A 72,089-nucleotide genomic window follows, 5' to 3' on the forward strand; every position below is an offset into this window, starting at 1 on the left:
AAAACAACATAGCAGAAATGAAGCTTATATCACTTCTGAGATGAGGTTTTAAAATATATCTTGGTCATTCATACTTTCCTGGATCACTCACTGTTGGGGAAGCCAGCTGGCATGTCATGAACAGCCTTATAGAGAGGACCACGTGGTGAGGAACCAAAGCCTCAGCCAACAGCCCTGTAATTAAAACTTAGAAGTAACATCCATGCAAACAGTGAGCATGAGATGCCTAGAGTACCTATAATAATATCCAATCAAATATATTTTAAAACAAAATATATAACCAGAGATGATAATATTATTACCATTATAATAAAAAGGTCAATTCAATAGGACATTAATGATCATAAGTGCATTTACCCAATAAAAAGCTTCAAAATACATGAAGCAAAAATCACAAAATTAAACGGAAAAACAGACAATTCCTCAATCATGTTGGGGATATTAAGAGCCCTCTCTTAGAAATTGATAGAACAACCAGACAAAAGAAATCGGCAAAAACTTAGACCTGAACAAAACTATCAGTCACTTCAATTTACTTCATATTTATAGAACACACACAAAAATGGAAGAATACACATTTTTCAAGAACACATAGTACCCTTCTGTATTTATATAGTCAATTGATATTTAACAAATGTGTCAAGTTAATTTCATAAAGAAAAGATGGTCTTTTCAACAAATGACGTTGGAACTACATAGTTGTATAGGAAAAAAATGAACCTTGACTTTTATTGCACACCAAACACAAAGATTAACTCAAAATGGATCATATATCTATATGTAAGAGTTAAAACTGTTAAACTTCTAGAAGAAAACATAGAAGAAAATTTTTGTGACATTAGGTTAAGTAAAATTTCTTAAACAGGACACTAAAAACACAAAGTATAAAAAACTGATGAAATGGACTCCACCAAGATTAAGAAAGTTTTCTGTTTGAAAAACATAATTAAGAAAAAAACATAATTAAGAAAAGAACAAAATATTAGCCACAGCCTGGGAGTATTTACAAAACATCTATCTGACAAAGGGCTCTTGCATCAATAATACATAAAGAACTCTTGCAACTCAACCACAAAAAGACAACCCATTTTAAACATGAGCAAAGTATTTCAATAACCATTTCTCCAAAGATACACAGATGGCCCATAAGTACATGAAAAATGCTCAGCATTATTAGTGATTAGGGAAATACAAATCGTAACTGCAATGAGATACCACTATTTATCCACGAGGATGGCTATACTCAAAGTGATGAAAGATAACAAATGTTGTTGAAGAAGTGGAGTAAGGTGGGAATGTAAAGTGGTACATCCACTTTAGAAAACAGTCTGGCATTTCCAAGGCTAAGCACAGAGTTACCATATAACCTAGCAATTCCTCTCATCGGTAATTGCCCAAGAGAAAGGGAAACATATATCCACACAAAAATAGCTATGTGGAAGTTCATAGTAGCTTTAGTTGTAATATTCCCAAACTGGAAATAACCCAATGCCCATCCACACACAACTGAAAAAATAAACTGTGTTATATCCATAAATCAGAATACTATTCATCAATAAAAGAGTGAACTGTTCATACATACAGCATGGATACATCTCAAAAACATATGGTAAATCTATAGTTCTTGACCAGGAATGATTTTGTCCCCCTGGGAATAATTGGGAATATCTGGAGGCATTTTTGATTATCACAACTGGGGAGTGCTACTGGCATCTCATAGGTAGAGGTCAACAATGCTGCTCAACATCCTAAAAAGTACAGGACAGATCGCCACAACAAAGAACAATACAGCCCAAATGTCAATTAGTGTCAAGTTGAGAAACCTTGCACCAAGTGAAAAACATCAAACACAAAATATTACATTGTGTATGATTCCATTTATATGAAATTCTAGAAAAGACAGAACTACAGTGACATAAAACATATAAATGATTGCCTGGGGTCAGGGATAAGAAGGAATCAAGTTAATGGGACATGAGGCAACTTTTTAGGGTGATGGAACATTCTATATATTGATTGTGGTGGTGTTTACACAGTTGCATGCAATTACCAAAATTCATTAAAATGTGCACTTAAAATTGATTGTAAAAATATTGCACGCATATTAGTCATACTTTAAACAGAAGGGTATCGCAATGGGGACAAAAGCACTGGAAGAGAAGGTAATGGAACTCCAAAGATGAGCTTTGCCAGCCTCACCTTTGTGAGTGAAGAGAACGGACTTTAAACTGTATGGACACTTCCAGGTCACTGAGCTGTTATTCAGGAGAACATCATACCAGCATACCCTGGTATCTTGAAAAGAAGGAGTTAAATCAGTTTCCTACTGGGTTCTAGGATGGACAGTGAATTATAAAGAGGTTTTATACTCTTCTAGGTTTTTTAATTCTTCAAAGAATATTCTCATTAATAGTAAATCTGGTTCAAGATTATTCCACCAAGTGAGCATTTTTGAGAGATTATTCACTATGGTAGGTAGAGTGTTAACACATAGTACTTTTATACATTTTTATAACCTTTACTGTAGAGTTTCCTTGGTAAATGAATGAAACCTTTCCTGGAGCTCCTGAGATGAACTTATTCCTTTGAAATTCTGGGAACACTGGAGCTCTCTTTATAACAGAGTACATTTGCTCAATGGCCACAAAAGAAACACCTATTACACTTCCTTAACAAACAATTCTTTGACTGTGAAAAGTAAAGAAGGTAAAATTATAGTTGATGAAATCTGATCAACAAGAGATGAGAGTTATTTCTCCTACTGGAGTTAAATCAGAACTTTTCTTTCATTTTGAATTTTGTTGAGACAGTTATATAGGAATAGCCCCTTACCTCAGCTACTCTGAAAAAAGTTATTTCTCCCATATGTGTCATTAAACCCTTGGAAAAAAATCATCTTAGAAGTAATAAAAATCATTCCATTCAGCTCTGTGTAGAAGATTTCTTATGAAAGCAGAGAAATACATAGCCACGTTGCCTCCAGAGTTCCTGTAGGCTCCAGAGTTCTGTGTGAATCCTGGCAATCCTACTACAATTATTTTTTTAAGGATTTATCTAAAAAAAGATTTATTTATTTGAGAGAGAGAGAGCATGAGCACGGGGGACAGGGAGGGGCAGAGGGGGAGGGAGAAACAAACTCAAGCAGACTCCACACTGAGTGTGGAACCTGCAGTGAGGCTCAATCTCAAGACCCTGAGATCACCACCTAAGCTGAAACCAAAAGTCGGGCATTTAACCAGCCATGCCACCCAGGTGCCCCAATCCAACTACAATTATTAAGAAAAAAAAACAAACAAGAAGATGCAGAAATCTCTTGTCCAGGGTTTAAACTGAGAAACAAGCATTTTTTTTTAATGCTGACTCAGAAAATTACTTAGATTTGCCACATTCATCCAATTTAGAGCCTTTTTTCACATTTATTTATTTATTTATTTTGAGAGAGAGAGAGAGAGAGAGAGAGCGTGCAGGGGGAGGGGCAGAGGGAGAGGGAGAAGCAGAAGGAGAGAAGCAGACTCCCCACTGAGCACGGAGCCTGTTAAGAGGCTTGATCTTACAACCCTGAAATCAAGACCTGAGCCGAAATCAAGAATTGGACACTTAACCGACTGAGCCACCCAGATACCCCTAAGTGAAAGTCTTTCAGTGCTAATAGCCTACCTTTGCATATTTGTCAAATGCCTTGCATGATCTTTTAGGTCTCATTTATGTTGATGTGAGTCTAAGGGTTTTTAATTTGGGAATTTCAAATAACCACTCCGGGATGATGCCACAGCTAGAAATGCTATCAGGTAGACCAAGATGGCAGTCTAATGATATGGAGCTGGCTTTTCGAAGTTGACTCATAGTCATATCTTAGCACTAGTTTGGGGCAATGTGACAGTAAAATAATTAGTTGTTTATACCAAATAAGAAAATACTATTATATCTTGGCTCTTATGTTGAGTTTCTAGAAATCCATACACATTAACTAGGATCTCTTCAGTAAGACCCTCCCTAGGAGCCAAGGCTGCAAAATATCATACTGGGTTTTGTTGCCCCATCTTCCCCACTCCTTCCACCTTACCTGCCTCTCTATGTCTGCTTGGTATACAAAGCTTGGTTGGAGAAGCAGAAAAAGAGCTAATTAGGGGCCTTGCTTTGGAATAGCAGAAAATGAGAGTTTCGAAGAAGAGGATTCATGATTATTTAAAAATAGAATACTCTCAAAATATTATTACTCAATAACTAGGTTCTATATAAATGTGTACTTATACACATTATGCATAATTGCCTAATTACCTTTAAAAGTATCTTGCTATAGAGAAAGTATAGGGATTGCCTACATCGTATATAAAAAGTTACTGAGCAAAAAGTTTTCAAAAATACTCAATTGTGGGGCACCTGGGTGGCTCAGTCGGTTAAGTGGCTGTCTTCGGCTCAGGTCATGATCCCAGGGTCCTGGGATCGAGCCCCGCATCGGGATCCCTGCTCAGCAGAAAGCCTGCTTCTCCCTCCCCCTCTGCCTGCTGCTCTGCCTGCTTGTGCTCTCTCTCTCTCTGTCAAATAAATAAATAAAATCTTTAAAAAAAATACTCAATTGTTTTTGAATTACATTGTTTCGATACCTTAAGTAGCTCCAAATACCTCAACCTTGCAATAACAAGAGTAAAACTAACCATGGAACATTCTCCCTTCATGTGATTTCAATGGGCTATATACGCTAGACATGGAAAAGAAATAAAGTCTTTGGAGAATCAAGCAATATTTTAGATGTCTAAATGAGCCATTTTTTGTCATCCATGTCCTCTACTCATACTCTCTGTGTTTTGAACAATCGTTCTCCCGAAACACCAGGAATATGTTGCTCTATTGCCTTGTCAATGGTCCAAACCCAAGTATGTGCAACTCTCTCTCCCATTCTGTTTCTCATTTATTAGTATTGTCCTTCCCTCCTCCTCTCTCGCCCTCTCCATCCCTCCCGCCCTCTTTCCCTCTCTCGTTCCCTCCCTCCCTCCCTCCCTCTCTTTCCTCTTTCTCTCCCCCTCCCTCCTACTCTCTTTTTCTCTTCTTTGCTTTCCCTTCATAAATCCCATCATCCCCTAGATCTTCTCCCCTCAGGCCCTTGTTCTCAATCAGGCAGCATACACAGAACACACGGAGCCAATCTTAAGGAGTACTTATGGGTTGATAGGCCAGGCAACCCAATGCATTTTAGCACTATTCAAGAACCAGCTCCTCTTGGAATCCCAGCACATCCCTTCCTTGTTAGAATGATTGCAAAGTACAATTTTCCTTTAGAGAGTTACTCTAATTAATCCCACCCCTTCTCAAACCTGCCAACAAAAACTCAGCATCCTCAAAATATTTCTACGAGCAGAGGCACATATTTATTGGCACAAAAAGCAAAACTCATCTCCAAATATGACTGCAGCACCACTGAGAGATTCCAATTCTGCCTCATCAATCTACAGATGGAGTGAACATATTAACTTCCTGCATAACCCTACAGTCTACTCTTCAAAGTAAGATCTTTGCATAGACACACTCAGATAATATTTCTCAGTGAGAAGCTAATCCCCTTAATTATAAGAGAGAAAACGGTACTCAATGATAGGATAACTCAGCTAGTTGGAAAGAATGTTGAGAAGGCAAAACTCAAAAACAAGAAGAAAAAGTCCATTTGGAAATGATGTTTGATACTGAGTCAATTAACTGTCAGTTCTCATTTCTGCCCATACCAGACTTGAGAAACTCAGAGATGAGATACATAAAATTGATTTAATGTCTATAACATGTATACTACTACAAGGCTTTGAGTTTTCTTTTTAATGTCAAATAATTATTGTGGTCAGTTCATACAGTTGTCTGTGCACTAATCATATGCATTGCATGTTGCTATTTAACTGTTCATTGTGGTTTGTTCATTTTTTTGTTCTTATATGTCTATGTTATATGGATAATGCTTTGTCCCTATGTAGTCCATAAATCCCTGATGGGTGTGTTCAATAAATAATCATTGGGCTGACCTGAATTGAATTGGGGGGGCAATAACATCGATAATCTCCAGCTCATCCCTATCTGGCATTTTGGTGGGTGTTTGTACTTCCATTTCAATAGGGATCTGTGTGGGTTATTTGGACTTTGCATACTTTCAAATAATGAAGTCACACTGGGAAGAGGTGATTTTGAAGAAAATGGAAAGTAACCCAGTTTATACTCATGCTGAGGACTAAAGCAAGGCACCAAGCCCAGACTTAGGGGCTTTTGACAATTACAGGCTGAATGACTCACATCTTCCCCAGGGAATGGAAGAATGAATCACAAGGCCACTGAGCATGGATGGGGGGGGGGGATGGGCAAGAAGATAGGGGGAGAGGTTCACACACCCTGAACATTGCCTCCTTTCCAACTCCCCCAAGCAGCATGCTAAATTAGAAAAAGGGAGAGCTAAAATAAATATAATAATGTCAACAAATGAACTGGAAGGAAAAAAAAAAAGCATGGCTTTGTTCCCTATTCCAATCACTTAGAGAAGAATTTAAAGATTTGCTTCTGATAAGCCTTAATGCAATAACAGAGTTAACTTTTTCACTGATCCCACACCTATCAATCGCTTACCACACACAGACAAGCAAATCCTTCTGAAAACCACTGCTCTGTTAATCTTAAGGCACTGCTTTCAGCATGTCACTCCCCTACAAGGGCATCCATTTGCCCATAGGATAAAGTCAAAACTAATCAACCTGGCATTCCAAGTCTTCCATCAACTGACTCCACCCTATCTATTCATCCTAACCCCCCACTAATCCCCAACATGATCGCTGGCCCCAGTTCTGTCAAACTGGCCCCCTTAAAATCACATACCACATTCTTGCCTCTCTACCTTCACTTGTTCTACTTCCTTAAATCTAAAATGCTTTCTTTCCTCTCTCTTCAGCATTCAAAACCCCAAATTTCCTTCTTTCAAAGCTCTAAGTTCAAGATTCATCTTTTCCATAAGAGCTGCCCTATCTAAAACCATCCTTCAGTGACCATTTCCTTACTTGAAATGCCTACCACATGAATATGTATGTCTGTACCAAATACTTCCACGTACTTTAATGTCCTCAATATATGACTGGCTTCCACAATTAGATTCTAAGCAAACGACAAAGGATCTTTTTGTCATCATCGACATCACTTAACACAGTACCCAAAATACATATGTATCTTCATATTAATAATCAATAAATAAAAGCTTGTTTTAAATTCAATTTAGGGTTCACTTGGCATGAAACTGTATATTTGTTAGAACTTTCTTTCCTCTACATAGTTATATGGCATTTTTAGATGCTTAGATACCTTTACTTGCTTCATTTTTCTAAATTGAACTCATTTTCATTTTACTTTCTTTTTAAAAAAGAACATGTTCTTTATGTTCTATTTTCAGAGCTCCAGTTTTTAGTGCTCCACTGAGGGTATGAACAACCATCAGGTCTTAAATGTTCCAACTGAGGTATTGCAATTTAACCTTTACACATATCTGCAGTTCAGTAACCTAGACTGATGAAAGAGGAAGATCTGTCCCACCAGGAGGCCTCAAGGAAAAGATGCTGTTCTTTAGAATTGAGTTTCACAGAGAGAATCACTTTCTCTCCCACTCGGATATAAGCTCTCCTTGGAGCCTGGAGGATGATTTCATGACTCAAAACAGATGGATTTTTTCCCCTTTATGTATTATTCTTTACTTAGGTAAAGCACAGCTGCTTCAATTCCTTTTTTTTAACCAAGTATTTTCTTTCTTTTTTTTTAAAGATTTTTATTTTTATTTGTCAGAGAGAAAGAGGTAGGCAGAGGGAGAAGCAGGCTCCCTGCTGAGCCCGATGTGGGACTTGATCCCAGGACCCTGGAATCATGACCTGAGCCGAAGGCAAATGCTTAACAAACTAAGCCACCTGGGCATCCCTTAACCAAGTATTTTCTAAGTCACACTATTTCTTTTTATCTCTTCTGGGTATTTGGAATTCTAATCAGGGGGGATAATTCTTTGACATTCTTAAAACTAAATTCATTCGTTTTCTTGTCCCTTTTAGACAGAGTACTGCAGGGAAATTTAAAATCTGCTAGGGCAGGGGCGCCTGGGTGGCTCAGTCGTTAAGCATCTGCCCCCAGCTCAGGTCATGATCCCAGGGTCCTGGGATCGAGCCCCGCATTGGGCTCCCTGCTCAGCTGAGAGCTTGCTTCTCCCTCTCCCACTCCCCCTGCTTGTGTTCCCTCTCTCGCTGTGTTTCTCTCTGTCAAATAAATAAATAAAATCTTTAAAAAATAAAATCTGCTAGGGCAATGAGTTGACATGGCAGACAGAGATCATGACGGTATGATTTTTAAGGGCAGGAAAACTTACTGGAAATTCCTCAGCTTAAGTCTGATCTACTTGCCCATGCCAAAATTCTACTAGATAATGCATTGTTCTCTCTGGGCATCCTCCTATAAAATTTAAGTGTCCCTGAGAACAATAACAAATGAGTCATTACACTATAGTTTAGACTAGTTTTTCAAATTTACCTCTTAACTATAACTAGCTGTGCACTGAGGGAATGGAATTTGCAATAGTGTGTTCTGCTAATTAGCCACTCTGGAAATCTCAGAATCAGTTTGGATTGGCTATATTAGGGGCACCTGGGTGGCTCAGTCGTTAAGTGTCTGCCTTCGGCTCAGGTCATGATCCCAGGGTCCTGGGATCGAGCCCCGCATCGGGCTCCTTGCTTGGCGGGAAGCCTGCTTCTCCCTCTCCCACTCCCCCTGCTTGTGTTCCTGCTCTCGCTCTCTCTCTCTCTCTCTCTCTGTCAAATAAATAAATAAAATCTTTAAAAAAAAAAAAAAAAAGGATTGGCTATATTAGTCTTATCTTCCATATCTCCCAGTACACTCACATTATTTGCAATCATTCAAATCATGAATTGTTTTTAAGTCATGTGACTCTGTGGCTTTGTCCATGCTACTTATTTACTCCTTCATAGATTCCCTTTTATACCATCATACCTTTTTGTCATGGCCCAGCTCATGCACCACATCCTTCAAGAAACAGTCTCTGCGTATGTCACCTGGCAACTTGCCTCATTCATCCTTTATCAGTTAAAATGTTACCTCCTCGGGCGCCTGGGTGGCTCAGATGGTTAAGCGTCTGCCTTCGGCTCAGGTCATGATCTCAGGGTCCTGGGATCGAGTCCCGCATCAGGCTCCCTGCTCCTTGGGAGCCTGCTTCTCCCTCTGCCTCTCTCTCTCTCTCTCTCTCTGTCTCTCATGAATAAATAAATAAAATCTTTAAAAAAAAAATGTTACCTCCTCTATGAAGCATTCTCTGACTTTTCCCCTAGGTATTCTTTTTCCCTAGGTTCCCACACTATATCTTGAATCCTACCCTAGTATGTCATTATTGAAATTATTTTATTGTGTGCCTGTCCCCCAGAAGACTGAGTTCTTCCATGGCATGGACTAGACTTCATTCATCTTTATTTCCTAGCCTATTTTCCTCCAAATATTCAATATTTGCTGAATGAATAAATCACAGGATTAGCCTAAATAGAAAATTTAATAGGATCTGAATTCACTTCTACAGGTATCAGATGGTTCCTTCATCTTAAACCATGAAGACTACCCAACCACAAACATGTATTTTATCAGGGTAAAAGAACAGAGCAGTTAGCTGTGTGTGGAAACATCAAAATAAAAAATTTGGTATTCTCTTATACTGAAAATGAGTTCCTAAATATATGTCTCATGTTTTGTTTCTAAAGTCCCTCCAGGTCATCCTTTCCTTACCCTAACTTTCACAGTTAAACAAAAAAGCCAGATGGAGAGCAGTGATTGTGAGATCGGACTCAATCACTTTTTTCATTAAATATTTATCAAATATCTACCACGCACAAATATACAACAGTGAACAAAACAGACATAACCCCTCCCTGCCCTCATGAAACTTACCATATAGTGGGAGAAAAGAAAATAGAAATAGATAGATAATATCATCTAATGATACATTTATAGAGAAAAATTCATCAGGATGAGAGGATAAAAAGTAATGGATAAAGACAAGGGTATTTTAAATAGGCATTTTTGAGATGATATTTGAAAAAAAATCTAAAGGTAGAGAGTGAATAATGACACTATTAGGAGAAAGAGGGGCAGGGGCAACAAGTGCAAAATTCCAGGACAGAGGAAAAACTTGAGATAACCTAGCAACAGGAAAGAAGCCAGAGAAGCTGAAATACTATGAGCCAGGAGGATCCTAGTTAAGAGATGAAGTCAGAGAAGTAGCAGGAATCTAGATCATATAGAATCTTGAAGGTGATAGCAAGGTCTTTGGACTTTGTTCTAGGAATGATAGAAAGTTATTTGAAAGTTTTGAGCAGGGAAATTACATGATATAATTTATATATTTTTAGAAGGTATCTTAGCTCAGGCTGCCATAACAAAGTACCACAGATTAGGTGGCTTGAACAACACAAATTTATTTCTCACAGTTATTTTTTTTTAAAGATTTTATTTATTTATTTGACAGAGAGAGACACAGTGAGAGAGAAACACAAGCAAGGGGAGCGGGAGAGGGAGAAGCAGGCTTCCCGCGGACAGGGAGCCCGATGCGGGCCTCGATCCCAGGACCCCGGGATCATGACCTGAGCCGAAGGCAGACACTTAACAACTGAGCCGCCCAGGCACCCCTATTTCTCACAGTTCTGTAGACTGAAAATCCAAGATCAAGGTGCCAGCAGGATAGATGTCTACTGAAAGCTCTCTCCTTAGATTTCAGAGAGCCACCTTCTTGCTGTGTCTTCACATGGTCTTTCCTCCATACATATGGAAACAGTGAGAGGAAGCAACTTCTCTTGTGTCTCTTCTTATAAGGGCACTAATCCCATCATATGGGACCCATCCTCGTGATTTCTTCTAAGCCTAATTATCTCCCAAATTCCTTATCTGCAAATACTATCACATTGGGGGTTAGGACTTCAACATGAATTTTAGGGGGACACAATTCAGTTAATAGCTGAAAGCTTAGTCTGAATGTTGTATGAAAAACACACTATCAGGGGACAAGAGTAGAAACAAGAGAACTAGCCAGAAATCTACTGCAATAATATAAGTGAGAGATGATAGTGGCTTTGACATGGGTAGAAGTGTTGTTAGTGGTGAAAGGTGTTGACATTTTATATACACCTGAAGATAGAGCTCATAGGACTTGATAATAAGCTGTATGTGGGTTATGGAGAGAAAATAATCAAGAATGACTCCAAAGATTCTGGCCTGGACAATAAGGGAACAGTGATTTCATTTATTTTAATGGGAAATACTGGGAAAAGGGTTTGGGTGGAAGAGGGTAGAATGAGGAGCTCAATTTTGAGCATGTTAAGTTTAAGATGCCAAGTCATCAGCGGGATATATTATTCTGGATCTCATGGGATGGGTCTATGATGAAGATATAAATTTGGGAGCCGTTAGTGTGTAGATGATATTTAAGGCCAAGGAATGACATCACAGATGGAACAAATGTAGATAGAGAAGAAAAGAGGACTAAGGATTGAGTCCTGGGGCACTCTAACATTTTAAAAGGTGGGAGTAGAGAAGAATCCAGAAAATAAGCGAGATGGAACATCTAGTAAGGCAACAGAAAAATAAAAAAAGTAGAATAATGTAGTTTACTGGAAGCCAAGTGAATAAGCAATATCAACTTTGAAGGAGTGATCATCTGTGCCAATGCTGCTGAGAGGTCAGGTAAATGACAGCTGAAAATTGGCATTGGAGTTGAAATCATAAGCCTCATGCCCTTTATTAATAACAGTTGTCAGAATGTAAATGAACTTGATGAACAGTAGCCACCTTCAGAGAGAATTTAAATGGAAATAAGATAAAACCACAGGTTAGAAAAGAGGATTTTATCCTGACAATAGTTTATGGAACATTAAACATTAACACTGCAAGGTTGTCTTAAAAGCCTTCTCTAGAAATCTATAAAACATGATAGATAATGATTTAGGGCTGCTGGTGGGAGAATTATTCAAAGGTAATCCTGCAGGGAGGTGTAGGCTAGATTGTCTACAGATCATTTTCAGCTTTCAGGAACTTTTACTATCTTTTATGCAAACCAATGGTTTTTACAGAGGTGCAAATTAAGACTGTAGTTCACTTTTATAGATCTCTTTGTGCATGGAAATGTTCATGAGGCTTACCACACATTTAACAAAAAAAGGGGAGGTTCAGTGTTAGAAGCAAATGAAAGATTGGGGAGTGGTGTGCAGAGAAAGAAGAGAATTAATGTAAATACTGAGGAGTATATTCCTGGTAATTGCTCATAATGAGAAGACGTCAAGTGTGGAGTGACTATTTTGACTCCTACCCAGAGTAAATGCATTGCAATTTTTTTGGTCCAGGGGATGATAACGAAGTTAATAAAATTTTGTAATGAAAGCCAAAAATCTCTGTTATATGTGACTGAATGTTAGTCAAATCTATTGTTTGGGGACAATATAACACAGTTAGGGTTAGACATAAACCAGATTCCTGTATTCATACAAAAAGGATGAAAGAAACTTGAGATCTTAAAGTCATATAGTTTATAGTTGTATGTCTTCTTGCTAAAAGACAAAATGCCAGAGGAATTACTCAAATAAAACTTATTTAAATAAATGCCCATGATTTTCTGAAAATTTGACTGGTATTTTTGTTGGTGAAATGAGTTTCCCTTAATTGCAAATATTCTGTGCAGATCATGTTTTTCACCCAAGCAGGAATTCTGTCCAGAATAAAAAAAACCCTGCCATATTCATCTGTTTTTGTAAACAAAATGAAACCTTACGGAATTTTACTTAATGTTGAGCATCTAGATTTTATTTGTGTCTCTTATGAAATCTTAGGTTCTGTCTAGATGATTTAACAATAAATGTAAATGAATAACAAAGATGTGTTAAAAAAGAAAGTTAAACATTACTACACACCTATTAGAATGGCTAAGATCCAAAAAACTGACAACACCAAATGCTAGTGAGGATGTGGAGCAACAGGGACTCTCATTCATAACCGATGGGAATGCAAAAATGTTATAGCCACTCTGGAAGACAGTTGGTAGTTTCTTACAAATCTAAACATAGTCTTGTATGATCCAGCAACTCTGTTCCTTGATATTTATTCAAATGAATTGAAAACATGTCCACATAAAATTTGCACATGAATGTTGATAGCAGCTTTATTCATAATTGCCAGAACTTGGAGACAACCAAGATGTCTTTTGTATAGGTGAATAGATGAACTGTTATACATCCATTCAAAGGAATAATATTCAATGATAAAAAGAAATTAGCTATCAAGCCACAAAAAAAGACATGGAGGAATTTTAAATGTATATTCCTAAGTTAAAGAATCCAATAGGACATTCTGAAAAAGGCAAATCTATTGGGATAGTAAAAAGATCAGTGGTATTGCCAGGGATAGGAGAGTGGGAGAGCTGAATATGTGGAGTCCAGAGGATTTTTAGGGCTGTAAAAATATTCTGTATGATACTATAATCATAGATACACATCACTATACAGTTGTCAAAACTCATAGAATGCACAACAGTGCACCCTAATGTAAACTGTGGTCTTTAGTTAATAATAATTTATCAAAATTGGCTCATCATTGTAACAAATATACTACATTAATGCAAGATGTTGATGATAAGAGAAACTGTGAAGGAGGAGAGTATGGAGCTTTATGGAACTGTACTATCCAATTTTTCTGTAAACCTAAAACTGTTCTAAAACATTAAGCATATTAATATTTTAAAAATCCCACAAACTTCTGAAACTGACTCAGTAAGACATAGACATTCTGAATAGACCTATAATAAAGACATGAAATTATTAAATAAAAAACCTTCAGACAAAGAAGAGTCCAGGCTCAATGGCTGCTCTGAGTTCTATCAAATATTTTAAAAATTAGTAACAATTCTCCTCAAGATCTTTCAAAACTAGAACACTTCCCACATCATTCTATAAGACTCTGATACCAAAACTAGACAAAACAATGCCAAGAAAATTAACTGACCAATATCTCTTATAAATATAGACACAAAAGTCTCAACAAAATATTAGCAAAGCAAATCATGCAATACATAAATTGTGTTGAGTTTTTAATTCCAAACTCTAATTTTCATTGCTGCAATATAGGAAAGCAATTTGTTATTGTATAATAACCTTTTATACTACAACCTTGCTATAACTGCTTATTATTTCCAGGAGTTTTGTTAATTCTTTGGGATATTCTACATGACAATCATTTCATCTGCAAACAAAAATAGTTTTGTTTCTTCCTTCTCAATCTATAAACCTTCTATTTCCTTTTCTTGTTTTATTGCATTAGCAAGGATTTCCAGGACAATGTTGACTGACAGTGGTGAGAACTGACAACATTGTCTTGGTCCTAATATTAGAAGGAAGGTATCTAGTTTCTCATCATTAAACATGATATCAGCTGAAAGCTTTTTGTAGATGTTCTCTATCAAGTTAAGGAAGATCCCCTCTATTTCTAGCTGAGTTTTTATCATGAATAGTTGTTGAATTTTGTCAGTGCTTTTTCTATATCTATTGATATCATATGAGTTTTCTTCTTTAGTCTGATGTGATGGAGTGCATTAATTCGTTTTCAAATGCTGAACCAGGCTGCATATTTGGAATAAATTCCACTTATTCATGGTGTGAATTTTTTAACATGTTGTTGGATTTCATCTCCTAATATTTTTGCATCTATGTTCATAAATGATATTGGTGTCCAATTTTCCTTTCTTGTAATGACTTTGTCTGATTTTGGGATTACTGGTCTCATAGAATGAATTAGAAAGTATTCCCTCTGTCACCTTCTAGTAGATACTTCTTCTCTAATATTTATTATTTCTTTTCTTCTGCTTAGATTTAATTTGCTCTTTTTACAGTTTCCTAAGGTAGAAACTTACTGATTTTAGATATTTCCTTTTCTAAAATATGCATTCAATGCTACAAATTTCCCTCTAAGCTTTGCTTGCACTGCATCCCACAAATTTGATAAGTTGTATTTTCATTTAGCTCAAACTATTTTTAAATTTCTCTTGAGACTTCCTTGACCCACATGTTTTTAGAAGTGTTTTGTTTAACCTCCAGATTTGGTGTTTTCCAACTATCTTTCTGTTATTGATTTTTTTAATTCCTTTGTGGTCAGAGAACATATTTTGTGTGATTAATAATCTTTTAAATTTGTTGTGTTTTATGGCCCAGACCATGGTTTATCTTGGTGAATGCTCTGTGAGCTTGAAAAGAACATTTATTCTGCTGCAGTTGGATGAAGTATTCCATAAACATCAATTACATCCAGTTGACTGATGGTGTTGTTCAATTCAACTATGTCCTTACTGTCCTTACTGGCTGAATCTGTCAATTACTGGTGGACCGGTATTGATGAATCCACTATTGTAGTTGGAGACATTGATTTGTTCTTGCTGTTCTATTGGTTTTTGCCTCCACAAAACACACTAGAACATAGATTGGCCAAGTTCTTTGTCACTTTATAACATGGATTGCCTTTCTTCCAGTTTCCAATAACATGTGCCTCATTTCCATTTAAGATTTCACCAGAATCACCACTAATGTCCATATTTCTACCAATAGTCTCTTCAAGGCAATCTAGTTTCTTCCTAACATTCACTTCAAAATGCTTCAGGCCTCCACCCATTACCCACTTCCAAAGCCACGTCCACATTTTTAGGTACTTGTTATAGCAGCACCCCACTTCATAGTACCAAAACTTGTTTTAGTCAGCTAGAGCTACCACAAAATAATACCACAGACTAGGTGGCTGAAGCAATAGAAATTTATTATTTCACAGTTCTAGAGGCTGCAGGTCCAAGATCAGGGTACTGGCAGGATTGATTTCTCTGGAGGCCTCTCTCCTTGGCTTGTAGATGGCTACCGTCTTTCTGTGTCTTCATGTGGCCTTTTCTCTGTTCTTGAGCATCCCTGGTATCTGTTTCACTTCTAGTCACATTGGATTAGGACCTTATCCTTATAACTCAGTGAAATTAATTATTTCTTTAAAGGCCAGATCTCCAAATCCAGTCATAATCAGGGTTAAGGCTTTAATATATTCTGGAGGGGGGACATAATTCAGTACATAACAATATATTTAAAATTATTATTCATTCCTAATGTATTGTCTTTTGTCATTATAAAATGTCTCTATTTCTAGTAACATATTTTGCTTTAAATTCTATTTTGTTTATTAGTATAGCCACTCCAACTATTTTATGGTTGCATGATATCTTTTTCACTGTTTTGTTATTCACATGTTTGTATCTTTAAAGCGTGCCTCCTATGAACTGTGTATATTTGGATTTTTTTTTTTAATTTAGGCTAGTAATCCCTACCTTTTGACTGGACTTTTTTTTAATTCTAGTGTAGTTACATACAGTGTTATATTAATTTCAGGTGTACAATATAGTGATTCAACAATTCCATATATTACTCAGTGCTCATCAAGATAAGTGTACTCTTAATCCCCTTCATCTGTTTCACCCATCCCCCCCTGACCCACCTCCCCTCTGGTAACCATCTGTTTGTTCTCTATAGTTAAGAGTCTATTTTTTGGTCTTTCTTTTTTTCCTTTGTTCATTACTTTTGTTTCTTAATTTCCACATATGAGTGAAATCATATGATATTTGTTCTGACCAGCTAATTTTGTTTAGCGTTATATTCTCTAGCTCCATCCATGTTGTTGCAAATGGCAAGATTTCACTCTTTTTTATGGCTGAGTAATATTCCAGTGTGTGTGTGTGTGTGTGTGTGTGTGTGTGTATCATATCTTCTTCATCCATTCATCTGTCAATGGATTTTCTAATCTATTCACATTTAAAGATATTATTGATATGTTCGATTTACATCCGCCATTTTACTTGTTTTCTATAGGTCTCATGGCTTTTTTCTTCCTCTGTCCTCCTTTACTGCTTTTTCTGTTTTTCATTGAATATTTCCTAGTGTGATATATTCATTCCCTTAAATATTTTGTAAACATCTTTTCTTTTACTGGTTGTTCTATGGCTTAAAATATACATTTGAACTTACCAGAATCCATTTCATATTTATACTATCCTATTTTCTGTGGGATATAAAAACATTATACCTAGTCCCTCTTATTTCCTTTTCTGTGCTATTGCTGTACATATTTCATCTATGTATGTAACAAGTTCAAAAGTGCATTTTTATAATTATTACTTTATAAGGTAGGTCATTTAAAAACCTGAAAGGAGAAAGGAGACAAAGTATATATTTATAAAATGTGTTATATTAATCTTAGTGACCATTTCTGCTTCTCTTAATTTCTTAATATGAATTCAAGGTACCATTTAAAGTCATTTAAAGTCCTAATACATTTAATACATTTTTACATTTTTTTCCATAAAGATTACATGATTTTGTTAAAATTGTTCTTTGGCACTATATTTTTAAATAGCATCAAAAGCTATATTTCCCTTTTCATTTCATTTTCTGGGTTTTTAGTGGAGCATAGAAAGGCATTTTAGTATCTTATTTTGAATTCAGAAATACTGCACTCTCTGTAATTCCTAATAAAATATGCATCTAAATTATTTGAATTTTCTACAGAGACAATCATGTTTATAAAAGATGACCATTCTCTATAATTATAAGAAGAGTTGTCTTAAAGTCAAATAAAGTATACCATAAATTTTAATTTTGGTATTATTAGAGGAATTCCCTTCTACTCTTAGTTTGCTAAAAATGTCTATCATGAATGGATAAAGAATTTTATCAATTTTTCTATTTACATTGATTTGCACTGAAATTAATTTTGTGAATTACATTAATTCCTTTTCTAATGTTAATACAGCCTGGAATTTCTGGAATAAACTCAGGGTGATATAGATTCTGTATTACCTTTTTTAACCATTGCTGAATCCTGCTGATTAATATTTTGTTTGGGAATTTCATCTGTATTCAGAGTGATATTGTTCTATAATTTTCCTCTCAGATATTTTTGTCAGGACTTGGTATCAAAGTTATGACAGCCTCATAAAATGAAATAGGAAGTATCCCTTCTTTTTATATACTTTGGAATAGTATGCAGAAGATGAAAATAATTCATTCCTTAGATATTTGGTAGAATTCACTATTAAAAATTATATGAGCATAGAATTTTATTTGTAGAAAGATTTAAATCAATTACTATCCCTAGTAATTATACTATTATTCAGATTTTATATTTCTTCTTGAGACACTTTATATCATTTTCTAGGGATCTTTCCATATTATGTAAGGTATCCAATGTACTGCCATAAAATTGTTCTTATATCTTATCTTTTTAACAGCAGCTGCATTTTTTTTATTATATGTGCTTTAGCATCCCTAATATTGTGCATCTGTGCCATATATTTTATTTTATTATTTTCTCACTTTTACCAGTGATTTTACCAGTCAACTTTATTTTTCTTCCTAAATAACTAACTCTTGTCTGTGTTCGTCCTTTCTATTATATATAGGTTTTTTTTATTTCACTAAGCTCTACTTTTTGTTCTTTTACTTATTTTTTTGTATTTATTTTTCTATTTTTTCTAAACTCTTGAAACGTATGATTGTCATTAACTTCCAGCCTTTCTTTCTTTTAAAATAAGCATTTAGGATTATTGTAACTTCTAATTATTGCTTTAGCTAGACCTAAGCTTTGTTATGCTGGATTTTTATTATTTTTTAATTTCCGAGTATTTCAGAGCTTCAATTTGTTTATTTCTCCTTTGATCTTACCACAAAAAAAAAAAAAAAAACCACACACACACACAAACAAAATAAAAAAGAAAAGAAGGGGCGCCTGGGTGGCTCAGTCAGTTGGGCGGCTACCTTAGGCTCAGGTCGTGATCCCAGGGTCCTGGGATTGAGCCCCGCGTCGGGCTCCGGCAGGCTCCATGCTCGGCAGGAGGCCTGCTTCTCCCTCTCCCACTCCCCCCGCTTATGTTCCCTCTCTTGCTGTCTCTCTCTCTGTGTCAAATAAATTTTAAAAAAAAGAAAAAAAAGAAAAAAGAAAAGAAAAGTATATCTTTGGGGTGCCTGGCTGGCTCAGTCAGTAGAGCATGCAACTCTTCATCTCCTGGTCATGAGTTCAAGCCCATGTTGGGCATAGTGATTACTTAAAAGAAAAAAAAAATCTTTAAAAAAAAAAAGTATCTTCTTTTCCAAGCATATGGGGTTTTTATGGTCATGTATTCATTTTTTTAAAAAGATTTATATATTTGAGAAAGAGAGAGTTTGGAGGAGAGGCGCAGAGGGAGAGAGAGAGAGAATCTTAAGCAGAATCTGCGCTGAGTGGGGAGCTGGGCTCGGGGCTGCATCTTAGGACTGTGAGAGCATGACCTGAGCCAAAACCAAGAGTCGGTTTCTTAACTGACTGCACCACCAAGGCACCCCAGTTACCTATTGATTTTTAACATAATCCCACTGTGATCAGACTGTTGTCTGTACAATAACAATCATTTGAAATCCTAAAATTCATGAGTATAGTTACCCTCCAACTGAATAATATAAGAATCTTCTGATACTCTAAGCCTGATCTAATTTGATCAAAACTTCTCTTGATTTATATGCTTTTATTATCTACTATTCAGTTTTTTGTTCCAAAAGCATCATTATTGTTTAAATATTCTGTGTATGTTTATGTTTACTTAAATACTTATTTCTTCAATATTCCTTCATGCTTTTCAAACCTTCCATTTTGGATTATACTTGTTCTGCCTGAAAGATATTTTTGTTGGGTAGAGAGTTCTAGTTTGCCAGTTGTTTTCGGATTTCTTCAGTATCCTAGAATTTCAACATAATGTTTCTAGGTGATTTTTTTAGGTGATTTCTTTTTAAAATCTTGCTTGGGATTAGTTAAGCTTCTTGAATCTATGTATTGATGTCTTTTAACATTTTTACAAAAAGTTCAACCATTATATCTTCAAATATTTCCTCTGTTTTACTTTTTCTTCTCTTTTTGGATCTCTGATTACATGTATATTAGATCTTCTCAGTCTATCCTACAAGTCTATTAACACCTCTCTCATTTCTCATTTCTTCTCTTTGGGCTGTGGGTTTTCTTCAGTTATTTGGTATAGTTCACTAAATGTTTACTTAGTTTTGTGTAACCCTTTGTTAAAGCCATTCACTGCATTTTTAATTTTCATTATAATATATTCCATTTTTTTTAAAGATTATTTATTTTTAGAGAAAGAGAGAGATCAAGAGAGTGGGGAGAGGGGCAAAAGGAGAGGGAGAGAGAATCTCAAGGAGATTCCCTGCTGAGCACAGAGCCCGAGGTGGGCCTTGATCTCACGACCCTGAGATCATGACCTGAGCTGAAACCAAGAGTTGGATGTTCAACTTAGCCACCCAGGTGCCCCAATATATTCCATTTTTATGAGTTCTGTATGGTTTATTTTTATATCCACTTGCTCTTTACTCACATTTTTAATTCTCTTTAATTTATTGAAATAGAGAAAACAATTATTTTCTCCTGAGTTTGATAGTTACACAAATGAAGTTTTGGGGATCTTATTCTATTGTCTTTTGTTTCTACTGGCTCTCAGTCATGGTGACTTTTTCTGGATTATTCAATGATTTTTTCCCCTTATTTTCCTTCAACCTCTTTCTGTGGAAATTATCTTGGGCTTGGAATAAAGGTGAGTTCCCTCAAGAAAGGATTTGAGTTTGGATCTATCAGGCCCTTGGAGGAACCGTCAGTCTAGATTGGCTTTAAAGTAAATACTCAGCTTTAGGTTTTCCAGGCCACAGATGTGTTGTTTATTTGGGCTGTAAACCTATGTGAGGACTACTTTATAAAATCTCAAGAGAGGATTACCTCACATCCCTACCAATGTTCAAAGCAGGTAGTATAGTTTGGAACAAATTTATTTCTAGTCAACCCTTAAACTGTGGGTATGGCCCTTTAGGGCCCAAGCTCTGTGGGAGGATGTCCTGTTAGATTCTCCATCTTAGGTGGGCTTTGTCTCCTATTCCTTGACCTCCAGAAGGCTGTGAAAAACTACTTCATTAGGTTCAGCAAATGCTCTTAAGGTAAACTTTGGCTTTGGAGAACTGCTTAACTCTTTTACATCTCTCCCTTCATTTGGTCACTAGATGATAACTTATTTTTTTTCCACCTACCTTATGGATGTATTCAAGATTTATAAAGTATTTTTGTTTTCTGTGAGAGAGTCAGTCTGGGCACCTAGTCTGCCAGTTTAAAGAAATAAAAATGATGGCATTTTTTCCATGCAGTAATACTCAATTCTGGTAAGAATACAGTGAAACAGACACTCACCTATATTATTTTGGTATAATCTTCCTGAATAAGATGTATAATGAGCCTTATAAATATTCACATATTTGGTCACAATAATTGCAAATATAGGTTTATGACCTAGTGAAAGGATCAGAAATTCAGGAAAGTAAGATTTATGGCAGTATGGTTTACGGCCATGTATAAAAACAATCTAAATATCCTGTAGTACAGAAATAGTAAAATAAAGAATGGTATATCCATAGGTTATAACATTATCTAGCAATTACAACTACATTTTAGAAAAATATTTTGGGACCTATGAAAATGCTTTAGGTATAATATTAAATAAAATATTGGGATACAAAATTATAGACAATGCATCATTCTATGCTAGAAAAAAAGTATTGAGATGAAATAATTACTTGACATTTTGTTGTGCATTTTTGTATAAATATGAGCGCTTTTAGTTAATTTTGAATTTTCTCTATCTTCAAAGTACTTTTTACAATGAACTCTTATTTTTATAAGATAAAAAAGGTTATTTTTCTGTTTTTAAACAGAAGTCTTAGACAATAAAATGGTCTTAAATGTTGGTACTCTGAAAAATTGACCTTCCCCAGTGTTTCAACAACACATTTCATTTTGCCAGTGTTTAATGATTAAGAATGTCCTTTGTGTAAAAGATAACACTTTTAATGAATGATTTGAAAAATTATACCTGATTAAAGGTGATTAAGAAACAGTCTGAAAAATGGTCAGTCTGGTGTTTTCAGACATTTTAACAAGCAGAAAGGATTTACTACAAAGGTGATCCCATTGATTATGCAAAAGTGCAATCATTAAGAGGTCTGAAAAAAAACAACTGGACCTAAAATAACTCCCTTCTCTAGCAAACAGTAAACTTGGACCAAATTTGCGTGTCTTTCCTTCTCTCTCTCTCCCCCTCAAGCTCAAAATCTTGCTATAATGATTGACATGACATGGCCTCAACTATGACTAAGCCTTGGTGGATCTGTCACATGTGGCACTACTTAGATTTGGGAAAGGTTTACAACTAGAGAGTGAAAAGCTCATAACAAAGTAGTAAGAAGTAAACAGGTCCAATCTATGCAGAGAATGGGATTTACAAAAAGCCCCAGGAGCCATGGAGGAGGTGTCAAAAGTGGTAGTTTAGTGCAAAATGAAAGGAAAAAGATAAGAATTTCAACATAATTAAGAAGTGGTCCAACTGCAGCTGACCCTTGGAAAACCTGGGTTTGAAATGTGTGGGCCCACTTATATGCAAAATCTTTTTGATAAATATAGTACTATAAATGTATTTTCTCTTATGATTTTGTTAATATTTTCTTTTCTCTAGCTTACTTTAAGAATACAATATATATGTGGCGCCTAGGTGGCTCAGTCAGTTAAGTAGCCAACTCTTGATTTTGGCATGGGTCATGATCTCGGGGTCCTGAGATTGAGCCATGCATCAGGCTCCATGCTCAGCAGGGAGTCTGCTTGAGGATTCCCTCTCCCTCTCCCCCTCCCCCCACTCATTCTCTCTAAGTGAATAAATAAATCTTTAAAAAAAGAATATATAATACATATAAACAGGCAAAATATGTTTTAATTGACATTGGTAAGGCTTCTGATCAACAGTAGGCTATTAGTAAAGTTTTGGGGAAGTCAAAAATTATATGTGGATTTTCATTTACATGGGGGGTTGGTATCCCTAACACCCTTGTTATTCAAGATTCAAGTCAACTCTAATTCTACATATTGGTTGTCCAGGGGACCATTTTTAGAATCACAACTTTATGTGGGCTGCCTTTTCCCTAAGTGGGAAATATTCTGGCACCAAACATATCCTTTTTTACATATGTAAGTTCCATAAACACACAGACTGTTTTATTCACTGCTTAGTCTGGACTGATATTCAGTCAGTAAACACTGGTACAACGTACTGGACTTCATGCGTTTGGATTGGTGGAATCCTAGGATGCCTGTGTTGTACCAATTGTTTAAAAATCATACATATGAGCCCATGGATGACTCTCAATGCCTATCGCATTGCCTGGCACATATTAAGCATTCAATATGTATATTGCTATTCAGTATGTGTGTTTATTGCTATTGCAGTTATTCAAAAATTCTCCATCTGTCCTTTCCTGTCTGTTCCCGCTGTCATGGCATAATTCCATGCATGACTTTCAATGACATACCTTGAACACCCTCATACTTGTCTCAGCTATCATCAATGCCAAACTCCATCTACCTGTTGATAGCTATCCTATCACCAGAATAATCGGTCTAAAATGCTATTTTTGTCAGGTCTCTCTCCTGTTAAAAACCAACAAAACATACCAATGCCTCTCTTTCCTCTGTAAGATAAAATCCAAAAGTTCAAACACTTCAGTTGGCATCCAAGACTCTCCAAAATCTAGCCCAAACCTATCTTTTCAATTTTAGCTTCCAAAATTCTTCTGCATCTTTGCTTATAATGTTCTTCCTTATTGGATTATTCTCCTTGTTTCATCCAACAGCTCAAGTTCTATTTTCTCTGTGAAGTCCATCCTGATTACTCCAACCCATTATAAACTCTTCCTCTTACAAAATCCAATCTCTTAAGTTTTATATTATTTTTAATATATACATATCTTATTTCAACATTGTAAATTGTCAGAGTATAGGAACCATATTTGTTATTTCTTTGCTTCTTTGTTCACAATCCTAGACCAATATGTGAAAATAGTAGATAAGAACACAATCTTAGAATGATATTTGAAAACAGTAGATAGGAACACAGAAACTTGCTGGTTAATTGGCTCACTCCTCCCTTACTTCCTTTCCATTTATTCAACAAATACTTTTGTCTCTACTCTGTGCTGGGCAGTGAGGACATAAAAGTGACAAGACACAGTCCCTGATTTCAAGGACTTTACTGTCCAGATCTCTACCACCAAAGAACATTAAATAATCCACTCACTGTCCAATGGAAGAGGTTTGAATTATAACTTCTTAACCTGATAACCACTGCTGCTTTTGTAGAATCCTTTTTGTCTGAACTCTTATTGTTACATTTTTTAAGGAACATCTGCTGTTAAACAGAGGTTAGAAGTTTAAGCAAAATAACAGCCATGTAGAAAACTCTAGGCCAGTGGTTCTCAAAGTTGGCTGCACATAACAATCCTCTCAGGAGCTCTTAAAAGATATCCAATGCTTGTGCCCTAACGGAACCAATTAAATCAGAATGGGGAGAGGGGGCACATCTAGGCATCTACTTTTTAAAAGCTTCCCAGGTGATTCTAATGTGCAAAAGGTGAAAACCACTGCTCTAGGCTAAAATAAAACTGCATTTCCACAGATTAATTATAATTATGTTGAGAAAATAGTAACAAACGTGTAATTTACATACTCACAGGAAAATAAAATCATGCCATCATATCCATTGGTTTAAATAACTAAATTAGGTTAATATTTGCTAATTTTGCTAAAGATTCTTTATGATTTTTACCAGTATGAAGAAATAATCAGCTCTATAACATATCAGCTCTTATATTTTGCTAAATTATGAATTAAATCTCTTTCCACTCATTTTTATTTATTTTTTTTGTTATGTTATGTTAATCACCATACATTACATCATTAGTTTTTGATGTAGTGTTCCATGATTCACTGTTTGTGTATAACACCCGGTGTCTTTCCACTCATTTTTAAAATACTGATTTGAACAGAGAGGATCTAACAGCAAATGTGAAGGCCAACTACATTACACAAAGCCAATACTAGTCTAGAGCAGGGGTTCTCAAACTCATCAGGCATCAGAATCAACTGGAAGGCTTGCCCAAACCCAGATCGCTGGGCCCCAACTCCAGACTTTTTGATTCAGTAGGTCTGAGTTGGAGCCCCATAATTTTCATTTCTGACCAATTCTCAGGTGATGCTGATGCTGCTGGTACAGAGATCACATTGAGAATCACTATTCTATATACAGTAACAGCTCATAATAGAGGCTTGATAAATACTTGATCAATTGAAATAAGTCAAATGGTACATTTTAGGGTATAGGAACCTATGATACATCCTAATATATGTAAGGGTAGACTACATTTCCATTAGTTTTTTCTAGGTCTTGCTCATGAATCACTATATTAAAAAAAAAAATCACCCGAAGAGATTGTTTAAAATGCTGATTCCTGGGTTCCATTCCAGGTTAATCTAATCAGGATCTCTTTTGGTGTGGCCCAGGAATCTGCATTTTAAATAAAATCCCCATGTGTGTTTTTTTAAAAGATTTTTATTTATTTATTTATTTTAGAGATAGAACACAAGTGGGGTGAGGAACAGAGGGAGTGGGACAATCAGACTCCACGCTGAGTGCCAAGCCTGATGTAGGGCTTGATCTCATGACCCTGAGATCATAACCCTGAGATCATCAAGAGTTGGATGCTCAACTGACTGAGCCACCTGGGCCCCACCTCCCATGCGCTTCTTAATGCACACTAAAATTTGAGAACCAATGCTCTGCTCTCTTATGCATTTGCTTACACTATTGCTTTTTTCTAGATGCCCTTTCTCTCCATCTTTGAAGAAAGGGACAGGATATCTGCAAAGTCCAGCCAAATACAGCTTCCTCCAAGCAGTCCCCCTTGATTTCTTGACTATCACACACAATAGATGGAATAGAGAAATAGTGGGTGTTTTGGGATGGGGCAGCTGGGACAACTGTAATGGAACTATAGGATTGGCTCTGAGTTTTGCACACGGAAGTTATACATCTGACTTCTTTCTCATGCATGTGAAACTATAAGAGTTGTAAAGAAAGTAAATTCAAACAGTACTTAACCCTGAGTCTCTTGGTCAAATAACTGTATTGGGGGCAGAGGTATGGTAGACCTGCCTGGACAGGAAAGGGGACTGGAGGAGAGAAGGAGACAGAATGGAGAACTTCAACTGTGCAGTAAGGGAATTGGATAGTTAACATTCACTTAGGGGCCTTTCTTTACCCAAGGGGAGAACAAAACAGACAACTGCCTTGCTCAGTGGGTCTGGAGCCTGTGATGGGGGACGAGGAACACGGAGAAGCTAGATCAAATAGTTGGCAACGACATCTTAGAGGGCTGGGGGGCTAAGTGTGGAGCTAATAAGTGACAGAATTCTAACTCTGGATTCAGGAACTTCAAAATCTATGGTACTTTTCTCTAAGTGAGGTACCTGTCTTACCAATAAGAATTTGCATCTCTTGCAAACTCTCTAGGTGATTGTGGTGAAGTTTAAGAACTACTTGGTCCACTCTACTGGAAATGTGTATGTGGTGATTATCTACATTTGAACAAATCCTTGTAGCCACCTTCCATTCAGCAGCTAGTAGAAATTACACAAACTAATGTCCTACATCAGAACAGATGATACATATTTGGAAGCACAAAAAGGACTCTCACGACTGGAGTTAGGCGTTTTCTTCTACTTTTCATCCTCAATTGTTTACATGAGATAATCAGTCATCCCATCAACAAATACTGAATGCTTCTGACATATTTGCTATCACAAGATAATAGCATTGATAATTTGTCTTAAGTCTCTGACAATTAAAGAAAAAAATTGCTAAAACACCGTTTTGTTTTTTTTGTTTGTTTGTTTTTCCTGTAATGAGATAGAACCACAGAAGGGACTTAAAGATCATTGAATTCCATCATTTCATTCTGGTGACATGGAATTGACTGAAGCCCAGAGAGATCAATGACTAATATGTTCCAAGTCCCTAAACTGTGGAGTGACATGGCCAGTGACTAGATTTCTCTCCCATCAGTCCTGTACTTTCTTACATGTGTCAAGAATTAGTGAATATTCTGGCAGTCCCCGTCTGTGGAAGCACCAAACTTGCTAACTTCAGTGCCATATACATAGTGGTGCTGAGATGGGTGTACAGCTTCAGAAATTCACATCAATGTACATTTTGCAAAGCCTTCACATAAGAGCTAGAAATAGGAAACTCTTTGCCATATACTTTTATATTAATATGTGCTCTCTGGGTGTAAAATTTATCACCACACCATCAAAAATCGATTGCTAGATTATCTTGTAAGCTAAGAAATACAAACCATTAAGTTTAGTAGATCAGTACACTCTCCAGGTGATACTTATGCTCCTCATTTGACAATTGACTGGTCACACCTGCTTTCTTTTCCATAATATGCACATGGAATTATCTTATATAGAAAAAGGCCCACCAGACATTCAATTAACCCAGCTGTCACACATCTGTTGCTATCTCTATAAACGTGGCAATTTGCTGGTAATTACTCCTCTGATAACAATCAAAAACTTCACACCTCCTTTTTATTGTGATAGTCTCTTACTTCCTCCATCCAAACTGCCTCAATGACTTTGTGATCCAAAGATTCCAAAACATATCCAACTATTTCAGATCTCACAAATGGACTTGTAAACAAGTCTGGCATCTACATTTAGTGATTTGGAAGCTTACAGATATGGTCTCAGTGTATTCTATAAAATTTCAAAATAAGAACCCAGACTAGCTAATAAAGGTCTAAAGTTGTTATTCTACTCCAAACATGACTATAAACTTGCTATGAGAGCATAAGTAAATTGTTTCACTGCTTTGTACCTAAATTTTCTAATCTGTAGTGTATGCAGGAAGACTGGGCTCTTCATTCTACTTTACAGAATCTTTGGAGCATAGTGCATGATTGCTGTGGTCTGAATGTTTATGCCCCCCATTCCAAACATTCATATGTTGTTAACTTAATGCCCAAGGTGATGATATTAGGAGGAGAGATCTTTGGGAGGTGATTAAATCATGTGGGCCAAGCCTCCATGAAGGGGATTGATTCCCTTATAAAAGAGGCCCCGGGGGGGTGCCTGGGTGGCTCAGTCAGTTAAGCATCTGCCTTTAGCTCAGGTCATGATCTTGGGGTCCTGGGATCGAGCCCTGCATCAGACTCCCTGCTCAGTGGGGCATCTGCTTCTCCCTCTCCCTCTGCCCCTCCCCAGCTTGCTCTTGCTCTCTCAAACAAATAAATAAAATCTTAAAAAAAGAGAGGCCCCAGAAAGCTAGCTCACCCCTTCCCATGTGAAGATACAAGAAATCTGCAACCCAGAAGAAGTTCCTCATCCAATCACGCTGGCTTTCTGATCTCAGACTTCAGCTTCCAGAATTGTGAGGGAAAAAAAATATGCTGTCTAAAAGCTGGTCTGTGGTATTTTGTTAGAATAGCCCAAAATGGCTAAGACAATGGTTATATAAATTTCCTGGGGCATTAACGATGTCGTGGTAATAGCTTCTCCTGGAGTTGAAATATACAAATCTGGTAGGACAGCTGTTTTTCTTAATAATAAATATTACCATTTATTTGCATAGGACTTTATATTATTCAAAAGAGTTCAAACATAAGGCATTAAGTATCTGCTGTGTGCCAGACACTGTGCTAAGTGCTAGAGCCATAAAAATGATTTAAAAAGGACTAAAACCTAGTCCCTTGCCTTTGGGGTCTTTGAGGCAGCCCCATAAATACCTCTTTCCTGCTCAAATTCTGAGCCAACTCTATTGTCCTATGTAGGACGTAGTAGTAAGTTAGGTAGATACCAAAATACTAACTTCATTCCTCATAAAACAGATATTCAAGAATCTGGTGCTTCTAAAGCCAAGGAGATTTCATAATCTGAATTCCAGAATTATAGACTTAACCATTTAGCAGGTTAGGACCCGGAAAAAGCATCCCTGGAGAACAGGGCAGTCTACATGCTCCCTGTAGGCAGCTGCTTCACTATGGACACTTAATTTCTGCATCCAAAATCAGCAAAAAAATTTCCTCCTCTCCCATCCCCAGTAAAGAATGAGTAAGGAATAGAGGCCAGGTGTCTTACACTAATGGATGGCCTTCTGTCTGGAAAAAAATATCAGGAGTGGAGAGAAAGCATTCCCCTACCCCAACACCTGCCCTCAAGGACCTCATCTCATTGATATTCACAGAAACCCTGAGGGGTAAATAGAAATGTTTTGCCTGTTTTACAGAAGAGGCAGCTGAGTTCTAGAAGAGTCACACAGCTAGGTTGAAATCAAAAGAATAGTAGCTCAATTCTTTATGGACACTGTTACCAATGCAATTAGATCATGGACTTGTTTACATTTTTTTTCCTCTGGCAAGTGAGACACAGGCTTTGATTCCAAATGGTTTTGTGACTATCTAAGGTTTTGACAAAAGCATCTATCATCTTGTGTATAGATACGGTTATTTATTAATTTGAATCTTCTACCATAAAAGCAGGTAAGGCTCAAAAAACTGAATGCCACTATTGTAAAGTTTTATAGAGAAAGCAGCCAGGTAAAAGTGAAACAAACAGATAAGGAAGACAAAATAAAGCCAGGTGATTATCTAATGCTCAATATGAGAAAGAATGCTTAATTTGGTCCACTGGCACTGTGTTTCTATAATAGTTTTGAGTCACTACTACTTACTAAGCATCTGATATGCAAGCTTCTGGTTAAGCACTACTTATGTGCACAATGTCATGTAATTTTCACAACCAATGTACGAGGAAGTTATCTTTCTTCAGATAGGAAAACACTTATTTAGATCAAGTGACTTGTCTAATTTCACATAATCCCTAATATGTGCTAGTGTCAGAATTTGAACCCAAGACTTCTGCCTACAGAGCCCACACTCTTAACCAGTACATTCTACTGGTCTGTCAGCTAAGAGCATACATTGAGTATGCTCTCCAGTGGTAACTGGAGGCAACACATCCAGTGAAGGACAATAAAACACACCTAAGAGAGCAGTTTTATTTCCAAACTTATAATACAGTTAGGTACATACAACACAAATGTTAAAAAGGCTTAAAAAAGAGTTTACAGTGCACAAGTAAGCACAAATGAACATATTAGCAAGCACAGGACTCCTGAGAGGAGCTGAAATGAAAAAGTGATCAGAAACAAGAGTTAAGGGCGCCTGGGTGGCTCAGTTGGTTAAGCGACTGCCTTCGGCTCAGGTCATGATCCTGGAGTCCCGGGATCGAGTCCCGCATCGGGCTCCCTGCTCGGCAGGGAGTCTGCTTCTCCCTCTGACCCTCCCCCCTCTCATGCTCTCTCTCTCATTCTCTCTCTCTCAAATAAATAAATAAAATCTTTAAAAAAAAAAAAAAAAAAGAAACAAGAGTTAAGCTGACAAGCACGTGCTAACAGTCTGAGCTGTTTAAAGATGGGGTAAGCTGCCTCAGGAAGTAGTAAATGCTCATCATGTGAGGGGCTTCCCACACAGGCTGGATGGACAAACACTTTGTAGATCAAACTGGGTTGTTTTAAATGGCATCTAAAGTTCCCCCAACCCTGAGATTCGGTGATTTAGTCCATTTATTTTGAATAGCCATTGTGCACCAAGTACTGGGATAAGGTCCTCTCACAAAGGAGAATAAGTCATACGTTCAAGGAGCCTGCAGTCTAGAGGGCAAATAGCCCAAACCCAGAAATGTAGAATGACGTGTAATATGGCATTGGGGCAAAGAAGATCTACACCTAACTCAAACTGGAAAGGGGAATTAAAAACAGAAATCAGACGTTTCTTAGAGGTGATGCCTAAACTAACCCTTGAGGGAAGAATAAAAATTAGCCAGGTGTTCCAGCTCTCTATTGCAATGTAACAAAGTATCTTTAAAAACTTGAAACAATAAATATCATATCTCAGAACTTGGGTACTTACTTAGCAGCTGGGCTGTTTGGTAGGATGCAAGACGTTTCACTCACATGCCTGGTACCTTGAAGGAGATGGCTTTAAAGACTAGTGTCTCTCTGCTAGAACCTTCCTTCTTTCCATGAAGTCTCAGGGCTTCTCCATAAGATCCCTCTGGCAGGGTAAGTGGGTTCTTAGAAGGTGGCTCAGGGCTCCAAGAACTGCTGCCCCGAGAGATCAAGGTGGAGGCTCCAAGGCTTCTTACAACGACAGCCTTAGAAGCCAGGCAATATCACAGCCAACACAATTTATTGGTTACACATGAGTCGGTGTGGGAGGGAACACATCAGTGTGTAAATACCACAGAGGCGTGGTTTATTCGAGACTATCATGGAGACTGGTTACCACAGCAGGCTAAGAGGTTTGGAGATTCCGAGGGTACAGTTTTCCGCTAGAAGGAATATCATGCACAAAGGCAATGACACATATAAGAATAAATCCTGAGAAGCATCAGGCCGCCACCGTTACCAGCACAGCATGCGAAAGGGAACAGAGGGGAGACCCGGGCTGCACTTGGCTGCCGGCTCCCGAGTCCTGGGCCCCACGTAGATGACCTTAAAACCAGAAACGAGGCCTCGTTCCAACAGCCTGTTAAAACATGTGAACTACTCTGAAATTCTGGGCATGCACGGACATGCCTTAGCCAAAAATATTAAAAAGGCACTATCAGAAACTGGCACTGAAGTGGCATCCAGGTAAAAATCATGAGAATAAACGAGCAGCAGAGAGAGAATTCAAACAAGTAGCTGAGGTATACGAGGTATTATGAGATGCTAAAAAATGATACCTCTATGATGAATACGGTGAAGGATTAAACGGTGGAGGTGGAAGTCGTTTTGACAGTCCATTTGAGTTTGGCTTCACCTTCCATAATTCAGACGATGCCTTCACGGAATTTTTTTTTTTTTAATTTGGTGGAAGAGACTGGTTTTTATTCAACTTCTTTGAAAACCCACTTGTGGACTTTCTTGGGGACTCAACCTGGGGTCCCCCACAGAAGCTGAGGGGTCCCCCACAGGGGGGTCCCCCCACAGAAGCCAAGGCAGAGAAATGTTTTTCACTGCCTTCAGTGGATTTCCATAATTTGAAGGGAATTTGCTCCTTCTGATACAGGATTTACGTCCTCAGGTTCACTAGGTCATGGAAGCCTCACTTCATTGTCTTCCATGTCATTTGAGGATAGTTGGGCAGACAGCTTCAAAACTGTATCAGCTTTAACTAAAATTGTTAGTGGCAGGAAAATCATTACAAAGAGAATGGTTGAAAATGGTCAAGAAAGAGTCGAAGTTGAAGACAGCCAGTTAAAGTCCTTAACAATAAATGGTAAGGAGCAGCTGCTATGCTTGGATAACAAGTAATTCAATGCAACCAATTAATACAAAAGTTAACTATAACGAGCACCATTTGAGGATTAGCAGGAATTTTTTTTTTGAAGATTTCAAATGAACTTGACTTTCAGTGTAACTGTACCTAATCTTAAGTATTCATTACCACAACTCATGGTAGCCCCTATTTGTCAGACTTCTGAGTTTATTTTTGGAGCCTCCTAGGGCTATTTTTTTTTGTCTTTAAAATTGTAAATCTTTGTGTGCATCTTGCTTTTTCTATGAAATGTAATCCAAGGTGGCCATGACTCTTTCATGCATTAATACCAGCATGGATCTATTTTCTCAATGTGTTTGCAATGTGAGACAAGTAGTGTTAATCTGCTGTGCAGTTCATATTGCCTGGATGAATCTTCCACAACAATAATTTCATTTTTTTAGTATTTAGTAGTGAAAGATATTAATGTGTAATGGTAATACATTTATGGTTTAATATAAATTGAGGATGCTTTCTAACTGCATGAATCCTGGCAACTTAGTAAGTTTTGACAATTGTTTAAATATAATGTTAAACTTAGGCTTAAAAAAGTAAAGCTGGTAAACTAGGTCTTTGTCATTTGCCATATATATGTGTGTGTGTGTGTGTGTGTGTGTGTGTGTGTGTGTGTGTGTGCATTTGGTGCGTTGAAAAAAAAGTCCTAAGAAACACCAAGCCACAAAACTGTATAGTGTTATGGTTAAGAGTATAGGCTCTAGAGCTAGACTTTGGAGCCAGTTATTCTCCAGTGCAGATTTTGTATCCTGGAACTAAATTGTCCAAGGTTATTAAATTTAAGTTAATTAATTGAATTAGTTAAATTGAACATTCAGTTCTCTAGCTTCACCTCAATCACAGTGGCCACATCTCAAGTGTTCAATAGCCACACGTGGCTAGTGGCTACCATATTGGACAACACAGACATAAAACATCCCCATCACAGAAAGTTCTCCTGGACAACAGTGTGCTAGAAGGTCTTTTAACAGACTTCCATTTAACTAACTTGCCTCATTAACTCTGTATTCCCATTGCAAAACTTATCAATTGATACCCAAGACGTACTGAAATTCATGGGTAACCACACATTTTTTTCACCCCCCAGTTTAACTGCTTGTAAAAAACCAGTTGTTTGTTCCCAAACCTGTGTATTCCAGTTTATTTATATTGTAATTACATAACTTAGTTTAATTTAGCAACATAAAATACAGATGAGAAAATTCTTCTAGGCAAATTAAGTTGAATGCATTATTAAGAATTAATAAAGACAAGTTAAAATTTATTTGCTGCATAATTAGTCATAGGATAGAGAATTATAAGAGATTAGAAGGAAAAACATCTAGAACTCTATGCTCAGCTAACTTCAAGAGTCTTTAAGTACTTCACTTTAAAGAGCCTGAAACTGAAAAGTGTTAGACAATAATGGATGCAATTTATGAAAGAAAAATGAAGCTGAACTCCAATAAATAGAACCATTTATCAAATTATGGATAAACACATATGATATTCTAAGTTAATATAAATATATTTAGAGAGATAATCAGACATTGTATGCTTCCTAATGGAAGAAGACAACACCACATATTAAGTCTTGAAAAAAAATCAAACCTCTTGATCCAATCAAGTCTCTAGATACAATTGTGGCTAATCTCCAGCCACAATTATCATTTTATAGGAAATACAGAGGACAGAGGAACTTGTTAAACTACACCATGGGAATGCAATCAGCAAAATCCATACTGTGGGAAACGCTACAAGACAAACGACCTAGTTTCTTTTTTTTCTAAAGATTTTATTTATTGGGGCGCCTGGGTGGCTCAGTCATTGGGCATCTGCCTTCGGCTCGGGTCATGATCCCGGGGTCCTGGGATTGAGCCCCGTGTTGGGCACCCTGCTCAGCGGGGAGCCTGCTTCTCCCTCTCACACTCACCCTGATTGTGTTCCCTCTCTCGCTGTCTCTCTCTCTCTCTCTCTCTGTCAAATAAATAAATAAAATCTTTTTTTAAAAAGATAAATAAAAAAAGATTTTATTTATTTAATTGAGAGAGAGAAGCAAAGGCAGACACTTAACTGACTGGGCTACCCAGGCACCCCTGACTGGGTTTCTTCAACACATTGCAAAGAGAGAGAGATGGAGGGGTAACTAATAGATTAAAAGAGATTTAAAATATAGAGCAACCAATCACAAGGTGTAGATCTTATTTGGATCCTAATTCATATACAGTGTGTATTTAATATGAGAATTGGAAATGTGTACAATGGCAGGTTATTTGATGTTATTAGGATAATTATTATTAATATTATAGATGAAATAATTGTCATCATGTTAAAAAAGAAGCTGGTTCTTTTCGAGATACATACCGAAATATTTACAGATGATGTGATGACTGAGATTTGCTTAAATATACTATGGGAGGGGATAGTGGATGGAGGTATGGATGAAGCATGATGGGCTGATTATTTTTTTAAGATTTTATTTATTTGAGGGGGAGAGAGAGACAGAGTGCACGAGAGAGAGCGCACACCAGCACGAATGGGGGAAGGGTCAGAAGGAGAGGGAGAAGCAGACTCCCCACTGAGCAGGGAGCTGGAAGCTAAGCTCGATCCTAGGACCCTGAGATCATGACCTGAGCCGAAGGCAAACGCTTAACCGACTGAGCCACCCAGGTGCCCCTGACAGATTGATTTATTATTAGGCCTGGGTATTGGGTACATAGGGATTCATTATACTATTCTATCTACTTTGTATACATTCTAAATTCTCCATAACACAAAGTTTTAAAAAGATAATGTATCATTTTTCTCACCAAGTTTTTCTAAGAGACCAACTAATTCCCAATAGCATCAGATAAGGAAAGTGAAAACGAAGTAATATAATAAAGATTAAGAAAGTTCTAGTTATTTTCCATAATGTCCCCCTCTTAAAAGCAAACCAAATTAAAAAAAAATATATGTCTCTGCTTCAAACACGGGCTGAAGGCACTAAAGTCTGCCTACTGGGTATTCAGCACTCACTCCGGAATCAGCACTGATTGTAATCCCAGGTTCGTCACTAATTGCATTACCCATGGACAAAGTAAACCCTGTTTATAAACCTCAGTTTCCTCAGCTGTAAAGTAGGAGTATGAATAAAAGTACCTGCATTATAAGGTCATTATGAAAACTCAACAATATAAGCCGATGTAACATGTTTTGCTTGTTTGCAGCAGAACCCACATCGGCAACTAATAAGAGAATACACAATGGAAATTGTTAGTGAGAACAATATGGAGAACAGCTTTGAAGGTCATGCCAATGAGTTTGGATTTGCTCTATTACATGAATTGTAAACATTCGAAACACTTGAGTGAGAGAAAATAATTGAGAAAATTGACTTTGATGGGACAGAAATAGAAGGTAGAAAAACCACATAGTTGTTGCAATTTTTGCAAGAAGACCTACACTTATGCGGTGGCTATAAAAACGGAAAATAGGGGCGACTGGGTGGCTCCGAAGGTTAAGTGTCCAACTCTTGATTTCGGCTCAGGTCATGATCTCAGGGTCTTAAGATCGAGCCCCGCATCAGGCTCTGTGCTCAACAGGGAGTCTGCTGGAGATACGTTCTCCCTCTCCTTCAAATAAATAAATAGATCTGTAAATCTTAAAAAAAAAAAAAGGAAAATAAAGGACATCCAGACGCTCCTGTGAAGAGGCACTAAAGTTAGAAATAGAAAGGTGTCCATTTGACTCCTACCTACTAATTATCAGGGAGCCCCATCTTCAAACTTCTCACCTCAGGTGGGTAGAAACACAGAGGAGAAGAGATGGAAAGAAAGGTGGAGGACAAAAGGAGAAATTAGTCTCGGGTTTCAAAGACTGTTGCCTATTTACTCACATTACTCATTGCTAACACTAAAGATGTCAGAAGCTTAATGAGGAACTGGATAGATGTGTAAAGTACCAGTTGAGGTTTAGTAAGACCTGATTGCTCAACATGGAGTGAAGGATCAGGAAGATACCCAAAGCAGTTTCCTGCAGATGACTGAATATATTTTTCTCTTGGCACTCTCAGCTTCCTCGCCTGTAACCCCCAGCTGTGAACCAAAGAAGTAAGGGCAGCTAATTGCTCACAAAGGGAATTATAAGAAAATCTAAAAGTCATTTACAACTTTCACTGTTACTCAACAAAATAGACCGTTTTCCTCCGGGAAGTGGCATTCTTTATAAAGTTACAATTTCTTAAGCAAACTTTCTCCAGACCCAGAGCAGTAAGGAATGCATTTAAGATTCTCATTCCTTCCTAACTCCAATCATCCCCAGTGTTATTTTTCCACTTTAAAATTGAGCAATACTCTAGCTTTTCTTAGATGATAGAGCCAGTCTTGTAATGTTCAACTGGGTAGCTCGGAGGTTTCCCTCGGGCTACTTCCATTGCTGTTTCTCATCAGCTAATTGAAAGGCAGCTCAAAAAAGACAAGCTTTCTGCATCTAGACTCCTAAGAGAAGACAACAAGGGATTGGGTGTGCTGTCCCTGCCAACCTTCTTGACTACACGTGACTGGAGTAAATCCCTTACATCTGTGCTACCAGGATACCTACTTTCAACCAAAGGTCTTTTAACTCTGAAAGCATCATGGGGCCTGATGAATCAAACTGATTTCTTTGAGTAAAATGAATTCTGGAAGCATTAAGCCCTTTCACGGGATGCAGAAAAAGACTGAGCTACACAATAATAGAAAAAAGAACGCTTGATTTTTTTGAAGGGACCGTAACCTTTAAAATGAGAGATTTAGAACTTACAAAACGTCTCCTCTCAAATGCACTTCTTTTTATTTGATCACTTTCTCAGCTGTGTACATTTACAGCATATTCAAGTGTAAACCAGATCACTGAGACAATGAGTTCATTCACAATTCATAGACTGTCCACAGCCATGTAAAAAAAAAAAAAATCCCCCTCTGCCAATAAGAAATAGGAACAGTTTCTGCATCACTCTGAATTCCATAAGGAAGTATTCTCAAAGGTTGTTTCCTAACCTCTTTTTTGAAAACAATAACACCTTATTAATTTAGACCGCTGGGGAACTTACTATCACTTCATCAATTTTGGTTTGCATAATCTGTCCCCAAGTAGTTTTTTTTTATGTACTAAACACATAACCCTGCAATGAGAACATGCCAACACCAGATGGAAGTTGTATGCCACAGCCGCCAAGGTTTGAGCTCTAAGGTATAAACTGAGACTGGTTTGAGGTAAAAGACAAACGTTCCTTTGCACCGTGTTCATATCAAAAGCATATCATATATCATACCCAGTGCTCATCACATCATGTGCCCTCCTTAATGCCCATCACCCAGTTATACGCAACTGATAAATTACTGAACACTACATCTGAAACTAATGAAGTACTATCAGTTGGCTAATTGAATTTAAATTTAAAAAAAGAAAAGGAAGCATATTATAAACTTAAATAGTAACTAAATCCTAAAATAATACTTTAGAGCAAATGTCAAACAACTGAATTCCAGAATGCAATTTTATTCATTGTTTCTCAAAAGTTATCACACAGCCTACCTTACTCCAACCTCCAACCCGTGTACCAGTGTTTGATTAGAATGCTAATCTTCATATCCATTATCACTTGCACTTAACTACTCTTCCTGATTTTTATTATCTTCAATATCTCGTTGTTTTGCACCCTCCCCTTGACCTAGTCAGGCATGATGGAGCCACCCTGCCTAGCTGTCCCAGCTAATTGAAGGAACGGTGTTTCTTGCAGTCTCTCCATCTTCCTGCAGCTTTCTTGTTCTATTTGCTCTCCCTTTCTTCCTCTTCACTTACGGAACATGATTTATCCTCCACAATTAGTGGTAGGCTTCTCTTCACATTTTTGTCCCTGATTTTCTAAATTAGTTTTATTTTTCTTATTGAGAAGAATTTACTCTGTTCCATTGCTGGAGCAGACTGGAGCTTAGCAAAAATAGCAATTAAAAATGTACCCAAACAACCCAATTCAAATATAGGCAAAGGACTTGAATAGATATTTCTCTACAGAGAATACCCAAATGGCCAATAATCAAATGAAAAGATGCTCAACATCATTAGTCACTAGAGAAATGCAAATTAAAACCACAATGAGATACCACTTCACATCCATTAGGATGGCTCTAATAAAAAGTATGTGGAAAATAAGCCTTGGCAAGGATATAGAGAAATGGGAACTCGCGTGCATTGCTGGTGGGAATGTAAAGGAGTACAACCACTGCAGAAAGTAGTTCGGTTGTTCCTCAAAAAGTTAAACATAGAATTACCATATGATCGGGCAATTCCATTCCTAGGTACATACCCAAGAAAAAGGAAAGCAAGGACTCAAAGAGATATTTGTACATACATGTTCAGAGGCTCTGACTGACATTTTTCCAAAGAAGACATCCAGATGGCCAATAGACGAATGAAAAGATGCTCAACATCACTCATCATCAGGGAAATGCAAATCAAACTACAATGAGATATCACCTCTCCCCTGTCAGAATGGTTAAAATTGAAAACACAAGAAACAAAAAGGGTTGGCGAGGATGTGGAGAAAAAGGAACCCTCTCTCACTGTTGGTTGGGAATGCAAACTGGTGCAGCCACTGTGGAAGACAGTATGGAGGTTCCTCAGAAAGTTAAAAATTGAACTACTCTATGATCCAGTAATTGCACTACCGGGTATTTACCTCCCAAAATACAAAAACACTAATTCAAAGGGATACATGCACCCCTATGTCTATTGCAGCATTATATACAATAGCCAAACTATGAAAGCAGCCCAAGTGTCCATCAACAGATGAATGGACAAGGAGGAAGTGATATATATATATATGTATATATGTATGTATATATACATATATATATGAATATTATTCAGCCATCAAAAAGAATGAAATCTTGCCATTTGCAACGACATGGATGGAGCTAGAGAGTATGATGCTAAGTGAAATAAGTCAGTCAGAGAATGAAAAATACCATATGATTTCACTCATATATGGAATTTAAGAAACAAATGAACAAAGAAAAAAGAGACAAACCAAGAAACAGACTCTTAACTATAGAGAACAGACTGATGGTTACCAGAGGGGAGGTGGGTGGGAGGATGGGGGAAATAGATGATGGGGATTGAATCCACATTGTGATGAGCACTGAATAATGTACAGAATTGTTGAATCGCTATAATGTATACCTGAAACTAATATAACACTGTATGTTAACTCTACTGGACTTAAAATTTTGAAAAAAAATTAGCAACAAATGAGGAACAAAAAATATATTAAAGCTTTCTCTCAAACCACTAAATCAACCTAATTAAGTTACAGTTTGATTTAGCATTCACAAAATTATATTACATACCAAACATATGCCCATTAATCAAAGACTAAAATAATTCCTGAGTAAATGGTATAATGTTAGCTTATGCCAAAGTTGACCTTGAAAAATCTTTTAAATATGGTTCAGTGTGATTGGAAGTTACACGTGAATATGTTTTCCTAAGGATCTATCAGTGATTTTACAGTGTATGTTTTTGAAATAAAATGTATCTGAGTAGCAGCAAAAAAAAAAAAAAAAAAAAAAAAGTGCCCATAGGCCACTTGCTGATAGTGAAAGCCTAAATAAAAATTATCTCAATTTAAAGGATAATATGGCACCAAGCAGGAAATTTCGAATAAAGGAAAAACAAACAGAACTTTACCTGGCTGTATCACAAACCCATTAGTTCAGAACTTGTGCTAATTCGTCCCAGGCTAGGCCAATGTTGACATTAAAGTGGCTATCAAAGAATTTCCTCTCATCGATGTAAACAAGAGACAGAATTAATCAACTTAAGAGAACAGCAATTTAACAGTTCTTTAGCATATTTATGGTCTACATAGAAATGAATGTTACTAATTATGACCGATTGCCCCCAAAGTTGAATTTCCCATAAATAGGAGTACTTAGGGTCTCTCATTATGTAATATAACTTTGTTTATCCTGCGTGCTTTTCTCATTTATCTGAAACATTTTTGTTTTATGGTTTCTCTGGCCTGATGGAGTATGTCTTACCTCTCTGAAAATTGTCTGACCATTGCGGAGCTAGGGCAGCCTCTTCCTCAGTCTTCAATCCACTAGCCCATGTCCCAGGCAGAGGAAAGAACCTGGATTCTCTTTCCACATCAATAAGATTGCATTAATATTGCCTACCATTGGCTAGGCACCTAGTTTATGAAACCACTGCCCTAGTACTTTTCCTATGTTATTTCTAATTCTTAAAACCCTGGGAGACAGACATCGGTATCTCTATTTTAAAGATTAAAAAAAAAATGAGGCAATAGCAGCTATGTGTCTTTGATCAAGTCCACACAGCTCTTAGTCGTGCAACTAGGTTTCAAACACAAGTCTTTCTGCACCAAAGCCTGTGTGGGGCCTTTCCGATAACTGCACTAACTTTCAGAACCCTGGCTTGCTACAATCAGACAAGGTCCTCAAGAAACAAAGTTGAATTTCTTCTGAAAGAATGTATAATTTGAGCTTTTCCCTTCAAGTGGCCTTGCTCTTTAAATTTTTCTGGTTTAGTGCAGTTTGACTGTGAAAGCCTTATAGCTCAAAGGTCCCTGTGCATCCGTAATCCTCAGTTCTCAGGTTAATGTTAGCATGTCTCCAGGGACAGCTTTCTTCCAGACGACCTTGGCAGGAAAAGAAGTTAACCCCCTCATCAACTCAGTCTGTACGCAACACCAAAACATGAGAGCACCTCAGTTTTTGCTTCAAATATCTCTTTATGTAAATCCCCAGGGCCCAGCCAAGTAGCATCCAGGGTAGAGCAAATGTCTTCTGTGACTGCAGAAAAGAAGTTTCCAGGAAGCCGGGGATCTTGCAAGCTGCCCTCAGCCCTGCTGTCAATGAGCAAGCAAAGGAATCGAGAATAGATAAGGAACAAGCAGATAAGGGAATTTCCAGTATAGCCTAAAACAAACTAACAAAGAGGAGATAAGATGTTTGCAGAAAAAAAAAAAATAACCTTTGGATGTCCAAAGGGCTAGGCTTTGACAAAATTGGGAAGGATATCTGAGTGTTTTCTCTTTCTCTCCCTCTGTCCTCACCTCTCCTCCCCTAATTCTACTCCTCCACCCTAAGTAGTCCCAGAGCTAATAATATTTTTTGAGTGCTTGTCCAAGCCTCCTAGTGTGGGGCTGTCTCCTCTCTGCTACCCCCTTAACATATTTTACATCCCATAGCATCCTCCCTACCCAAGTGAAAAATTGCTCTTTCCTGTGACTTGCTCTCATTTAGGAGCTCTAATTAAACTCATCTGGTGAATTTATATAGCAAAGATCTTGATGGCTAGTAATGATGTAAAGCATTACCCCTACCAGATCACACATTTGCATTGTGATGGGGTTTTCAAAACCTTAGGCCTGTCTTTCCTCCTAAGCTATTTATTTCTTCCCCTTCTTCCACTTGTGAACCCATAAATTCCAGTAGGGTATTTTTACAGCCTCTCCAACAGCAGGGAGAACATTTTGACTCCACAAGATAAAGGACTAATGGGCATAAGAGATGTGGCATCTGTTTGCAAACATTAATGGAGCGATGCCTGTTAGCCTGGTACTACTCCCTAACCTGCAGAAGCTTAGAACGTAGCTGGGCAGACAAAGTTAACACCTATGAAAAGTCAAACAACATCACCAAATATGACGGCCTTGCTGGATTTGATGATCTGAAACACCAGCTGACTCCAGTGGTCCGACACTATCTAGCAGAGGTAGGAGGGCTGATGGAAAGGCCCAGAAGCAGAATCCTCAGAGTATATGGTGCAGGAACTAAACGGTGGAGGGTAAATGAAACAGTGACAGGGTCACAAGTACACTGGGAAAACAAGCCCATAACCACAGCATGTACGTCCATCCATCTCAGTGTGTGCTGGATCATTCCAGTGGTGAGGGTGCAGGCTCCAGGGAACACATGGATGAATCACTGATAAATACCTCCTGAAAACTACCTTCCATCATTTTCCTGTGAACACATTGGAAATAGAATTGATGGCGTTTTAATTAATTCTGTGTCTAATATCCAGATGGTAAGTTTAGCAATTACACAAAACAATTTCTTTAGGTTGAAGCTCTGAGACCATGATTTAGTAACTGAATTTTCCAAAAAAAAAGATACTTAAAAGCACTACTTACAGCAGTGGTTCTCAACCATGGCCCAAAGGGATTGGAGCGTGTTGGGAAAGGGACACTTAAAAAGAACTATCTGTTATGTTTTTCTTTATCCCTCCAAATACAGGCATAGAAGAAACAGCTGCATACATCCTCCTAAATGTGCAAATGGCGGTAAAATCATTTGAATGGTCTGTTTTCAAATTATTTGAATTTCTGTCAAATTTAGGTTAAATATTTCTTTCCAAAGTACTTTTCTCTTTTTGTAGGCCTTACAGTGCCAAGTATAATGTCGTTCACATAGAGGAAATTCAACAAATATTTTCCCATCAGTTCGTTGTTCTGGGAGAAATCCCAACCTTTTGGAAAAATTTCTGGTATAAACTGCAATTTTCCTAACTTCAAGCTCTGTTTCAGAAAGCTGTCTCTGAACTGCCTGGGCCCTGCCTCCTAAGAGGTGCGTTGAGTGTTAACCACCAGTTTCCATTAGATGAAGATAAGATACTGACGAGAAAGGAGAGGATAAGGTTGGAGTAGGTCCCCCTGCAAGATAATAGGGAAAAGGAAAACAAAAAGACAGGTGGGGCAATAAACCCTTCCTTCCCTCCTTGAAGAGACAATATCATGTACCAGGAAAATTTACAGGATTAGAAATGTGGTATATACACAGGTGCATAACTTTGTGTGCCCCTGGTATAGTCCAAAGTCAAGGATATGTTGTTTTAAGTTGGTCCTAGAGGACTTTCTCATGAAGGCCTTCCTCGGATCCTCTTATTTAATTACAGCCTTACTTCATCCCACTCACCCCCACACCCTATACCATCTCCCTGCTCCATTTTCCTCCCCGGCACTTATCGATGCCTACTTCACTGTACATATGTACTTATTGGTTTGGCTTGTTATCTGTTTGCCCCACTAGGATTTAAGTTCCATGAGGACAAAGGTCAGCCTGTCAAATTCACCATTAAAATGTTCTGAAAAAGGGCAAAATCACAACACTCACACAAACACAGAAATAAATACGTGTTAAAGATTTTATTTAACTCAGTAATGAAGAAACCTGTAAAGTGTTACAACCAGTCAAAAGCAGAATCCGAAGAACAGACACATTTATAGATCAAGAACGCTGACATTTCAGAACATATAAATGGGAGGCAAAACTGGTTTTTCCACAGGGGAGGAGACGTCCTGAGAGAAATAGATTGGCTTGTTTATAGACAAGCATTATTGCCTATAAACAAGGATTATTTTGCATTTATATCAGCTATCCCCAATCTACAGGGTTGCAAGATAGCTGCCATCCAAGCAGGATTAGATATTTAGATAAAACTAGAACAAGGCCTAGTTTTCCACTGAAACCCAGAATCCTCTCTAGACCATAGCAGTGCCTAGCAGGCTGCATGGCACACAATGGACACTTGAAAAGGCAGCATGAGGGCCAATATTTATCAACATGAACCTCATTCTCCAAACCGGAAACTTGGACATCATCCCCGATTGCCCTCTCTTTCCTCCTCCCTCCATACCCATAACCCTGCGTGTTATCATTTCTACCATCTGAAAATATTTCTTTTCCTGCATAAGAGCAATCTGTTCTAATGTGTGCATCTCATGATGCCATTCCCATGCCTAAAACCCACTGCCCTCAGACTCAACCTTAAATACTTTAGAACCTAAGGCCTTTTATTCTGGGAATATCTAACAAAGAAGAAGTACAAGAAAAGATCATAGACAAATCACCAATTTACCATAGTTGCTGGTACATCATGGATGCTCCGTAAGTATTTGATTATTAATTAATTAACAGAGTTATTCAAAGCAGGTCCTGTATAACTCGTCTTTCCCCTGAATTTTTTTCTGATTATAATTACAGCTTATTCTATAAATACATCTTCTTTTACTTTTCCCATTTGAACTCATACCTCATTAAAAAAAAGAAAAAAAATACTTGGATTCTATGAAAACTTTTACCTTGAATCTGAGGTACTAGTGTGTTAAAAGCAGAGTTAGCGTCTCCAGTCTGACGAAATTTTACTTAGTTATAGGCCCCACCCCATGCCCAAGGGAGTGTAATAATAAGTAATAAGTAATAATAATAATAATAAGTAATAAGATCAGTGTAATGTAAATTAAAGGCCAATATAAGAGTCTCATAGATGGAGAAATTGTTTCTAAATTAAGTGGAGCTGGCTGGAATGGATGGCCTCTCTGACTTCACTATGACTGATGTTATTTGGTATTTTATTCTCTTCGAAGGGAGGCTGATGTCTGAAGAAACTTTTAGAATTGATGGCTAGGCTGCAGCTTGGCTCTATGGGTGTGTTCTCTCTAAGAGCGCATGTTTTCTCTAGGGAGAAGTTCCTTATAGTTACTGTGCATAAGAGCTCACTAGGAAAAGAAAATGTGGATTTAAAATTTACTTCCCAGATGCCCTTCACCATGGATTCTTATAGTGAAATGCAGCAATTTTTTAAAGAAATTACAGAAAGCACAGTAGTGGGACCATTTTGGAATGCTGGGAGAGAATGTAAGGCTGACCTCGGAAAAACTGGAAGGTTTGATTTGGTATCTTCCAGCCTCCCCTTAACTGCCTATCCCCAAGAATACTTCTTCCCATAATTCCCTGCTGGATAACCAGGGTCCCTCATGTGGGAGCCATGCGAAGTGTGCCCTCCTTGGACACTATCCTGTCCTTGGTCTTCAACCTACCCTTACCCCATCTAAACTGACCTGTTATGGGCCTCTTAGTGAACTTTCCTGGTGGGAAATAGCTAAGAAAGTCTATGGAAAGATGAAACTCACTAATTAGATTATGTGATTTCTTATCAAGTACAACTGCATTTCACCATTTTTTCAATCAAAGATAAATAGCGAAGTTAAATAGAAGTTCAGGCATTATTAACAGGACTATTTCTGGGACTAGAATCCTTCCCAGGGTTCCTCAAAACACAAGGAATAGGACTACTCATTGGAACAGCCTATGATTATCAACTACATTGACACTATACTTGATATGAAATTGTTTTGTCATTTACCTTGTTCTTTTAAAATTCAAGTGGAGGTTTAAAAAAAATCCTATTAATTGAATGTTCAGGTTAGTTAGATTCAGGTCAATCAAGGTTTTACTCTAACAGAATTTACATAATGTGGTGACTTTCAGGCATGAGAGGGTTTTTTTGATTAATCAGTTCAGTTCGCCTGTAATATTGATTTAATGACCGGTTTGAATGAGTCACACTAATTGAACTAAACTGTGTTGTTTACAAGAGCAGCTGGTAATGAAAAGAATGTATCCTACATTCTTCTATCACAGTAGACAATGCAGCTCACTTCACTTATTGCTTAAAATTGGCTTGCATGAACTCTATTTTGCACATACACTAATTTTTCATTTTACTTATTTCATATTGGTATGTTCTTTTTTATATCACAAAGTTAGCCGATTTCAAGTGGAAAACTAGCATAATGAACAAAAAGGTGACAAGGCAGTCTTTTTGATCTTGCCCAAAGGTTTAGTTTTAATTTCTGTGGTAGTTCTGAGAAAACTGGTTCTTGGTGCTAACATAAAATATTTTGGCAGGCATCAGATTGAGGATATATACTAATTGCTTAAGGTATGTCCTAGGAATATTTTTGAATGTGGAAGAAGAGGATAAGTACATCCTTCCTGAGGTTTTAACTGTAGCCATTTTTTTTTAATTTTATTATGTTATGTTATGTTAATCACCATACAATACATCATTAGTTTTTGATGTGGTGATCCACGATGTTTTCGTGTAACTGTAGCCATTTGAACTATGACAAAATACCTTTTCAAATGTGTTAGTTTGTCTGGAAATATAATTAGTCACTAAATTAAAACATTCAAATATTAAGGTCACATCACTATAGCTTAGTAGTTTTTAAACATCTATTGTTCTGCTTAAACTGTTGTTTTCCCTCCCAGCCCATACCCTAACCCCATCTATAAGATACTATGAAAATGCAGAAGCATATTTTGTACATCAACCCTACTCTGGGGCCAGGATCATGCTAGGTACTGTGAACAATACACAGGTAAAACATTTCCCAGTTAAAGAACTTGAAACTATTTGAAAAGGCAAGATAATACATATAAGCAATAAACCTAAGTATAAAAGAAAGGGTAACAGGAGAGCAGAGGAAAGGCTGCAGAGCAAAGATGGGAACATCAGCTGAACCTTACAAGAAGGCCAATCACTGATAGGGACAAAGGAGTAAGGGATCATCCTAAAGCAAGAGAACAGCACAAGCAAAAGGGCTGAGAACAAAATTGGCATGGAATGTATTCGAATGGGGAGGAGAAGAACAATGAGCCTGACATGGCTCTAACGGTTATATTGTCCACCGTGAGCTAGAAGGCTGCATGAATAATAGGTTTTGTCTCACACACGGGATAGTTTGCTCCTCAAGAACAAGAAACATGTGGGAGGGAGGCAAGATGGCAAAAGAGTAAGGGACCTCGTTTCATCTGCTCCCTTGAATTTAGCTAGATAACTATCAAATCATTCTGAACACCTATGAATTCAACCTGAGATGTAAGAAAAGAATTGCTGGAATTCTACAAATAGAAAAGTGACCACTTTTTGCAAGGTAGGAGATGCAGAGAAGTGAATCTGAGGTGATATATGGGAAGATAAACGGCAGGGGGAGGGAGCCTCTGTAAGCTGGCTACCAGAAAGTGATAGAGCACTGGAGTCCCAAATCAGAACTTTTAGAAGTCTGCTCCATTGAGATACATCCCTGCCTAAAAAGTGTTCAGGTGGCGAAGTGGGGCAGAATCCTAGGTGGGACAGTGAGGTCTCAGGATCCCCAGGGTCACAAAAGAACAGGGATGCCTGAGCAGGCAGAGTTCCCGAATGTTGGAGCAGGGAAACCAGCTACATTCAGCGAGCCAGGGAGTGGGCTCTCAGCTCGGTTTGCCGTAAACCACGAACCACAGCAAAATCAGGCAACTGCTCTCCATGCGGAACCCCTGCAAAGGGCAGAGACACAGCGACCCTCCTCCTTCTCCCAGGAGGATCAGTGCAGGCGTGCATTGCAGGAGTCTGCAGAATCTCACGAACACAAAAGTGAAAATTGCTTTTCCCTGAGAGTTTACAGAAGAGAGAGGGCCACGATCTTTCAACTCCAGGGCTGGAGATCAGGAGGTGGTCATTTTCATTTTCATCCTCTAAAGAGGTGCAGAAAGCCTTCAGGGAACAAAAGCCACATAGAAGAACCCGGAGGAGCTTACACTGAGCCCGGCCCCTTGGCAAGGGATGGTGCAGCTCCCTGAGGCAAAGACACCTGAAAATCAGCACAGCAGGCCCTTCTCCCAGAAGATCAGCTGAAACATCGGGGGAATACCAAGTTTACCAAGTACACAGAAATGCAAAACTCCAGCTCTAGGGGAAAATAGTATATAGAAATCAAGGTTTTTTTCTCATGATTCTTTTATCTTTCAGTGTTAAATTTTCCTTTCCTTTTTATCTTTTTTTCCTTTTCAACTAGTTTCTTATTTTATCAACTCTTTGTTTTTAAGTCTTTTTTTAACTTTCATTTTTACATTTACATTTTATAGATATATTCTTCATTTTTAGCTTCCTTTCACTGTATTCAATTTTATTATTGAATAGTAATAAATTTTGCTTTCTTTACAATTTTGGACATTAGTGTCTTCTAACAAACAGACCAAAATACACCCAGGACCAAGTGGAACACCCTGTTTTGTCCACCTGAAAGATTATATTCTCTATTTTTTCCTTTTTTTTTACTTTTTCTGCTCTTTTTGGTTTCCAACCTCTTCAGACTTGTCTAGTGTGTATTTTGCTTGGGTTGTGGTTGACATTTTTGATTTTGTTCTCTCGTTCATCCATTCTCCTCTGAGCAAAATGACTAGAAAGAGGAATTCACAACAAAAGAAAGAACCAGAGGTAATACTCTCTGCCACAGATCTAACCCATATGGCTATAAGTAAAATGTCAGAGCTGGAATTCAGTATAATGATTATAAAGTTACTAGCTGGGCTTGAAAAAAGCATAAAAGACATTAGAGAATTACTTAGTGCAGATACAAAATCTAATCAGGCCGAAATTAAAAAATTCTCTGAAATGCAGTCTAAATTGGATGCACTAACAGCTAGGGTAAATAAGGCAGAAGAGAGAGTCAGTGATATAGAAGTCAAGATGATGGAAAGGAAGGAAGCTGAGAAAAAGAGAGAAAAACAGCTAATGGACCATGAGGGGAGGCTTCAAGAAATCAGTGATACCATAAAGCAAAACAATATTAGAATTATTGGGGTCCAAAAAGAAGAGAGAGACAGAAGGTATATTTGAGCAAATCATACCTGAGAACTTCCCTAATCTGGGGAAGGAAACAGGCATTCAAGACCAAAAGGTAGAGAGAACACCCCCCAAAATCAATAAAAATAGATCAACACCCCAACATATAATTGTGAAGCTTGCAAATTTCAGAGATAAAGAGAAAATCCTGAAAGTAGTTTGAGGCAAGAGCTTCTTAACCTACAATGGTAGAAACATTAGACTGGCATCAGACCAATCCACAGAGACCTGGCAGGCCAGAAAGGGCTGGCATGATATATTCAGGGTAATAAATGAGAAAAACATGCAGCCAAGAACACTTTATCCAGCAAGGCTGTCATTCAGAATGGAAGGAGAGATGAAGAGCTTCCAGGACAAACAGAAACTAAAAAATTTGTGATCACTAAACCAGCACTGTAAGAAATATTAAAGGGGATCCTGTAAGAGAAAAGAGAGCCCAAAAGTAACACAGACCAGAAAGAAACAGAGAGAATCTACAGAAACAGGGACTTTACAGGTAATACAATGGTACTAAATTCATATCTGTCAGTAGTTACTCTAAATGTAAATGGGCTAAATGCTCCAATAAAAGACACAAAGTATCAGATTGTATAAAAAAAGCAAGACCCATTCATATGCTGTCTACAAGAGACTCATCTTAGACTTAGATTGAAAGTGAGGGGGTGGAGAACCATTTATCATGCCAATGGACCTCAAAAGAAAGCTGGGTTAGCAATCCTCATATCAGACAAATTAGATTTTAAACCAAAGACTGTAGTAAGGGATGAAAAGGGACACTATATCATACTTAAAGGGTCTATCCAACATGAAGATCTAACAATTATAAATATGCTCCTAAATTGGGAGCAGCCAATTATATAAACCAATTACTAACCAAATTAAAGAAACACATTGATAATAATACAATAATAGTAGGGGACTTCAACACCCCACTCACAGCAATGGACAGATCATCTAAGCAGAAGATCGATAAGGAAACAAGGGCTTTGAATGACACACTGGACCACATGGACTTCACAGATATATCCAGAACATTCCATCCTAAAGCAACAGAATACACATTCTTCTCAAGTGCACATGGAACATTCTCCAGAATAGATCACATACTGGGTCACAAATCAGGTCTCAACTGATACCAAAATTGGGAATATTCCCTGCATATTTTCAGACGACAATGCTTTCAAACTTGAACTAAATCACAAGAGGATATTTGGAAGGAACTCAAACACTTGGAGGTTAAAGAGCATCCTACTAAAGAATGAATGTGTCAACCAGGAAATTAAAGAATTAAAAAATTCATGAAAACTAATGAAAATAAAAATACAACTCTTCAAAACCTTTGGGACCGCAAAAGCGATCTAAGAGGAAAGTGCATAGCAATATAAGTCTCTCTCAAAAATTAGAAAAGTCTCAAATACACAAACTAACTTTACACCTAAAGGAGCTGGAGAAAGAATGGCAAATAAAGCCTAAACCAAGCTGGAGAAGAGAAATAATTAAGATTAGAGCAGAAATCAATGAAATAGAAACCAAAAGAACAGTAGAACAGATCAATGAAACTAGAAAATGGTTCTTTGAAAGAATTAATAAGATCGATAAATCCCTAGCCAGACTAATCAAAAAGAAAAGAGAAAGGACCCAAATTAATAAAATCATGAGTGAAAGAGGAGAGATCACGACCAACACCAAGGAAACACAATTTTAAGAACATATTATGAGCAACCATATGCCAACAAATTAGGCAATCTGGAAGAAATGGACGCATTCCTAGAAACATATAAACTACCAAAACTGAAACAGGAAGAAATAGAAAACCTGAACAGACCCATAACCACAAAGGAAATTGAAGCAGTAATCAAAAATCTCCCAACAAACACGAATCCAGGGCCAGATGGCTTACCAGGGGAATTCTAGGAAAAATTTAAAGAAGAACTAATACCTATTCTTCTGAAGCTGTTTCAAAAAATAGAAAGGGAAGAAAACTTCCAAACTTGTTCTATGAGGCCAGCATTGCCTTGATCCCAAAACCAAAGACCCCACCAAAAAGGAGAATTACAGACCAATATCCCTGATGAACATGGATGCCAAAATTCTCACCAAGATACTAGTCAATAGGATCCAACAGTACATTAAAAGGATTATTCACCACGACCATGTTGGGGTTTATTCCTGGGCTGCAAGGGTGGTTCAACATTTGCAAATCAATCAACATGATACATCACATTAATAAAAGAAAGCACAAGAGCCATATGATCCTCTCAACGGATGCAGAAAAAGCATTTGACAAAATACAACATCCTTTCTTGATTAAAACTCTCCACAGTGTAGGGATAGAGGGAACATACCTCAATACCATAAAAGTCATCTAAGAAAAGCCACAGCAAATATCATTCTCAATGGGGGAAAACTGAGAGCTTTTCCCCTAAGGTCAGGAACACAACACAGATGCCCACTCTCACCACTGTTGTTCAACATAGTACTATAAGTCCTAGCCTCAGCAATCAGACAACAAAAAGAAATAAAAGGCATTCAAATTGGCAAAGAAGTCAAACTCTCACTCTTTGCAGATGACATGATACTTTAGGTGGAAAACCCAAAGTATTCCACCCCAAAATTGCTAGAACTCATACAAGAATTCAGCAATGTGGCAAGATACAAAATCAATGCACAGAAATCAGTTGCATTTCTATACAGCGCAATGAGACAGAAGAAAGAGAAATTGAGGAATCAATCCCATTTACAATTGCACCAAAAACCATAAGATACCTAGGAATAAACCTAACCAAAGAGGTAAAGGATCTGTACTCTAAAAACTACAGAATATTTATGAAAGAAATTGAGGAAGACACAAAGAAATGGAAAAACATTCCATACTCATGGATTGGAAGAATAAATATTATTAAAATATCTATGCTACCCAGAGCAATCTACACATTCAAAGCAATCCCCACCAAAATATCATCGACATTTTTCACAGAGCTGGAACAAATAATTTTAAACTTTGTATGGAACCAAGAAAGACCCTGAATAGCCACAGGAATGTTGAAAAAGAAAACCAAAGCTGGTGGCATCACAATGCTGGACTTCAAACAATATTACAAAGCTGTCATCATCAAGACAGTATGATACTGGCACAAAAACAGTCACATAGATCAATGAAACAGAATGGAGAACCCAGAAATAGACCCTCAACTCTATGGTCAACTAATCTTCGACAAAGCAGGAAAGAATGTCCAATGGAAAAAGGACAGTCTCTTCAATAAATGGTGCTGGAAGGATTGGACAGCCACATGCAAAAGAATGAAACTGGGCCATTTTCTTACACTACACACAAAGATAAACTCAAAAGGTATGAAAGACCTAAATGTGAGACAGGAGTCCATTAAAATCCTAGAAGAGAACACAGGCAGCAACCTCTTCCACCTCAGGCGCAGTAACTTCTTGCTAGACACGTCTCCAAAGGCAAGGGAAACAATAGCAAAAATGAATTATTGGGACTTCATCAAGATAAAAAGCTTCTGCACAGCAAAGGACATTAGTCAACAAAACTAAAAGGCAACCTACAGAATGGGAGAAGATATTTGCAAATGACATATCAGATAAAGGGCTAGTATCCATGATTTCTAAAGAACTTATCAAACTCAATACCCACAAAACAAATAATCCAGTCAAGAAATGGGCAGAAGACACGAATAGACATTTCTCCAAAGAAGATATACAAATGACCAATAGACACATGAAAAAATGCTCCACATCCCTTGGCATCAGGGAAATACAAATCAAAACCACAATAAAATATCACCTCACACCAGTCAGAATGGCTAAAGACAGGAAACAACAAATGTTGGCAAGGATGCAGAGAAAGAGGAACCCCCTTACACTGTTGGTGGGAATGCAAGCTGGTACAGCAACTCTAGAAAACAGTATGGAGGTCCCTTAAGAATTTAAAAGTAGAGCTACCCTACAACCCAGCAATTGTACTACCAGGTATTTACCCCGAAGATATAAAGGTAGTGATCCGAAGGGGTACCTGCACCCCAATGTTCATAGCAGCAATGTCCACAATGTCCAAACAGATTACTGTAGGGTATTTTAGAACATTTTGATATATGAGTAAATATTCATTTGAAATCTTTAAGCTGGTGATAGTCAGAAGTGCCTCCCAAACTTATTTGATTATGCGGCATGTTTTTAAGGTACACCTATTACATCTCTCAGAACTACTAATCTAAGACACTTTGGGAAATGTCGTCCAAATGTTCACAAGTCCATGAATGCAGTATATACCCGATTTTCAAGCTTTGATATGGAATGTGTAGGGGTAGGGACCAGTACCAGGCTAGGAAAGTTAATTGGGCAGAGGGATTAATCATGTGTGTGAAAGCAAGTAGAAATTTGGTACACAGATCCTGTACCTTGTCATCAGCAAAATATTTACAAACTCTCTCTCAGTTCAAGTTAGTAGGACAATTTCCAAAGTTGGCAACCCTGGTCTGTTGCTTTTTCATTGTATCGTAACTGCAGATGTACTTTCTTAGCCCAGCTTCTCTGGTACCTGTGATCACATCCTTTCTGATTAATTTCTTCAGCAAGTTTTTATTTAGCATCTATTGCATATATTTTGCTGAAATAGGTATTTAAAAGTCTGAAAAAAATGTAATAAACATGTTTCTTGTTCTTTTTTAATTTTCTTTTTAAATTTTTTACAAAGATTTTATTTTTGCAAGAGAGAGAGAGAGAGTGAGCACGAGCAGGGGGAGGGACAGAGGGAGAAGCAGATTCCCCGCTGAGCAGGGAGCCTGATGTGGGACTCGATCCCAGGACCCTGGGATCGTGACCTGAGTCGAAGGCAGATGCTTAACCAACTGAGCCACCCAGGCGCCCTCTTGTTCATTTTTTAAACTTAAATTCAATTAGCCAACATCATCAGTTTCAGATGTAGTGTTCAATAATTCATCAGTTGCATATAACATCCAGGGCTCATCACATCATGTGCCCTCCTTAATGCCCATCATCCAGTTACCGCATCCCCCCCCGACCTCCCCTTCAGCAACCCTCAGTTTGTTTCCTATAGTTAAGAGTCTCTCATGGTTTGTCTCCCTCTCTCATGACTTTCCATTCCGTTTTCCCTCCCTTCCCTTAATGGTCCTCTGCCCTGTTTCTTATATTCCACATATGAGTGAAACGATATGATAATTGTCTTTCTCCAATTGACTTATTTTACTTAGAATTTTTATTTTAAAATACAAAAGACAACACAATTATTTTTAAAAAGCTATTATAATGTTTAAACAAGTTACAGAAATTATGGAAAGTGCGTAGAGAAACTTCTTTTCACCCTCAATTCCAACAATATAAATCTTAACCTCATAGTTAAGTACAGTTCAGAGACAGGTACATATGTTTCAAGACATTTTTCTATGCTTCCACAGTTAATAGCTATATGTAGAAAATACATCCCTTTAAGCTCTGTTTTTAAAATCATAATTATGAAAAAAATCTTAATTATGCCTAAAATTTTTAAATAATATTAGAGTGCAAGCTATTTTTTTCTAACACTGAAATATTTATCAAAAGCACATTTATATATATCAAAGTGATTTTATTTTTAATTTGCAAATGGCAGCTAAGAAGATACTTATGTTTAAAATGAAAAGATCATGTACTAGTTTCAAAGGGCCTGTCTCTAGGGTTGAGAAGGGATAGAATTATCTCTTATTTTAGAGAAGGAAAAGATATTCCCTTTTCTTCATGTATTCACAATTTATCATATGTATTTTGAATTTATAGGTCATTTCCTTTTTAAATTTATTTGTAATCTACATATAGTAAAATTCACTTTTTTTGCTGTACATATCTATAAGTTCTGACAAACATAGATGTTCTATAACCACCACTACAATCAAGATATCAATAGTTTCATCACCCCAAAAAATGCATAGAGTTTTCCGAGTTGACACTTATTTTCTTTCAGCACATTAAGCTTATCATTCCGAGATCTTTTGTCTTCCATGGTTTGTGATGACAAATACACAATCATTCAAATCACTGTTTTCCCCGGATGTAATATATTCTTTCTTTTATTTTTAAGAGTTTTGCTTTTCTGGTTTTAAGTATTTTGATTATGATGTATATGACCATAATTTATGTTCATTCTGTTTGGAGTTTGCTGAGCTTTTGAATCTATAAATTTATCTTTCACCAAATTTGGGAAGATTTCAGCCAATCTCTTTCTCCTCTTTCTGTCATCTCAATTTTTGCTATTGAGCCTTTTTAAGGAATTTTTTATTTTAATTGACATATTTTTCTTTACTACATTCTAAGTTAGTTCTTTTTTTATAGCTTGTATTTCTTGGCTGAAAACTTTTATCTTTCCTTCCATTTCAAGAGGGTCCCACATGAAGAATGGATAAAATAGCTGTTTAAAATCTTTGATAATTCCGGGCGCCTGGGTGGCTCAGTTGGTTAAGCGACTGCCTTTGGCTCAGGTCATGATCCTGGAGTCCCTGGATCGAGTCCCGCATCGGGCTCCCTGCTCGGCGGGGAGTCTGCTTCTCCCTCTGACCCTCCCCCCTCTCATGTACTCGCTCTCTCTCATTCTCTCTCTCTCAAATAAAAATAAATAAAATCTTTAAAAAAAAAATAAAATAAAATAAAATAAAATAAAATCTTTGATAATTCCAATATCTAGATTATCTCAGGTTTAGCATCTCTTAGCATCTCATAAACATTGTCTCAGGTTTAGCATCTCTTAGCATCTCATAAACATTATCTCATGTTTATTGTCTCTTAACAATTTATTCTAGACATTCTGAGTACTATATTTTTACTCAGATCCTGTTAAAGTTCTCTGGTGAATGATGAGTTTGTTTGTTTGGTTGGTTGGTTGGTTGGTTGGCTGGTTTAGTTAGCAAGCAATCAATTCATTTAGGTTCAGATTGCAAGTTCTTCCTTGCCTGCTGTGAGCAACAATTTTAATATCAGTTCAGTTTTCCACCATTGCTCTGCTGTGTGGATCTACCCCACATATGCACCTCTCAAGACTTACTCTGGGTCTTGGCCAATAGTTTATATAGTATTTCAGTTTTCAAAAAAAGCCTTTGCTATGCTTCTTTGTGTTTGTGCCCTGCATGCACAGCATGGATGTAAGCCCAGAACTTGTGTCAGTTTAAACCCAGAATTAGAGAACCCCCTTCTTCCATCATTTACTATCTGGGACTTCCTCACAGTCTCAACTCCAAGACACCTATTTTCCCAGTTCCTCTGTCTAGAATATAGGGGTTCCTCTTACAGTTTTAGGCCTGTTGTGGAGTCCCATGCAACTGATGCCAAAATTAGAGTAAAAAAGAGAGAAAAAGATTAAAATTAAAGAAAAAAAGAGAAAAAAAAAATCAGGAATCCCAACACACACAAGGCCACTTTCCTTGATTCCTCTACAGAAACATGGGGATTATTTTTGCCTCGGGGGTTTCAAGCGAGTACCATTATCATTACAGCATTGCAACTTTGTGACTAGTAATGATCTCAGGCAAGGCCTGGAGAGAAAAAAGAAAGAAGATAAGGATTTTCCTTACATTCTCCAGACCATTTTCTCAGTCCTCTGCCTAGAAAGGGGGTTACTCAATTTTTGCTGTCCACACTCATTGCACAGTTATGGAAAACATTCACCAACCTTGAGTTAAAGGCAAACAAAGCAAAAACAAAAATATAGTAAACTCATAGCTTTCCTGGTCATTCTTCAAGTTTTTACTTCTTTCCCCAATCTACCTGCTATTGCTTACTTTTCAGAGATGTTGATTAGTCACATTTTATGTTTTGTCCACAATTTTAGTTGTCATTAATGGGGAAAATTGGCTGTATTGGGCTTCCTCTGTCTTGTCCAATGCTGCAAGTCCCAGGCCATCTCTTTTCGTTGAGGAAAAGATAAATATAGGGGAATCACACATATTAGAGGTACTGGATTACCAGCTCATATGTCTCCTTCCCAAGGATATAAAAGGATATAAAAACATCTGATAAAAGAATGAACAATTATGTAGATAAAAATAGAAAAAATCAGGAGAATCAATACTAATTAATACCAAAGTAGAAGTCAAAGAAAAGGAGCATTATCTGATACAGAAGATAATTTGTTTTTATTAAAATGTACAATTTACAAAGAGGATGCAACAATAACAAACCATTACAAAATAGCATAGTATCTCTACCACTACATATACATATAAGCAAAATCTGTTATAAATTCAAGGAGAAGTTGAGAAAACATAACTGCAGTGAGAGATTGATGTATCATATCACTCGATCTTTGATAAAGTAGAAAGAAACACATGATACTAGAGAAAATTTAAAAATATATTTTATGTGTTTGAATTATTAGGTATATATCTAATAAAAATATTCTAAAAAGAGGATACACATTCCTTTCCAAAGCTCATGATCATCTCCAAAAGTTGATCATAATCTAGACCAGGGAACTCTACAAACTTTTTCTCTAAAGGGCCAAAGAGTAAATATTTTACGTTTTGTGGGTCTTAGGGTCTCTGTCACAAGTATACAACTCTGCCATTGTAATGTGAAAACAACCATGAACAATTCATAAACAAATTGGCTTGGCTTTGTTCCAATGAGACCTTATTTACAAAAATAAGTGATGAGCCAGATTTGACCCACAGGCCATAGTTTGCTGACCCCTGAACCAAACTGATAAAGGAACTGAGAGCTCTAAAGGTTGCTTCAGTAGGAGGCTGCAAGATAGGTCAAATAACAGAAATGAGTCTTCAATCAGGTACAAACTCAAACATTCTCAGTTGTCTTGACAGATGAAGAGTAAAGCAGCCTGATGTAAGAAGAGGCAGGGACATTTTGATATTAATCAATGAGAAAGGCGAGTGCAGAGGAATCATCGCATTACTAGGGAAATTATATTACATCTGACTCTTACTTTATGAGATTCAATATGAGTTGATAAATGTATTCTACTGATTCTGAGGCAAAATAAAAGCTATGTTCAATAAAACTTTCTAGCGGTGAAGTTTACCAAAGTAAATAATGATGTTTATATAGATGCCAACTGGTTTCCATGGAAAGCCACTGGATTAAGAATGGATTTAATTGGGAGTTCTGTCGTAATTAGCTGCATGTCCTTAGGCAAGTCATTCCATCCCTTTTGGCCTCTGCTTCCTCAACAAGTAATGAGGGACTTGTAGTGAATAGCTACTTATATGCCTTATAGTTAGAAAATTCTGTGATTTATTGGGATGCCTGGGTGGCTCAGTTGGTTAAGTGTCTGCCTTTGGCTCAGGTTGTGATCCCAGGGTCCTGGGATCGAGCCCCGCATCAGGCTCCTTGCTCAGTGGGGCGCCTGCTTCTCCTTTTCCCTCTGCCTGCCTCTTCCCCTGCTTGTGCTCTCTCTCTCTCTGACAAATAAATAAATAAAATCTTTAAAAAAAATAAAATTCTGTGGTTTATTTAAATTTTAGTCTGTTATCACTCTAAAATTTATTAATAATACTTGTCAGTGCTTAATGGTCTACTTAGTTATTTTTATGAATTACTTATCACCTTTAAAGAATAATCACCTGGAAAGTGATCTATCCATTAAACATGTCATCAACCAATTCACTTCAATTGCAAACAAAGTAATAGAAATAAAATAAATGGCTTCTTGAGGACTTGTCTTAAAACCCCATATCTAAAAAGTAATAATAAATACCACAGAGGATAAATGCAAAGGAATGAAGAAAGTAAAGAAGGAAAAATAGGTAATAGGGTAGGATATGATAGAAAGAAAATACATCAGTAATTATTTCCAGCATCAAAGGTTGTCTAGATAACTATGGAGTCCTGATTGGGGATGGTGATTATATTTTTAATGAGGAACAAATCCACTATACTTGCAAAAATTAGACACTGAATAAGCTCTCTTAAAAGGATAAAATAAATTTTATTCTATCCAGTGCTTTTTGCCTTTACTATTTTCTCTATGCCAATTATTTACAAGCATTGTCACTTTTAATTCTTAAAATAAGCTTATGAAATAATTACTAGTCTTTTCCCTCTTTTACAGAAGAAAAAAAGAAAGCGTAAATAAAACAAGAAATTAGCCCAAACCCACACAGCCAAGGTGCAAAGCAATGATTTGAACTCAAGTTTCTCTTAATGACAAATGTTTTAAATATTACACTACATTGTTTCTCAAATGTGAATTTCTCCTCAAAATAACTGCATCAACAAATCAAGTACTTGCAGAGTACATTCTGTGTAACCAACAGTATTGGATTCAATGGTAGATCCAAAAATAAGTTTACAATCTATTGAAGCAAATAATAAAATATTTTGAAAAAGAGAATGATCATTAAAAAAGAACAATTGATTTTGGGGGGGAATATATGAGGATAGGAAAATCATTGCACCAGTTCTAGAGTTTTATATTTTAACTTTTTGTCAATTTTATTGAGGTATAATTTATATACAATAAAATTCTAAAATGTCAATAACAAATGTACCTGGGAAGATAACCACCACCGCCACAATCATTATATACAACATTTCCATCACTCCAGAGTGTTCCCTTTTGGCCTTTGGTACTCACTATCCTCCTTTAACCTCAGACCAAGCTGGAAACCACTAATCTGCTTTCTGTCACTGTAGTTTTGCCTTTTCTTGAGTATCATATAAATTGAACTTTACAGTATGCAGTCTTTAGTGCCTGGCTTCTTTCCCTTAGCATAATACTTTTGAGAATTACCCATGTTGGGGTACCTGGGTGGTTAAGTGTCTGCCTTTGGTTGGTTAAGAGTCTGCCTTTGACTCAGGTCATGATCCCAGGGTCCTGGGATCGAGCCCCACATTGGGCTCCCTGCTCAGCGGGGAGCCTGCTTCTCCTTCTCCTCCCCACTTGTGCTCTCTCTTGCTATCTCTTTTTGCTATCTCTGTCTCTCTCTCTCTCTCAAATAAATAAAATCTTCAAAAAAAAAAAAAAGAGAATTACCCATGTTATGTGTATCAGTAGTTTGTTTCTTTTTATGCCTGAGTAGTTTTCCATTTTATGAATGCACCACAATTTGTTTATCCGTTCATCTACTGGGTTGAATCGAGGTTTTGAGAATTGTGAATAAATCCCCGTAAGCAATTAAGTACAGGTCTTTGTAGGGATAAATGCTTTCAATTTTCCATGCAAAAGTTTATAATATATAACAGAAGTTAATGTGGAGGACACCTATAGGTAGGAGAAAATCCATGACAGAGAAGTTCCTCCATATAAAGGGAAAAGAATTTTAAGAAGGATATGGTTGTCAACATATGTACTTATGTCTTAAGTACATATGCCTTAGAAAAAGTCATATGTCTTGGAGTAAGGCTAAGAGGATGACAATTGGGAAAGTCATTATATGAAACTATTCAATCGGAACATCAGAACTTTGGGGAAAGAATTTCTGTACAGTTGTGAGAATAGAAACCAGATTTCAAGGAGTACAAAGACGAAGCAAGAAAGAAAAACTGCAAGTACAGCCTATTCTTTTAAAATTATTGGCAGTAAAGGGTGTGGGAGGGAAATGAAATGGCAGTTTTAGGAGATATCCAATTTCAAGGAAGACTGTGGAGGATTCTGGGGGGAGCTGATCTTATTTGTGGGAAGAGAAAAGAGACTGACATTGTAGAGAGGGGATCACTGATGCAACAAGGTGCCAGAGGAGTGGGGAAAGGATGAGAACAAGAGGTACCTGCCTTGTAAAAGTGTCTCTTGGGTTGAGCATCCGACTCTTGGTTTCGGCTCAGGGGCTCCGTGCTCAGCTGGGAATCTGCTTGAGATTCTCTCTCTCTCTCTCTCTCTCTCCCTCTGCCCCTCCCCCTGCTTGTGCATGCTCCCTCTTTAAAATAAATAAATAAAATCTTTTTTAAAAAGGTGTCTTATAGGACAAAGACAAGATGTTAGATGATTAGATATTGGTGAAGAGGATGGTTTGGCAATAAAAATCTACTTAGAAGGAAATGAAGAAAGGTCAGGGAGCCATATCAAATGGCCTCAATCTTACCCAAGGAATTAAGTAGTAACCATATTTAGAGCTGAGATGCTAGGGCTTGTCTAAAATTTGGTCATCTACCATAGGGAATGATCAGAAAATGTCAGAACAGCCTCAAAAGAGCTGGCAACTAAAGTGCAAAATCCAGCTGAAGTTCAGGAGCCCAGATTTATTTTGAACTTTGTCATCATGATTTTGTGACTTTCCTCAGATATTACGGCCTAGGAGTAAAATCAGAGGAACAGAATAACAAGAAGTTTCTTTCCTGGGTTGAGATTGGGTTTTGTAGACGTAACAAAAGATCAAAGAAAAAAGGGATTATTTGAGTTGATGAGGAGATATGTTAAAGTAGCTGATCATGGGTCTCAGGATGGGTAAGCAAGCAAATAAAAAAAAACAAAACACTAAATGAAAAATTCATCGGAAGACCTAAAGAGACTGGAGGTTATTTGTGGGGTGGGAGCAAAAGAAGAAAAGTCAGAAGTTATAAAGGCGTAAGGATAAGGAAGGAAATATTATTGTGGTCAGAAAGTAATGATAGCTGATCCTTAGAATGGACTTACTGAAGAAGTGAGATGGGCTTAAATAAAGAACAAGTTGGGGAACAATTTGCTGGAAATGGAATTGCTAAAGATCCCTTACTAAAGATAAGCGACTGCAAGACACAATGAAAGAAGAAATGTGATGATAAACTAAAGATCTATTAAGATAGTTTTACCTTTCTCTGCAACAACACAGATTGCCTCCAGAAAGACTGAGGCTCTATCACCAGCACCACATCAAACCAAAGAGCAGAGACAAGCAGTTACCAGTTCTTTGTGTACTGCTTTTCTTTACAATCCATTTATCAGTTTTAGTGCATACTGCTGCCATGCTTACTCTTTCAATTGCTACCACAGTCATAAAACAGTTGCTGTAGAGTACATTTTAACTGTCTGTCACATCCTCCAAGCGTCTACTGGCAAGTTAAATAGAAAATCTTTAATTTTGGTAAACTCAGCTAGAGTAATATACCTTTATTATAAACAACGTGAACAATGCCAGTATACTCTTGCTGACCATGGCAGAAACAAAAGTATGAGGATATAATAATAAAAACACTCAGTTGCAAAATCAGGGGTACAAGATGAGAGCTTGCAACCAAAGATCATGACAAAGCCCAGCCATATGAATCTAGGAGTTATAAGGTTCAACCCAGAGTCATGGCAGCAATTGTAAGATTTGCTTGATATGATGAAAAGGACATGGATACACCAAATTACTTACCAGTAGGATCTCTGGAGAGTAAAGCAGGGAGGAGGTGGAGAAAGAGGCTTTCATGTTAACTCTTTATGCTTTTATAATGTTTAGGTTTTTAAGGCCAAGCATGTATAACTTTTGAAAACATTTTTTTTATTTTATTATGTTATGTTAATCACCATACATTACATCATTAGTTTTTGCTGACTTTTGAAAACATTTTAAAACTGAAAAAAGAAAAAGAGGAAGGGAAGGAGGAAGGGAAGAAGAAATTTACCACCTGTGTAACTTTGGGCTCTATATTTAACCCACCTGAGTATCAATTTCTTCAATTATAAAATGGGAATATAAACTATGTTGCCTGTTTGTTCAGTCAACAAGTATTTATTGAGTTTATTGTCTTAGCTGCTGTGAGTTGGCAATAATTAGAGTCATTGTGAAGAACTGAACGAAATGATTCAGATAATGTGTCTAGCACAAAGGAAGTTCTCAATAGATGTCATTATTTTCCTTCCATTTCTCTGGTATAAAAGCAGAATTGGTCTCAGAAATTTTTTTTAAAGATTTATTTATTTTAGAGAGAGAGAGAGAGAGAGAGAGAGCCCGAGCGGGGGCGGGGCAGAGAGAAAGGGAGATAAGCAGACTCCCCCTATGAGTGGGAAGCCTGACGCGGGCCCCAATCCCAAGACCCCGAGATCATGACCTGAGCTTAAATCAGGAGTCAGGTGCTCAACCGACTGAGCCACACAGGTGCCCCTCAAAAAAGTTTTTTTAAGTAGGCTCCACACCCAATGTGGGGCTTGCACTCACAACCCTGAGATCAAGAGTCACATGCTCTATGGATGGAGCCAGCCAGGTGCCCCTGGTCTCAGAATTCAAGGCAAGTTAAAGTAGTCTCAGCTGTGGGGATTGGTGAATGAGGAAGAACAACTCTGGGCAGATCCTATATGAAATCTGTCTTACTCCATGTTGTCCTAGGGAAGCAACCTCCTGAGAGGCCTGAAAGTCGCAGACTTTTCACACCTACTCTAAATGAGTCCACTCTTGCACCAGTAAGATTGAGCTACAAGTCTGAGGTTTTCTTTTCATCCCTAAGAACTTGCCTTTTGGAGTAGATTAATCTTATTTCACTCCATTAAACCTGTACCCTACAGGTAAATTTATCATTTCTTGAAGTATTTTACTTGTTGGATGAAGGCTCTCTAAATCTTGGCTGTTCAAGTCTAACTTTAAAGGTTAAATAATAGTCAAAAGCTAAAATGTAATATTAAAGAATACAAATGTCCCCCAAAAATTGAATGCCAGTTACAAAACAAACAAACAAACAAAAAAAAACGATTTTTCTTCAGGGTTGATCTCCTGTGGAATGTCTTTAGGGAGGAGGGGGATGGTGGTGCTGAGGGGAATCAACTCATGATCTATCAATCACCTCATTAAATAAGGTTGTGAGGAACCAAATGAAATGATTTGGGTAATGTGTCTGGCACAGAGTAATTACGTCTGGCACACCAATTATGGTTAAGCTGCCAGATTCAGTCACCTATATCCGGTCTCCTCATCAGTTACCCTATGATTCTGGAATACAAGAACATGAAAAGCCATTTTTTTTTTTTTTTACAATCTCATAGAAGCATCTACTAAATGATTACATTTTGAAAAAAAAAATCAACCCAATCACATATATTACAATGAGACTGCATTCCCCCTTGTTCAGAGCATTAGAGAGGACGAAACTGAGCTAGAAATCCTTTTTGTGTAGAAAAAAATGTAATATGAGGATTAGATTTGAACTTTAGATAAATATGGTTCGGGGGAAAACTTTTAAATAAAACTGTTATAAGAGAATCAAAGTCCTAGAAAGAAATTGGGTTCTCTTACTTATGAAAGAGTCTACGTTTTCCTAATGCTGTTCTGTTAGAATCAGAATACCAAGATTTCTGATTTGTGAATTCTGGCCCTGCTGTATAATCTTGAACAACGCACAGACTCATGTTTTCTACTTATTAAAATGACGATAGTGCTAGCTGAGTCGCCTAACTCATGGGGATGTGATAAAGCTTAAATGAGATAATATTTGCAAAAGCATTTGGAAGAGTATAAAGTACTATAAAAGTATAAAGAAATATTCTTTAATTCCCTCCTATCTATTCAATGCAAGCCTTCTTCTACAATTCTAGCACATACCCTTTTGGCCCTCCTCTAAACATTGGAAACAATAGTTTTCAAATATTTGTGTTTATTTCTAATCAATGGCACTCTTTCTTCAAGTGAAATTATGGGAAGACCAAGGAATTCCAAAATGTCATATATGTCAAAGTAGAGCTGCTCCATTTATGGTAGAATATGAGCTCAGCTGGCTATCCACTCCTCACCCACTGTCTGAAGACCCCTGGGGCAGGCCCACCAAACAGAACCAGAAAACTACTAACCAATCTAATGATTGTAAAATGATCCCTACCTGATTTAGACCCACATTGTTCAAAATATTTATGCACATTTTACTTACCACTTAGTTTCTCAGCTTTTCAAAGGCAGGAACAATGTTCTCTATTCTGTATGTACAATGCAAGGCAAATTGACAGGCAGTCCAAATGCCATGCTTCATCAAGTCTTAGATGTCATCAACTGTAAGATGCACATTATTTTATATACCACTGGGAAAGGAAAAAGCTCTATTTTACTATCTTTTCATAGTTTCTCACCATGATATATTGTTTTGTAATCTACGGATTAGCAAAGATGAAAGACATCTATAATATCCATTGTTGGTAAGGGTATGGGAAAACAGACTCTCTCAGATACCGCTGGTAGAAATGGAAATTATTACAAGCTTACTGAAAAATGACCTCATTAATTCATGTATTCAGTAAATGTCCACTATGTACATAGCAAGAAAATAAAAAAGGCCCTGCCCCCAGTAGAGCTTACATTCTTATGAGACAAAATAAATAAATTAACAAATGAATATATATTGTGTCTGGTACTGATAAATGTTATGACAAAAAGACTGAGCAGGATTAGGGGGAAAAGAGTAGCAAGAGGTGATATCTTAGATCGGGTGGTCAGAGAGAGATCCTTCCTGAATAGGTAACACTTAAATGGAAAAAAAATGAAATAAATAAGAAAACAAAGGTGACCAGAAGAGCAAAGGGGGCACTCAGGGATGGCAAGGAGCCCAGTGTGTATGGAACAGAAAACTATGAATTTCATAAGTGTACTGGGAAGCCATTGGAGGATTTTGAAAAAGTCCCTGGCATAGTCTTGTTTGCATTGTTAAAGGATCACTCATTCTATGGTGCATAGAGTACATCATAGAGGGGCAAAGGGGACAGTACTTAGGAGCCAGTTCAGCTGACATATGATGATGTTTTGGGCTAGGATGGTTGAGGCAGAGATGGTGAGAGGTTGTCAGATTTGGGGATATATTTTGAAGGTAGACCTGAATGAATTTGCTGATGGATTAGACTTGGATGAAGGGAGAAAGAAAAGAATCAAGGATATTTCTCATTTTTTGGCTTAAGCTACTGAGGGTGGGGAGAATAATAAATGAGCAGACTGAGGGGTGGAGTAGGAATAAAAACACTGATCTGAGACAATATTTAAGTTTTAAATGCCTATTAGCTATCCAAGTGGATAGTCTGGAATTCAGGGAAAGGTCAAAGCTGGAGATAGAAATTTGGAAGTCATGAGACCAGCTGAGCTCATGTAGAAAGCCATTCTTGATAAAGAAGAGCTCCAAGGACTGAGCATTTGGATACTAGGAAGAGGAAGAGGATCCAGCAAAGGAAACAGGATGGTTAATGGATTAACCAATGATTAAAAGGAAATTGGGTTAAAAAGAAAAGCCAATGAATTAAAAGGAAAACCAAGAGAATAATAGCATCCCCTTGGCTCTGGGGATTTACCAAACTGCCAACTATATATCCAAAGTCTCAAGAATGTTTACCCATTGACCATCCCTTAGCAAATTATCCTGCAGAAATATTCACGTATGTGTACAAGGATGTGGCTACAAGAATATTCATTAGACTCTTCTGTAGAGTAATGCAACTATAAACTGCCAAAATGTTAACAACACAGCATTTTAAAAACAATAATTAGAATTCCTCCACATGATGACCAAACAATGTGAAAGCTAAAAAGCAAAATAATGTTCTTTCGTATATTTCCTTGAAAGGCTGTCTAAGATAAAAAAACAAAATAAAAATACATGTGTTGCGTTCATATCACATTGGTTCTATAGCACAATACCACTTTAAAAAATAAGCTATAATCTATGTGAGTTTACATGTGTACAGAAAAAAATCCTAAAGAATTCGCACCAAATTAACAGTGATTTCTTTGGGTGATTTTTACTTCTTTAAGTTTTCTACATTGTCTGAAGCTATTTCCATTTTAAGAAAAAAATTCCTATGCTCTATTGAGACTTCATGACTTGTACTGAAAGTGAGAAGCCAATATCCTTCCTTGAATCAACTCACAGATTTTACCACTCTATGAATTTGCATCTAAGTCTAAATGCAATGCATATATTATGCTCTTTCCATGTACACACCCCCCACTGGAAAAACACAAATTACTATAGATCGAACCATATGAAATTCTGATATTCAACCACCTTTGGCCTATAAAAAGAGCAATTTCATATAGTCCAATCTATTATTTGAAGTCTGACCTAATACTATGTTTCAAGATCTGGGAGACTCTAATAGATTACTTGATAAATAATGATTCTTTCTCTCTGTCCACCATCCTCAAAGGTTCCATCCCCAACCCAGAGATGCAACTGTGCTGTAATGAAAGAGCTCTAGACAGAGTCAAGCAGACAATTTTTAAAACTTTATTGAGGCATAACTGAAATAAAATAAAATGCACATAGCTGAAGTGTAAAATTTGATTAGTTTTGACATATGTGCACAGCTATGAAAACACAGCACAATTAAGACAAGAAACATTTCAATCATCCTAAAAAGATAATTTTAATATTTTACTTATTTATTTAAGAGAAGGAGAGAGAGCACAGGAGCAGGAGAGGGCAGAGGGAGAGAGAGAAGCAAACCCCCTGCTAAGCAGGGAGCCTGACACGAGTTCGAACCCAGGACCCCGAGATCATGACCTGAGCCGAAAGCAGATACCTAACCGACTGAGCCTCCCAGGTGCCCCCTAAAAAGATAATTCATGCAGCATTCCATCCTTCTGTCCACCTCCATTGCCCGTCAACTACTGACCTACTTTTTCGGTCACTATAGATTGGGTTGCATTTTTTAGAATTTTATGTAAATGGAATCATAAAGTACGTACTCTTTGATGTCTGACTTATTCTACTCATTGCGATGATTTTGAATCCACCAATGTTGTTTTGAGTATCGGTACTCAAAAATTTCAAAACTCAGTAGGTTGTTGCTCTTTATTGTTCATCATTTATGATAGTATGGACTCATGGATATTTATTCCATACTTTGGGTTATAATCTGACACTATTTCATTTATTTTGTTGCTTAAATTATTCCAGCTTTGGCCACTGGGACCTCTCAGTTAGGTCCTGTGCCTCTTTGACATTTCCCCATCACCAAGGGGTTTTTCTTTTTTTTTCTTTTTTTTTAATCTTTTTTTTAAAGATTTTATTTATTTTTCGAGACAGAGAGAGAGAGACAACACAAGCAGGGAGAGTGGGAGAGGGAGAAGCAGGCTCTCCGCTGAGCAGGGAGCCCGATGCGGGGCTCGACCCCAGGACTCTGGGATCATGACCTGAGCCGAAGGCAGACGCTCAACGACTGAGCCACCCAGGCGCCCACCAAGGGGTTTTTCTTGATGTTGCTTGCTTGCTTCCTTGCTTTGAAGCAGTACAAAATGTTCCAGGCTCATATTGTATATTTCTTCCCTGGCCCTACAGTTAGTCATTTTTCCAAGAGTCTGGTGTTCCTTTCATTGGAGAATGGTAATAGTAACCAAGATGTGGGCACTGGATATACTCATTTTTTTCTTTTTGCACACTGTTCAATTTTTCAGCCATGATTTTTGAAAAGACTATTTTTTTCCATTTAATTGCCTTTGGAACCTTGTCAAACGTCAGTTTGCCAAAAGGAAGGAAATCCTGACACAGGCAACAACATGGAAGAATCTTGACATTATGCTACTTAAAATAAGGCAGTTCACAAAAAGACATATACTATATGATTTCACTTATATGAGGTATCTAAAGTAGTCAGATTTATAGGAACAGAAAGTAGGAGAGCAGTTTTCCAGGGGCTGGAGTGAGAAGAAAATCAGCAGTTGTTTAATGGGTACAGAGTTTCAGTTTTGTAAGATGAAAAAGTACTGGAGATTAGTTGCACAACAATGTGAATATACCTAATACTACTGAACTATATACTTAGACTTGGTTAAGATGGTAAATTTTATGTTATACATTTTTACCACGATAAAAATATTTTTAAAAATGCATGAACTAACAAAGAAATAAAGTAGATGTAACAAAAAATTGATTGTCTATATCTTTATGGCTCTATTTCTGTACTTTAGATTCTGTACCAATAATCTGTGTGTTTATCCTTTCACCAATACCATCATGTCTTGATTACTGTAGCTTTATAGTAAGTCTTGAAATCGGCTCATGTGAGTCCTCCAACTTTTTCTTCTTTTTCCAAGTTGTTTTGTCTATTTAAGTTTCTTTGCATTTCTACATATATTTTTGAGCCAGCTTTCTATATCTACAAATATCCTGCTATGATTTTATTGTGATTGAATTGAATCTATAGATCGGTTTGGAGAGAACTGAAATGTAACAATATTGAATCTTTTTATCCGTGTTCAGTAATTTTCAGCAAACAGATATGTATACTTTGTTAAATTTATACATACGTATTTCATGCTGTGTGTACTATTATAAATGGCATGGACTTTTAAATTTTGTCTTCCAATTGTTCACTGTCAGCATTTGAAAAAATAACTGATTTTTGTATATTGACCTTGTTTGTAGATTCCTTGGTATTTTCTATTCAGAAAATCATGACATCTATGGATAAAGGCAAATTTATTTCTTCTTTTCCAATTTGTATACATTTTATTTCTTTTTCTTGCCTCATTTCCCTCAAGAGGACATCAAGCATGAAGTTAAATAAGAGATTAAAGTGGACATCGTTCCCTGTTTCCCGATCTTAAGTAAAATGTATTCAGTCTTTCACCATTAAGTATGTTATTACCTGAGGGATTATTTCTTGTTTTGTTTTTAAGTGTCTTTTCTTTTTTTTTTTTTTTAACAAATTCTCATCAGGTTGAGTAAGTTCCCCTCTGATTTCTTGTTTGTGGATAATTCTTAAAATCATGAATTGATGTTGAATTTTGTCAAACTTTTCTTCCTGCCTTTTTTATATGATTGTATATTTTTTCTTCTTTAATCTGTTATGATAAATTAAATTTATTGATTTTCAGTGATAAATCATCTTTACATTCCTGAGATAAATTTCATTTGGTTCTGATGTATTATCATTTTCATATATTATTGATTTTTATTTGCTAATATTTTGCTTAGGGTTTTGCAACTCTATTTATGGTGGATACTGGACTTCTAATTTTCTTTGATTTTTTTTTCTGATTTTGATATCAGGGTTATGTTGGTTATGTTTCTGATTTTGATATCAGGGTTATCTTGTATAGATTTAGTACCAGTCCTTTCTTAAATGATTGATAGGATCGTCCAGTGGAGCCATCCTGACCTCGAGTCTTCTTTTTGGAAGTTTATTTAACTATGAATTCAAATTCTTTAATAGATACAGGACTATCTAGTTACTTATTTCCTCTTGCGCGAGCTTTAGTAGTTTGTGTCTTTTAGGAATTGGTTCAATTTAAGTTTTCAGATTTATATGCATATAATTGTCTTTAGTATTCTCTTCAGATTCTTTTATGCCTGTATGTTCTATAGTGATAACCTCTCTTTCATTCTTGACGTTGGCAATCTGCGTCTTCACTCATTTTTTTGTTAGTGTTGCTACAGATTCATCAATTTTACTGAAATTTTCCAAGAGATAGCTTTTAGTATCATTGATTTTCTCAATTGTTTTTGTTTTCACGTTCATTGATTTCTGCTCTTCACCATTTCCTTCCTTCTGTTTTCTTTGGATTTAATTTGCTTTACTAGTTTCTTAAGGTGGATGCTTAGACCCTCACTTTGAAATCTTTTTCTTTTCTAAAACATGCATTTAGTGCTACACACTTCCCTTGAACAACTACATTAGATGAGTCTCACAAATGTTACAATTTAAATTTAATTTAAGTCAAAATATGTTCTAATTTCCATTGGGCCTTCCCTTTAATTCACTGGTTATTTAGTAATTTTTTCCAAATATTGGAGGATTTTCCAGATATTTTATGTCTCTGTTATTACTATCTAGTTTAATATCATTATGGTCAGCAAACATGCTTTGTAGGACTTCCATTAACAACTTTAAGGTTTGTTTATGGACCAGAATATGTCCCATGTGTACTTGATAAGAAGATTAATTCAAGCTGGTGACAGTGTTGTTTAGGCTTTCTATATTCATATTCATCTCCTTTCTACTTTTTCTATCAATTACTGAAAACCTGTATTGAAGTCACCATATGGTGGTGGATTTGTCTATTTCCTTGTGGATTTGTCTATTTCCTCTTTCATTTGTATTACTTTCTATCAGGTATAGTTTGAAGATCTGTTGTTAGCTGCATATGCATTTAGGATTGTTATGTCTTCTTGGTGAACTAATTCTTTCATAATTAGTTCCTTCTTTATTCCTGGTCATATTTATTGCTCTGAAGTTTACTTTGATATTAATATAGCCACTACAGCATTCTTTCAATTATTATCTGCACTGTATATTGTTTCCATCATTTTACTTTCTTTATTACTTCAGGCTTTACTTTTTTAATTAATTAATTATTTATTTTTTAAATGTTTTATTTATTTATTCATGAGAGTCAGAGAGAGAGAGAGAGAGAGGCAGAGGCAGAGGGAGAAGCAGGCTCCCCGCCTAGCAGGGAGCCCGATGCGGGGCTCGATCCCAGGACCCTGGGATCATGACCTGAGCTGAAGGCAGACGCTTAACCATCTGAGCCACCCAGGCGCCCCAGGCTTTACTTTTTAATAAAAGAAATGAGTCCAATAGTTCCAAGGTACAAAATTAACCAGTTTTGAAGTGATTAATGATAACAGCACACAAACTGATCCTTCCTCAGGGGAACAGTCTCCTCCCTGATGCCCTCCTTGGTCATGATGCAGATCTGAGTGCATCCCCAGTGAAACTGTCCCCCTCCACTGCAGAAATGAAGACGTCTTTCACAAGATGCATGACTCTGTCCAAGAACAGTGGGCCGTGGTCCATATTCTGCATGTTCTTAAAACCAACCTGGTGGTCAAGCAGGGGCTGTAACATGGCCCCTGCTGAGCCTCCAGCCTTGAAAGAGTCTCTGCAGTAGAACCCGACCAGGTCAAAGTTGTACGCACAGCTCCTTTCCCTTCTTCATCCAGCCCCTGGATGATGTTGTAAACATAGTATGGAAAGAAGTGCCTTGAACAGAGGATTGTCGAGAGCATTGCAGCAATCGCCCCTGGAGTCATTCATGGTCTTGTTACTAGAATGCTTAAACATCTTTAGTCTTGCTTCAGTAATCTCGGTCAGGGTAAGACAGTCTCCATGAAAACCACTGCATCCAATGGCTGTTTTGTCTGTTAATTTGTAACACTTGGGGCAAATTAAAAACCCTCCCCTCAATTGAGTGTCAGAAGCAACAACTGAAACATCTCCTCCAGTGATTACCATTGAAAGCATAGGGTGAGAAGCAGAGCTGCAAAGGGCGCAGGTTACTGCGAGGCTCCATCGCCAGGTCTGGGCCTGGTCCCCAGCACACGATCACTTGGCCCCCCGCTGCTGCTGTCTCACAGCGAGGTGGCTCCATCATTTTACTTTTAACCCACATATGCCTTTAT

The 72,089-nt window shown here is 37.2% G+C and overlaps 2 pseudogenes; one reads left to right on the forward strand and one right to left on the reverse strand.

The window, feature by feature from the left end:
* The first annotated feature begins 31,562 nt into the window (after positions 1–31,562).
* LOC116624661 lies at positions 31,563–32,402 on the forward strand (annotated as a pseudogene).
* A 38,900-nt stretch (positions 32,403–71,302) lies between these two features.
* Positions 71,303–72,061, reverse strand: LOC116624662 (annotated as a pseudogene).
* Positions 72,062–72,089: the final 28 nt, after the last annotated feature.

The sequence above is a fragment of the Phoca vitulina genome, unplaced genomic scaffold (assembly GCF_004348235.1).
Source record: "Phoca vitulina isolate PV1807 unplaced genomic scaffold, GSC_HSeal_1.0 scaffold69, whole genome shotgun sequence".
In the NCBI taxonomy this organism is placed as follows: domain Eukaryota; kingdom Metazoa; phylum Chordata; class Mammalia; order Carnivora; family Phocidae; genus Phoca; species Phoca vitulina.